A 70,299-nucleotide genomic window follows, 5' to 3' on the forward strand; every position below is an offset into this window, starting at 1 on the left:
CGGTGGATTGTATGGTATGTGAATGGTATCACATATGAATGATACCTCAATGAATCTGCTGGCACAGCTGCGTGATCTGCAAGTCTTTCTAGGAGAATGGGACTGGGCAGGACCTCCCCACTCTTGGGGACAATTTGGGGCATAGGAGGTGGGGGCTGGGTGGTACCAGGTGGTCTGGGAGGGCACCCCTGCATGCAGTACTGAGGCCTACCAGCAGATGGCAGCGACCTCAGGGATAAGCTTCAGGTGTAGCAGAGTCGGCTGAGGACACCTCGCCGGGTCTTTCCATCCATCCATCTTTCCACCTGGTTGGCAACGGTGCCTCTCTGCTGGTGACATGCTCGTGGCACCTGCTGATTCACCCTGACCAGGCAGTCAGGGAGGAGTCAGCATGGACCGTGCCTGGACATCCTGGCATGCCCCAATGGCACACGGAATGCAGAGGACCCCTCCCCAGGCATAAGGGCCAGGCCTGGCCTGGAGGAGGAGGCAGTGGGCCTGGGGCCTGGGTAGGGTATGCAGCAGGCGCCCATCCTTGCCACTGGAGGAAGGATGGGCAGCAGAGCTATACAAAATGATGATGATGATGATGATGATGACAGTGGTGGGGGGAGAGGGGGAAGGGCAGCATTTAGTGGGTGCCTTTCCCACCTGGCCATGTTGTTTTGACTCCATCTCAGCTCTCTGAATTCTAATTCTCCCCATATGATAGGCGAATCAGAGAAGAAAGGCTTGCCTGAGGTCATGCAGCTTCCAAGAACTGGAGCCAAATTCAAACCTAGCTGCCCAGCTGGTCTTGGGCCCAGGTGGTCTTAACCCAATCTTGATTCCTTTATTCCATGTTTTTTTGTCTTAGGGTTTGTGTGTGTGTGTGTGTGTGTGTGTGACAGAGCGAGACTGTCACTCAGGCTGGAGTGCAGTGGCACGAACGACCTCGGCTCCCTGCAGCCTCTGCCTCCTGGGTTCAAGCGATTCTCATGCCTCAGCCTCCCGGGTAGCTGGGATTACAGGCGCATGGTAGAGATGGGGTTTCACCGTGTTGTCCAGGCTGGTCTTCAACTCCTGACTTCAAGTTATCCACCCGCCTCGGCCTCCCAAAGTGCTGAGATTCCAGGCGTGAATGACCACACCTGGCTTGTCTTAGGTTCTTGATTTAAACCAGTGGTTCTTGAAATTTGCATTTCAGGCCCCACCCCAGATCTGATGAACCAGAACCCTGAGGGTGACGCCCAGTAATCTGTGTTTCAAGCCTGCCAGGAGGTTTGGATGCCCTAGAATTTAGGAACTCTTGATTTAAAGGGGCATCCCCATGGGTTGCTCATGCTGACTGAGTGTAAAAAGTGCTCTGCTATGGGCTGGGTGCTTTTCACCCATCATCCACTGAATTCACCCAGTGACCCTGCAAGGATGGCCACTATGATTCCCATTTTACAGGTAGGGAGACTGAGGCCCAGGGGTACAGCCTGAAGTCCCTAGTTGTGAGGGATGAGCTTAGACAGAAGGCTGGGTCTGAGAGGCCACTGTGCACCAGGTACAGTGACTGTCACCCCCAACACACACACATTCTCTATGGAGTCAGGGTTCTGGGGAAGGCATTGCCGCTGAAATATGGGCATCACTGTCTGGGGACACCTCAGACCTTGTGCATGAGGGAGACAGGCCAGAGTTGGGGTGGAGGGTCACAGTCCCCTTGAGGCTCACCAAGGCCTCATCTGGGGCATCCCCGGACCCCACAGCAGCAGGGTGGATCCTCCCAATGCTCACCCAACCTGCAGCCCTCCTCGAGGTACACAGGAAACACTTGCTTTCAGAACCCAATGGGTTTGGGTCCCGCAGTTCGTCTTGGTCCCAGTTGAACCTTCCAGAGTATCTGTTTTCCCTCTATGAGTTATAATGGAATTCAGCCTAGCTATTCAGGCCAGCAAACTTAAGATACATGTACCCTAAACAAGATAAAAACTGGTGATTCTCATGTAAAGGAAGTCCAGGGTGATGAGGTTGCTCAGATTCATCAAGGACTCAGGTCCCTCCATCTTTTTCCTTCATATGTGTCATGCAGCTTTGACTTCATGGTACAAAATGGCTTCTTAGGCTCCAGTCATCCCACCCACATTCCAACCCAGCAGTAGCAAAAAAGACAGGTTGGTTTCCTTCCTCAAAGGTCATCTCCTAGAAGCCACACCCACTACTGTTGCATATCTTTCATTGGCCAGCCTTCAGTCACATGGCCACTGCAAGATGCAAGGAAGGTTGGGAAATGTAGTTTTTACTCCAGGCAGCCAGTGCCAGGCAAAACTCAGGGCTTCTATTGCTAAAGAGAAAAGGGATATTGTCAGTGCCACAGCTCTTCTGAGAGTGGGCATCACAATTCCTCATCCACCCACCTGTGTGCTTCCTGGGGCTGTCAAGTGATCTTTTGTTTGTTTTGTTTTTGTTTGTGTTTTTTGCTGGCAGCTTCTTCAAATGTCAAGAATACAGGAGAATGCTTGGTGAACTGGATGTCCTCCCACCCCGCTGTGTAGTGATGTTATTTACTGCCAATTCAGTCAGAGACCACCTGCTGGAGGTCAGAGTGCTGCTGGTCCCACTCCAGGCCCAGCCATGAGAGCTTCCCCAGCCCAAGCCTGTCGGCCTCCGTCAGAGGCTTTTTTGGCATGACGCTGAGTGGCTGTCATCAGAGGCTCCTCTCTGGGTGGCCGCTGGTTTTTTGGGCTGCTGCCCTCAGCTGTCACTCCCACCCTCCCCCCAGGGTGGGGCCATGTAAGGGGCATTGGCCAGGCCAGCATCTACCTCAGAAGCACAGCCCTGACCAGGCGCAGTGGCTCACACCTGTAGTCCCAACACTTTGGGAGGCCAAAGCAGGTGGATCACCCGAGGTCAGGAGTTTGAGACCAGCCTGACCAACATGATGAAACCCCGTCTCTACTAAAAATACAAAACACTGGCCAGACACGGTGGCACACACCTGTAATCCCAGCTACTTGGGAGGCTGAGGCAGGAGAATCGCTTAAACCCGGGAGGCGGAGGTTACAGTGAGCCGAGATCACGCCATTACACTCCAGCCTGGGCAACAAGAGTGAAACTCCATCTCAAAAAAAAAAAAAAAAAAGAACCACAGTCCTGAAGATGAGGGAAGCCTACAGGGCTAGCGGGCTCTGAGGGTAGCTGTGCACCAGGCCCTGTGCTCAGGCCACACACGCTTGGCCAAGTTAACCCAGCCCTGGACACTGGAAGTGGCAGTTGCACCCGAATGCTGGTGCTCAGTCCCCCCACCTGAGGCCTCAGCTCCTCTGAGACCATTCCTTTGCCCCTCTGAGCCTCATTTCTACCCATAAAATGGGGGTGCCCCTCCCTGCCCCATACCCCTCATAGGGAGCATGGCAGAGCTGGCAGTGTGTGAGACTCAGGTGAGAAGGTCTTAGGGTCTCTGCACAGGCAGGACCCCAGAGGTCATTGGCAGCAACCCCTGGTCTGGTGTCCACTCTAAACGGACCAGGTGGGCCTCTTGGAGAGCCGGCCACCCTGATGGCTGGGTCCTGCAGGAGAGGCTGCTGAGTAGGGATGAAGGTAGGACTTGAGTCCTAGTCCAAGGGGAGCATGACCCCTTATCCTTGGGGAGTGACATGGCCCAGCTCCAGGCCACCCTTCCATGCCCCACCCTACCCCTAGCTCCCCTGTCCATGAGGACGGAGCTGGGCAGTGGCCACGCGGCGCGGCTGCCTCCAGCAGCAGATGGTGCTATCCCACTGATCATGAGGAAGACCTGCACGGTGCCATCCACTCTTCCTGCCCAGCGTCCTTCTCTGCTCACTGACCTCCTCTCTGTGCCAGCCTGGCACCAGCCCTTGCAGGGAGAGGACGTGAGATGGGCCTGCCCCGGGTCTGTGCGGCTGACACCAGTGAGACACTCAGACAATGTAAGAAACAAAGAGCCCAAAGAGCCACTCCAGGTTGCGGCGAGCGCTTCGCACGTCTAAAGCCTGAGCAGGCCAAAGGGACATGGTAGGGGAGACAGGTGACAATTTGACCAGGAAAACCTGACGAGGGAGGCGACAGCAAGTGAAGACCGCAGTGGCAAGAAGGAGCCACCCTGAAGTGGGGGTGTCTGTCAATTGCAAAGTCCCTGGGGTGCAGGAGTTCTAGCTCAGGCCCCGGGCAGCCAGGCCAGCGGGAGGCTGCCTGGAACCTGCAGAGGGGCTAGGGTGACGGAGGCAGGCAGGGCAGCCTTTGCAGGGCTGAGCCAGGGGCTCTGCGTTTTGTTCTGAGTGTAGACAGGGGTTAACTCTGGGGCTGTGGCTTTAAGGGCAGGTGCAGAAGCTCCTCTACTTTTGGCTGGGGATCTTGCTTGTGGCGCACCCTGAAAAAGAGAACCTCACTGCTCTCAATGGAGTTGCCTGAGATGCTACTACTGCCCTGCCTCAAGGTTCCTCCACCCCCTGCTCCCCTCAGGCCCTCTCTGACCTCCCACAGAACCGAGGAATAGAAGTATCCCCAGGACTTGGCCCACAAGACCGCCAGCACCCGTCTCCTGGAAAGCTCATTGGCAAGTACCGTGAGTGACAGGTGATAGGCCCAAGTGAAGGGACCACGGACCGGCATGAACTGTGTGAGCTGCTCAGGACAGGAAAGGGCTCATATTTACAACCTCTATAACCGCTCACATTTCTAGGAAAGCTACCAAGACCCCCAGGAGATAAAGGGACATGGAGGAGAAAACCCCAACATCAAAGCAACTCATGGAGCCATATTCAGTCCCACAGCTTCCTTCGGCTGGAACGGAAACCAAGCACTGTCTCAAAACTGACATCCAGGCCGGGCGCGGTGGCTCACACCTGTAATCCCAGCACTTTGGGAGGCCGAGGCGGGCGAATCACGAGGTCAGGAGATGGAGACCATGCTGGTTAACACGGTGAAACCCCGTCTCTACTAAAAATACAAAAAAATTAGCCAGACCTGGTGGCGGGAGCCTGTAGTCCCAGCTACTCGGGGGGCTGAGGCAGGAGAATGGCATGAACCCGGGAGGTGGGGCTTACAGTGAGCTGAGATCAAGCCACTGTGCTCCAGCCTGGGCAACAGAGTGAGACTCCGTCTCAAAAAAAAAAAAAAAAAAAAAAAACTGCCATCCAGGCTGGGCGTGGTGGTTCATGCCTGTACTCCCAGCACTTTGGGAAGCCGAGGTAGGCGGGAGTTCGAGATCAGCCTGGCCAACACAGCAAAACCTTATCTCTATTAAAAATACAACAATTAGCTGGGCATGGTGGCACAGGCCTATAATCCCAGCTACTCGGGAGGCTGATGTGGGAAGATGACTTGAACCCAGGAGATGGAGGTTGCAGTGAGCAGAAATCACACCATTGCACTCCAGCCTCGGTGAAAGAGTGAGACACTGTCTCAAAACAAACAAACAAACGAACAAAACCTGCCATCCAGCCTGGGCAACATGGAGAGGCCCCACCTCAACAGAAAATTTAAAAATTAAAAATTGGTGGGGCGTGGTGGTGCATGTCTATAATCCCAGCTACTCGGCAGGCTGAGGTGAAAGGATTGCTTCAGCCCAGGAGTGCAAGGCTGCAGTGAGCTGAGATCGCACCACTGCACTCCAGCCCGGGGGACAGACTGAAACCCCCCATCTCAAAAAGAAAAAGGAAAAGACTTTCATCCAAGCCAGGCAAGTCTGAGAAACTGTCAAGGCCAAGAAGAGTCTGAAGATGAGAGAGCTACACATGACTGGTGTCTTGGCTGGATCCTGGAACAGAAAAAGGACATTAGGGGAAAACTGAGGAGCTCTGTATAAAGCATGGACTTCAGTTAATAATGATGGATCACTATTGGTTCATCGATTATAACAAGTACACCACACTAACACAAGGTGCAAATAACAGGGGACACGAAGCACGGGGTACACAGGAACTCTCTGCACTGTCTTCGTAACTATTTGAGAAATCTAAAATTATTTTTAAATAAATGGGGTTTTTTTCTTTGTTTTTTCTTATTGTTGTTGTTGTTATTGTTGTCTGTTGTTGTTGTTTTTTGAGACAGAGTCTCGCTCTGTCACCCAGGCTGGAGTGCAGTGGTGTGATCTCAGCTCACTGCAACCTCTGCCTCCCGGGTTCAAGCGATTCTCCTGCGTCAGCCTCCCTGATAGCTGGAATTACAGGCGCTCGCCACCACGCCCAGCTAATTTTTGTATTTTTAGTAGAGATGGAGTTTCACCATCTTGGCCAGGATGGTCTTGATCTCCTGACCTCGTGATCTGCCCACCTTGACCTCCCAAAGTGCTGGGATTACAGGTGTGAGCCACCGCGCCTGGCCTAAAATAAATGTTTATTAAAACTTATTAAAAACTAAAAGTTAAGTATCATTGCCTGCTTGCCAATTAATAAAGACAAAACAAAGTAGGAAAAGAACACACACACACACACACACACACACACACAAAATGTATCCAGTGCTGGTGAGGATGTGGTTAAACAGGTAGCCTCCTGTGTGCGCCAAACCGCATCAGCTGACACTTTAAAATTGATACATAGTATTTTACTATTTATGGAGTACATGTGATATTTTGTTACATGCATATGATGTGTCTGTGGGTTTTTTCGTGGCACGCACGTGTGTGTGAGAACGTGTGTGTGTGTTTTGAGACAGGGTCTTGCTCTGTCACCCAGGCTGGAGTGCATTGGTGTAATCATAGCATCATAGCTCACTGAGGCCTCGACCTCCTGGGCTCAAGTGATCCTTCTCCCTCAGCCTCCTGAGTAACTGGGACCACAGGAGTGTGCTACCATGCCCAGCTAATTTTTTTTTTTTTTTTTTTTTTTTTTTTTTTTTTTTTTTTTTTGTAGAGACAAGGTCTCACTATGTTGCCCAGGCTGGTCTTGAAATCTCAGGCTCAAGTGATCCTCCTGCCTCCACCTCCCATCTGCTGGGATTACAGGCATGAGCCACTGTGCCTGGTCCTGTGCATAGAATATGTGACACTCAGGTAGGGTGTTTGGGGTGCTAATCACCTTGAGTACTGGTCATTTCTATGTGTTAGAAACACTTCGACTGGGCGCAGTGGCTCACGCCTGTAATCCCAGCACTTTGGGAGGCCGAGGCGGGTGGATGACCTGAGGTCAGGAGTTCGAGACCAGCCTGGCCAATGTGGTGAAACCCCATCTCTACTAAAAATACAAAAATTAGCTGGGCGTGGTGGCAGATGCCTGTAATACCAGCTACTCAGGAGGTTGAGGCAGGAGAATCGCTTGAACCTGGGAGGTGGAGGTTGCAGTGAGCCGAGATCACGCCACTGCACTCCAGCCTGGGCGGCAAGAGTGAAAATCTGTCAAAAAAAAAAAAAAAGAAAGAGAAAGAAGGAAGGAAGGAAGGAAGGAAGGAAGGAAGGAAGGAAGGAAGGAAGAAAGAAAGAAAGAAAGAAAGAAAGAAAGAAAGAAAGAAAGAAAGAAAGAAAGAAAGAAAGAAAGAAAGAAAGAAAAGATTTCAAGTCTTCTTCTAGCTACTTTGAAATATAAAACACATTATTGTTTACTTTTGAGGACCTTAAATTTATAGCCCCCAAATCTAGAGATTCTGTTTCTGAAGATAACATCCAAAATACAGAAACAAAAATGCACAAAGATGTTCATCACAGCATTGTTTATAACAGAAATAAACTTGGAAACCATCTAATATTAGAAACAGAGCAAAGTGGTTAAATAAGCCATGGCCTATTATATCCGCCTTCTTAACAGAAGTCACAATGTTTACAAAGATCATGTAATATTGTGGGAAAATGGCAGAGTATATTTATTAAGTGGGAAAAAGTTATATTTGCAGGATGATTCATTCATCCATCTATCAATTCAGCAAATAAACATGTATGGAGGCCTTGGCTGTGCCAGGCAGGCCCTACACTGAAGAGCTGGGATGTCATGGCAGAAGCAGACCACAGACCAGCATTACTGCCTGCTGGAGTAGAGCGTTGATGGGGGTGGCACTGATGGGGGTGGCCCTGCTGGGCCCTGGAGCACGAGAGCCAGGCAGCTTTTCAAAGATGAGATGCCTTTGAAATGGTGGCATCAGAGGAGGTGGGGACAGCCTTTGCAGGGGGCGCGTAGAAGAAATGGAATCTGAGGAGTGGAGCGTGACCAGATGGTCCTGGTGGGTGGGGCACTGTGCAGAGGCAGCCAGAGTCTAGCCAAAGCCATCAGACCTTCTAATCCAGCACTGGGGAGCCATGGAGGGTGAAGGAGGCAGCAATGGGATCGGATTGCCTCTGGAGCATCTCTCAGGAGTCACCTCGAGTTGCCTGTCCTCCCACATTGTGGCAAGACCACTCACCGTGACCCACATCCTTTGTAAGAGGAAGACCCCCCCGCCCCCGCCCCAGGACCTATCAGGGCCTTCATCTCAGGAGCCTTTCTGCCACCACATTCCTGGCCTGGGTGATCAAGATGGACGGAGTGTGGGCCCCTTCGGGGTGCCACGGTCACTGCTTCTGGCGTGTCCACATCCCCAGAGCCCAACAGCCCCTTCCCCTGGGACTACAATGGCTCGTGGGAAACCAAACATCCTCTGGCTCCGGCCCCCGCACCCCCGACAACAGGCTGACTTGATGGCTGTCCTAGGCCCCTCCCGCCTCCACCCAGGCCCCGCGTCCTGGGAAGTAGAGTTGTACAATTAGGGGCCGGGGGCGAGACAGAGGATATCAAAGAGGCTGCTCACCCCCAATCCAAAGCACACGCATCTGTGCTGAAGAGGGATCCCCACGGGTCCTGGGGGGCCCCTCTGCTGTGACCCAGGGCAGGACCTGCTGCCCACAAATGCTCACCGGCTCCAAAAGGTGCCAGGTAGATAGAGATCAGATCATGCCACCAGCCCATGCACAGGACTCTGCCTCCCTTGTCCACATTCTTGTTGAGGCCTCACTGCAAGGGAAGGAGGAAGTGAGGCTCAGAGAAGGTGAGTAACTTGCCTATGGTCACAGAGCAAGCGATGAGCAAAGTGGAGCTCCTCAGAGGTCTCCCACCAAGGAGGCCATGTGGTTGCTTCTAGAAATGCAGCAAACCAGCTCACAATGTTGTACAGCACCCAGAGCGGCCTCTGTCAGGCAACCGAGACTCCATTGACCTTCTGCCACACAGGCTCACCAGCCTAATGACCCTCACTCCTGCTGACGCGCTGGCCCACATCCTTGGCCACTAAAGGCCAGGGCCCAGATGCTCACCCTCATTCCTGGGCCTGCAGCAGTCGGCCTGATTTGTTCCCAATTCGACCCGGGCCCACTGTACTCGTAACAGCAACCAGGAAATTCAATGAATCCTAAAACTCACCGATGAAATACAAACCTCCAAGACAGAGCTGGTGTTCTCATGGAAACGTTGTCTGCTTTGGAAAGATTCTGTGAAAATGAGTTACCAAAAAGTCATGCTGGCCAACTGGGATGGGTGGGACTACAGGAAAAGATGAGAGGAGGAATTCACAAGCGCGTCCAGATCCTGCTCCCAGGTTGTGAGCCTCTTAAAACGGCTTGCCCTGAACTACCAGGTTCACTTCCCTGTGGCTCATTGTACCCGAGTCTCTGCTATCTTTCTGGCTGATGTACATAACGTGATTCTCCATTTCTTGGCACCAGTGGCTAGTTTCAAGAAGAATTTTTGCCAGCGACTCGTACCTCTGGTCGCCTGGGAGGTGCTTGCCGCAACCAGAAAGCTCTGCTTTTAACACAAAGCTGACTGAGCCCCCACCCAAGCCCAGCCGAGCCAGCCTTTTTAAAGCCCTGCTAGCTTGCAGCCTCTTGGATTCAGCCCCCAGGGCTGCTGCCTGGGGTTCCCTCAGCAAGGCTGCCCGTGTCTCCTCCAGGCCTTTGCCCATGCTGTGCTTCCTGCCCGGAAGCACTGTGACTGCTCAAGCCCAGCTCTAGGTCGACCAGATGTCACTTCCTGGAGGACACCTCCCTGGCCCTTAGATTAGGTCAGTGGCTACTGGCCTCCATCAGACCCTACCTGTAGAACCCTCTCTTCCTCTTCCGTAATCCTCACCCTACAGGTAAGTCCTAGCTCTTTGTCTGCTTCTCCCCGGGATGTCAGCTTCCCCACGGTGCGCATGGTGGCATATCTGCTGTGTCCGCAATGCCTGGAGCCAAACGCGCACCCACGGAAGTGCAGCCAACATTTGTTGAATGACTCGCCAGGATTCAAAGTGGGCAAGGGACTCCCTAGACACTAGGCCTGATGCCATCACAGGGTCAGTAAGAGGGAGGCGATGCAGTCTCGAGCTCACAGCCCCAGAGTGGCTTTGCAGGGGGGGCGCCCCCACGCGAGGCTGGCTCCTAGGCCTCGTACACCCACTAGGCTTCTGCTCCTATCGCTCTGGAGGGTTCACGGCTCTATGTATTGTTGCCCTGATGCTGGGGCCCAGCTGAGGCACTGAGGAGCACTTGTCCAGAGATTGGCTTCCCAAGGTGGGAACGTGGAGGAGGCAGTTCAGAGCCAGGCGTAAGACACACACACCCGAGTCACTTGGCAGTTTGCTGTCTTTGGAGCATGGTGCCATCTCTTTAGTAGAATTTGAAGTGGCATTGCTTTATCCGTGGGAGCCCTTTCTGCTTGCTTTTTTTTTTTTTTTTTTTTTTGACGGAATCTTACTCTGTTGCCCACGCTAACAGGCAGCAGTGTCATCTCGGCTCACAGCAACCTCTGCCTCTGGGGTTCAAGTGATTCTCGTGCCTCAGCCTCCCAAATAACTAGGACCACAGGCGCATGCCACCATGCTCAGCTAATTCTTGTATGTTCAATAGAGACAGGGTTTCACTATGTTGGTCAGGCTGGTCTCGAACTCCTGACTTCAAGTGATCCACCCACCTTGGCCTCCCAAAGCGCTGGGATGACAGACGTGAGCCACCACACCCGGCTCTGCTTGCTTTTTTTCAAAAAAAAAAGTTTCCTCCAGGATGTGGCGACTCACGCCTGTCATCCTAGCACTTTGGGAGGCTGAGGCTGGCGGATCACCTTGGGTCAGGAATTCGAGACCAGCTTGGCTAACGTGGTGAAGCCTCATTTCTACTAAAAATACAAAAAATTAGCTGGGCATGGTGGCGCGCGCCTGTAATCCCAGCTACTTAGGGAGGCTGAGGCAGGAGAATCGCTTGAACCTGGGAGGCGGAGGTTGCAGTGAGCAGAGATCCCGCTACTGCACTCCAGCCTGGGCAAAAAGATTGAAAATCCGTCTCAAAAAAATAAATAAATAAAAAGTTTACTCAGTTATTATGTGTATATTCTATTAAAGGCCCCCCTCCCCCCAAAATTTAGGTGAGCAAAGCCAGCAGCATCTGGGCCTGGAAATCAAGGGGAGGCGAATTCATTTATCTGGGAGCTGCAGCCTCCCAGGGAATTCGACTGCAGTGAGGGGTTCCCGGGCTCCCACATTTCCAAGCAGTCTCCATGGAGTGACTCACCGGGGGGCCGGGGGGCCGGTCACTGCTCCTCATTCAGCTGGGTACTCTCAGCACCTCCTGAGACCAGCCCTGTGATTTCATGGAAAACGTAAGCACGTCGGTGGAACTGAGAAGCCGCAGGCACCTCGGAGGGCCAGCCACGTTTTATTTTGGTGTTTGCCCGTCGGAATTTCAGCTGAGCCCTCCTCGAAGCTGCAGATGCCAGGGGCCGTATTTAACTTGAATGGGCTGCTAGGAAGAAGTGCGGGCCTGGCCTGACCTGGTTCTCAGGGAACGACCCCAGGCCTGCAGCAGCTATTTTAAAGGAGGCTGCCATTTGGTCTTTGCCAAAATAGTTGAAAGAAAACCCCAGAATAGCAGGCTGGGTCTGCCCCGGCTTAGAAGCCACATCTCAGGCTTAGAGGCAGGCGCGTGGGATGTCAGGGAGCAGGCGGCAGAGGCAGAAAAAGGCCTCTTGTCACCGAGGCCAGAGGCCCAGGAATGGCCCTTGGCTGCCTGCTAGGACCCTGCCTCCCCGGCCTCGAAGAGGTGGGAAGCCCCGCAGGCTGATGGAGAGAGGCAGGACTGGCTTGGGAGAGCAGACCAGAATGGACGCCTGCTCTTTTAGGCGTGAGCTCACCTAACATCAGCCGCCACCCCACTGCCCTAAGATGTGAGTGAGTACTAAGATTGCCCACTTTACAAATGGGAAGACTGAGGGTCAGAATCTGCCCAAGGTCTCACCCAGAGTGAGGGAGAGCCAGGTGGTCCTTACAGGCCTCGGAGTCTGCAATGAGCCCGTGAACTCCCCCAATCCAATGGCAGCAATCATAATGACCATGGCAGGTGGGGAAATACTAATTTACTAACATGGGTGACTCCACCTGTTGTTCCCTGAGCCCTGGGGTGGGGATAGGAGAGGGGGTGAGGGAGCCCTTGCTCCCCTAGGCAGGGCTCAGCTTGGCCTCCCCACAATAGATTAGCCTTCAGTGCAGAGAGCACTTTTTATCCAGCGTGGTCCCTAAGGGTAAGCTGCCTGCTTCATCCCATCCAGAAGAAAAGCCAACCCTGGAGGGCAAAATGCCTCTGGCACCTGCTGGGAATTGGCTTCTGGAAGGAATTTTCCAGGACACTGACTCATTGAGGTTTTCCTTTGCCCACGCTGACTTTAAGACACCACTTGGTACCTGTCACATATGCTTGGGGATGTCACCTCCTCTCTAGGCCTCAGTTTCTTTACTGGTAAATTGAGATGGATCATCCCCACCCACCTCTTGGGGTTGGTGAATGAATGGGAAACGGGGTTTCCACTGGCAGGCTGATGGGGGTCACCATGTCCAAGGGCTGGGCTGTCCTCCCTGCACCCTCGCCCTCTACCCAGCATTGCTGGATCATGCTATGATCCACCCCATCCTGTGGGTCCCTCAGGGTCAAATGCAGCTCTTTACACCGCCAGCCTCGGAGACAGAACATCAGCCGTTTTGTGCACAGCTGGTCACAGGGTGAGTCGAGGCCCCAGTCCAGCAGATGTCCAGGCACAGTATCCAGGCACAGGTGAGTTCCCGGAGCCCTCCTGGTGCGCTCCGAGAGCATGAGCTGGCCATGCAGGCTGCCCTCGAGTTCAGGGTGCTTGGTGGTGAGAGTGGAACAGGTCAGGTGGCTCCAGTCCTGCTTGTCCCGAACCGTGCAGGGGTGTACCCCTCACCCCAGGGCAATAGTGAGGGGCACTTCCTTTCTCTCTGAAAAGGCCCAGTTTGGACTGGCCTGTGGTCACCTTGTGATGGGTGACTGGACTTGAAAAGTCAGGCAAAGCTTCCCAGAAAGGTCAAGGTTGAGCTGAGGTCTGATGGGCACATAGGGGAAGGAATAGTTCTCTGAAGCGTCTCTGCTCCATCCCAAAGGCCACACCCGCAGCTGGAGCCCCCACTTCCTCCTGCCTGGTGAATGGGAGGAACAGAGCACCTAGCCCTGGTTCCCTTTCCCCACCTTCCCTTTCACAGCCTCTTTCTCTCACTTTACAAAAGAAAGGAGCGCTTCTTAGGTGCTGGAGCCTCAGGGCACCAAACAAAGCTGCAATGAGGACCAGCAGCCGACACTCCTTCCAGCTCTCCCAGGCCTGGAAGCAGCCCCAGGAGGGTGCAGGGTGGCGGCAGGAGTGGCTACCTGTTTGGCCTGCCTTGGGAGTGAAGGGCCAGAGGCCTATTTCTTTCAATCACCTGTGTGCCCTTGACAAAGATGCATCAGAGCAGAGGTGCCCAATCTTTCTTTCTTTCTTTCTTTCTTTCTTTCTTTCTTTCTTTTTTTCTTTTTCTTTCTTTCTTTCTTTCTTTCTTTCTTTCTTTCTTTCTTTCTTTCCTTCTTTCCTTCTTTCCTTCTTTCCTTCTTTCCTTCTTTCCTTCTTTCCTTCTTTCTTTCTTTCTTTCTTTCTTTCTTTCTTTCTTTCTTTCTGAGATAGAGTTTTGCTCTTTTTGCCCAGGCCAGAGTGCAATGGCGTGATCTCAGCTCACCCCAACCTCCACCTCCCAGGTTCAAGTGATTCTCCTGCCTCAGCCTCCCGAGTAACTGGGATTACAGGCATGGGACATCACGCCCAGCTAATTTTGTATTTTCAGTAGAGACGGGGTTTCTCCGTGCTGGTCAGGCTGGTCTAGAACTCCAGACCTCAGGTGATCCTCCCACCTTGGCCTCCCAAAGTGCTAGGATTACAGGCATGAGCCTATTTATTTAATTTTCGAGACAGTGTTTCGCTCTTGTCGCTCAGGCTGGAGTGCAATGGCACGATCTCAGTTCACTGCAACCTCTGCCTCCCGCATTCAAGCGATTCTCCCTCCCTCAGCCTCCTGAGTAACTGGGAGTGCAGGAGCTTGCCACCACGCCCAGCTAATTTTTGTATTTTTAGTAAAGACAGGGTTTCACCATGTTGCCCAGGCTAGTTTCGAACTCCTGACCTCAGGTGATCCGCCCACCTCCCAAAGTGCTGGGCCACCGATCCCAGCCACTGATCCCGGCTGGGTGTCCAATCTTTTGGCTTCCCTGGGCTACATTGGAAGAATTGTCTTGGGCCACACATCAAATGCACTAACAATAATGATAACTGATAAGCAAAAAAAAAAAAAAAGAGCAAAAAAAAAAGTCTCAAAATGTTTTAACAAAGTCTATGAATTTGTGTTGGACCATGTTCAAAGTCGTCCTGGACTACTTGTGGTCCCAAGGCCACAGGCTGGAAAAAGAGGCCCAGGAAAGGAGGCAAAAATCCTGGTGCGCCTGGAGGTCGCCAGGTGCCCAGCTCCAGGCAAGGATCTGGCCCTTTCTCTTCATCGCTGCATCTCCTCCTACCTCAAAGGGTCAGAAATCAGAAGCAGGGGGTATACTCTGGAGATGCAGATTAACTCACTTGTTTGAATTGGAAAATACAGTCAGAGGTCTTCCAATGGTAAGTGGGACATGGCTCTCTCACTGAGAAGACTGGCTTTACTGATTCTGTGGCTATACGGGGAAAGCTATCTATGTGTTGTATAGGTTGTGTCTGAAGCTGCAAGGTTCAGAAAGAAATAGATATAAACCCGCAATGCATTGGAAGCTTTTGTATCACTATAGTACTGGCAAAGCCATGTTGATATTAGCAAAAGTTTCATTCCCAGTCTCCCCCATTTTCATTATATCAGGTTTAATAAGTCTCCTCCAAGTAAAAGAGTAACTGGTATAATTAATTGTTCTTTAATAGGTCTTGGTAAAAAAAAAAAGACCTTTGGGCCGGGCGTGGTGGCTCACACCTGTAATCCCAGCACTTTGGGAGGCCAAGGCAGGTGGATCACAAGGTCAGGAGTTTGAGACAAGCCTGGCCAAGATGGTGAAACCCTGTCTCCATTAAAACCACAAAAATTAACTAGGCATGGTAGCAGGCGCCTGTAATCCCAGCTACTTGGGAGGCTGAGGCAGGAGAATCCCTTGAACCTGGGCGGCAGAGGTTGCAGTGAGCTGAGATTGCACCACTGCACTCCAGCCTGGGTGACAGAGTGAGACTCTGTCTCAAAACAAACAAAGAAAACCTTTAGAGAAAATTTCCTGAAGTTGAGAAAGTACAATTCCAATGACTGGTGAGTCTTTGCTGTCAAGGAATTAAGAGAGGAACTGCCAACCAGCCTAGGCAACACAGTGAGATCCCAAATCTACCAAAAAAAAAAAAAATTTAACTGGGCGTAGTGGCACATGCCTATAGTCCCAGCTTCTTGGGAAGCTGAGGTAGGAGGATCGCTTGAGCTGGGGCGGTTTAGGCTGAAGTGAGGGGAGATTGTGCCACTGTACTCCAGCCTGGGTACAGAGGGAGACCCTGTCTCAAAGAATAAAAAAAAAAAAAAAAAAAAAAGAAAGCGAGCTGTTGAAGGTGTCAGCAGATAGAGCAGGAGACAGCATTTTTTGATAGAAACCAGGTGATTTCGTGTGTATACCTTGGCAAGTGTTCAAACCCTTGAGTGACCTCACCATAACAAAACTTAAATTCTGCCTCTTCTACCTGAGGACAAGGCTTCTTGGCTTTGCCATCGACAGAAATGGAAAATGTGAATGAAATTGAGGCCAGACCCCATATTATTCTAGCAATAAGTAATGGTCATAGGGAATTATTTTTAACCCTGCCCTAGGTCACATGAAAAGGTTCATTTCTACGACAATTTTATGTGTACTCTTTATCAATTATGTGATATTACATTCACGGCATTTTGATTAACTATGTATTAGTAAAAATTGTTTAAAGTAAAACCCAGAACAAAACCATTTAATGCTAACAGTCATAAGAAATTTGTTTGTTTGTTTGTTTGTTTTGAGATGAAGTCTCGCTCTGTCACCCGAGCTGGAGTGCAGTGGTGTGATCTCAGCTCACTGCGACCTCCGCCTCCTGGGTTCAAGTGATTCTCTTGCCTCAGCCTGCCAAGTAGCTGGGATCACAGGGGCACGCTAATTTTTATATTTTTAGTAGAGACAGGGTTTCACCATGTTGGCCAGGCTGGTCTTGAACTCCCGACCTCAGGCAATCTACCCGCCTCGGCCTCCCAAAGTGCCGGGATTACAGGCATGAGCCACTGCGCCCGGCCTAGGAAATAAGTTTTTTAAATATTTCATTTATTTTATTTTATTTATTTATTTATTTATTTATTTATTTATTTATTTATTTAATTTGAGACGGAGTCTCACGCTGTTGCCCAGGCTGGAGTGCAGTGGCACGATCTCGGCTCACTGCAAGCTCCGCCTCCCGGGTTCCCGCCATTCTCCTGCCTCAGCCTCCTGAGTAGCTGGGACTACAGGCGCCCGCCACCGCGCCCGGCTAATTTTTTGTATTTTTAGTAGAGACGGGGTTTCACTGTGGTCTCGATCTCCTGACCTTGTGATCCGCCCACCTCGGCCTCCCAAAGTGCTGGGATTACAGGCTTGAGCCACCGCGCCCGGCTAAATATTTCATTTATTGCAGAGAATAATGATAGGGTGAGCAGCCAGGTACTGTAGCTCATGCCTATAGTCCCAGCACTTTGGGAGGCCACGGCGGGTGGATCACTTGAGGTCAGGAGTTTGAGCCCAGCCTGGCCAACATGGTGAAAACCCGTCGCTACTAAAAATACAAAAATTAGCCCTGCGTGGTGGTACACCTGCACGTCTGTAATCCCAGTTACTTGGGAGGCTGAGGCAGAAGAATCGCTTGAACCCGGAAGCCGGAGGTTGCAGTGAGCCGAGATCGTGCCACTGCACTCTAGCCGGGGCAACAGAGCAAGACTCCATCTCAAAAAGAAGAAGAAAAAAAAAGAATAATAATAAAATGATCAATAAAAAACTTTTGAGGTTAAAATTACCCTTGAATATTTGGGTGAAATTGATGTGGGAAACAGAATGAAAATACAAATATAAAGATAATGGGTGAGGGTTTATAATTTCTGTCTGCTGGAGTAAAGCTTATTCATGTATTTTTTTCTAAAATAAAAGATGGCAGATGTCAAACTGGTGTGGCTGTAGACTCCATTGCACACATTTTTTTTTTTTTTTTTTTTTTGAGACGGAGTCTCACGCTGTTGCCCAGGCTGGAGTGCAGTGGCGCGATCTCGGCTCACTGCAAACTCCGCCTCCCGGGTTCCCGCCATTCTCCTGCCTCAGCCTCCTGAGTAGCTGGGACTACAGTCGCCCGCCACCGCACCCGGCCAATTTTTTGTATTTTTAGTAGAGACGGGGTTTCACTGTGGTCTCGATCTCCTGACCTTGTGATCTGCCCGCCTCGGCCTCCCAAAGTGCTGGGATTACAGGCTTGAGCCACCGCGCCCGGCCCATTGCACACATTTTTAAAAGTAACAGAAGAGGCTGGGCGTGGTGGCTCACGCCTATAATCCCAACATTTTGGGAGGCCAAGGCGGGTGGATCACTTGAGGCCAGGAGTTCGAGACAAGCCTGACCAACATGGTGAAACCCTCTCTACTAAAAGTACAAAAATTAGCCGGACATGGTGGTGAACGCCTGTAATCCCAGCTACTCAGGAGGCTGAGGCAGGACAATTGCTTGAACCTGAGAGGCAGAGGTTGCAGTGAGCCAAGATCGCACCCCTGCACTCCAGCCTGGGTGGCAGAGTAAAACTGTTTCCCCAGAAAATTAATTAATTAATTAAAAGTAACAGAAGGCCCAGGGCAGTGACTCATGCCTGTAATCCCAGCACTTCGGGAAGCTGCAGTGGAGGATTGCTTGTGTCCAGGAGTGCCACACTAGCCTGGGCAACACGGTGAGACACTGTCTCTACAAAAAATAAAACGAAATTAGACAGGCATGGTGGCGTGCACCTGTAGCCCCAGCTACTTGGGAGACTGAGGTGGGAGGAACCCTTGAGCCTGGAAGTTTGAGGCTTCAGTGAGCCGTGATTGTTTCACTGAACTCCAGCCTGGAACACAGCGGGACCCTGTCCGCCCTCAAAATAAAACTAGAATGACAAAAAACAGTAAGAGTATTTTAAATCATTAATATTTGAAATGTACTAGAGATTACCCTCATTCCTCTGAGCCCTTGTCCCTGCTGAAGTCCTCCCATCTGATCTCCTATTTCCTTGGACAAAGAAACACACACATGTCCCAAGAATCAAGTAATGCTTTTCAGACTGAGGTCAATCTAAATCCAAATTTGAGTGATGGGGTGGGTGCATCCTGACCTCAGTGATCCAGATTTACGAACCCACATAAGTTATAACACCAAGTTCAGAACTGCCTGAGAGCAAAGGAGACGTGACTTTTGTGTGAACAGGGGACTCCTCCCTGATAGGGGAGGGCGGGCCCCAAAGCTTCACTCTAGTTTCTGTGCTATGATCACTTGAGCATCCCTCTCAATCCCAATGGCAAGATTCCAGAATGTTCCCATCCAGGTGCCACCATAGACACCTTTCCTAGGGTCCCCCCTAGATCTAGTCCTCAGGCAACACCTCTCCCAGGGGGTGGGATGGAACCCGGCTTTGCCGTCCTGGAGGGAGAGACGGGGAAAGAGAAGGAACCCACCTCGGGCATGGATGTCTCACACAGCCAGGGCTGGGTGGTCAGGCCTTCCCCAGGCCTCGAGTCCATCCAGGGAGAGGGAGGGGGAAGGGAGGGTACAGTTGCCAAGACTGAATAGAACTTTTCTTCCATCTCCTCCCTACCAGGATGCTTCCCTTGAGGGGCCTGTGGTCTGAAACCCGGGGAACGGGGAGCCTCTCTGCTTCCCACTGGTATTTCCCGTCTTCTCTCAGGGAGACAGGCGGAATCCCACGCCCAGCCGTGGTGTTGGGGAGGAGAGTGGGCCTCTCTTCCATGTTGCTGGGAGACCCTGAGCAGGAGGAAAGGGAAGAAGCAAGTGGGGAGGAGTGCACCCCCACCACCCTGAGGGTCAGCCCACCAGGCCTGTGGGGTGCCCCTTCTGCTGGGGAAGGCTGTGACCTCAAGGATTCCCTGGCATGCTCCATGGGGTGAGCTGAGTCCATGGCACCCTGGCTTTCAGCACCCCTCAACGGGATCCGAAACCCTTCCTGGGTCCACAGAGTCCTGCCCACCCCTCCGACCTCATGCACCCACTCAGCTTCCACACACTGGCTTCCGGGAACTCCCACTCTTCCACCTTGGCTGGCTCGTATTCACCCTTTCTTTAGGTCTTGGTTGAAATGACCCTGTCCCTAGACCCTGTGACTCTCCTGAGTGGGCACTCCATAAAGGCCCACTCGGATGATGGGGTGCCGGACCCCTGAGCAGGAAAGGTGGGTCCTTAGGTAACAGGGGAAATGTCTTTTCCTTCTCTGGCCTTCCACTGTCGTCTGTGAAAGGAGAGGGTCATTTTAGCAGCCCCTGCATGAGTGGGTCCCTAGGTAACATGGGGGAGCCCTTTTCCTCTTGGCCTTCCACTGTCTTCTGTGCAAGCAGTGGGTCATTTTAGCAGCCCTTGGGTGAGTCCCTTCCGGCTCTGACCACTTTTTATTTGAAATACTAACGAGACTGCAGGGATTTGGAGGCTTGGTGGTCTGTTTTGTGATCCTCCAAATGAACAAATCAATTGGGGTTGTGATATCAACTCATGGAGCTTAAGCCCCACTCTGGAGCTGACAGAAGAGTTTCACCTGCACAGTTCGAACCCCCGACATCCCTGTGAGGCAGACAAGGTCCAGATCATGAGCTCCATTTTGCTGCAGGGGAAACTGAGGCAGCAGCAGCGTGGTCAGGGGCCTGACTTTGGCGCCCACAGCTGAAGTGTGAGTTTTGGCTTAGCTCTTTGCTAGTTCCGTGACCTTGAGTGAGCTGCTCAGAGGCTTTGAGCCTGGGTTAATTCTTCTGTAAAATGGTGATGACCAGCAGAGCCACACCCTACAGGGCTGGGTGAGAAGAAAAGACGATCAGCCTTGCAAAGCAGCCCCACCCTGCACCAAGCCCGCTCCTTGCCAGCACCTGATGAACGTGGCAGTGATGACTTTTATCTGGAGAGGTGCTGGCAATCACGCCAGCCCACAGCCCTGGATAAGACACCGTGCACTTTACATGTCTAATTCTTCTAATTCCCTAGCAAGCAATGAAGGCAGACATCATTGTCCTGAGAGGCTCAGCAAATCACCCACATTCCCTCGGTGAGCGAGAGAGGCCAGGACCTGGCTCCCCAGATCCATGCCCAATCTGGGCAGTCACACGGCTCAACCAGTGATGCCTGCGGGCACACATCGCCGTGTGCCTGCCTGTTCTAAGGGCTGAACCCACATTCTCTCATGTAACTATTCCAGAAGCCCCCTGAGGCGAGAACTCTGATCTTCCACATTTTACAGATGAGGAAACTGAGGCACGGTTTGTCTTCCATCCTCCCAGGGTTGCGTATCTGATATGTGCAAAAGATCTGCACGCATGTGCACAGGGAGTCAGCTGGTTTTATTGATTCGCAGTCATTGAAACTGCCCCCAAAGCCTGTTGCCCAGACCTGGCTGGGCCACCTTCAGAGGAGAAGAGAAACAGGGCAGAATAACGAGAGAGAGGAAACTCCCCTGGACACAGAACTGGGTAAGACATCGCTACGAGCCAAGGAGTGACCTGCTGTCTCTTTAATGCCCTAGGATCAAGGTAACTTGAAAACAACAGCAACAACAAAACAAAACAAAACAAAAACATGCAAAACAGTATAGCAGTTTCTCAAAAACTTAAACATAGAAGTATCACCTCTTCCAGCAATTCCATTTCTGGGTATATCCCCTCAAGAAATGAAAGCAGGAACTCAAGCAGATATTTGCACACCCGGGTTCACAGCAGCATCGTCCACAGCAGCCAAAAGGTGGGAGCAGCTCAGGGACCACTGACAGATAAGTAAATAAATAAAATGCGGTCCATCCATACCTGGAATATTATTCAGACTCAAAAAAAGAAAAAAAGAAAGCAAATTCTGACACATGCTACGTCGTGGGTGAATCTTGATGATATTACGCTAAGTGAAATCAGCCAGACACAAAAAGAACAAACATTGTATCATTCCACTCATGAGGTCCCTAAGTAATCAAATTCCTAGAGACAGAAAGCGAAGATGGCGGGTGCCAGGGCTAGGGGTCAGAATGGGGAGCGAGTGTTTAATGGGCAGGAGTTTCAGTTTGGGAAGATGAAAACCATCTGGAGATGGATGGTGGTGATGGTTGCACTAAAATGTGAGTGTCCTTAATGCCACTTAACCGTGCACTTAACAATGGCTAAAATTGGAGTGTGGTGGGGCGTGGGGACAGATGGTGTATGGGAAATCTCTGTACCTTCCTCTCAATTTTGCTGTGAACTTAAAAGTGCTCTCAAAAAAGTCTTTAAAAAATATTTAACATCAGGCCAGACACAGTGGCTCACCCCTGTAATCCCAGCACTTTGGGAGGCCAAGGCGGGTGGATCATGAGGTCAGGAGATCGAGACCATCCTGGCTAACGCGGTAAAACCCCGTCTCTACTAAAAATAGAAAAAATAAAAAAAAAATTAGTTGGGTGTGGTGGTGCGCACCTGTAGTCCCAGCTACTCAAGAGGCTGAGGCAGGAGAATGGCGTGCACCCGGGAGGCGGAGCTTGCAGTGAGCCGAGATCACGCCACTGCACCCCAGCCTGGGGGACAGAGTGAGATTCATCTCAAAAAACAAAAAAAACCAACAAAAAAACCAACAAAAAAACGGTTAACATCAATTTTTTTTTTTTTTTTTTTTTGAGACGGAGTCTTGCTCTGTCACCCAGGCTGGAGTGCAGTGGCCGGATCTCAGCTCACTGCAAGCTCCGCCTCCCGGGTTTACGCCATTCTCCTGCCTCAGCCTCCCGAGTAGCTGGGACTACAGGCGACTGCCACCTCGCCCGGCTATTTTTTTGTATTTTTTAGTAGAGACGGGGTTTCACCGTGTTAGCCGGGATCGTCTCTCGATCTCCTGACCTTGTGATCTGCCCATCTCGGCCTCCCAAAGTGCTGGGATTACAGGCTTGAGCCACCGCGCCCGGCCAACATCAATTTTATGTTATGTATTATGTATATTTTACCACCTTTATTTTTTTTCTTTTTTGAGACAGAGACTTGCTCTGTAGCACCCAGGCCGGAGTGCAGTGGCACCATCTCAGCTCACTGCAACCTCCACCTCCCAGGTTCAAGCGATTCTCCTGCCTCAGCCTCCCGAGTAGCTGGGATTACAGGTACGTGCCACTACGCCCAGCTAATTTTGCATTTTTAGTAGAAATGGGGTTTCACCATGTCGGCCAGGCTGGTCTCAAACTCCTGACCTCAAGTGATCCACCCGCCTCGGCCTCCCAAAGTGCTGGGATTACAGGGGTGAGTCACTGTGCCCAATTAACACCATTTTTTAAAAAGTTAAAAAAACAATTGGCTCAATCTCCCCTTGTTCTGAAGGTCCTAAAGAAAAACACGCCACTTGTCTTAGGGTGCTTCGGCTCAGTGTAGACCGGTCTATCCCACCGGCCTTATCATCCTCCTGGACTTTTGCCAAAAGACGTCACTGTGAGGGTGTCTTGCTAAAGCCAAGAAAGGGAAGTTGAATTGAGAAAGTGGTTGAGCCATTTACAAAGTTTATACAGCCTGGGCCCTTGCCCGGGGCTGAGCTCAGTCATCTTGCCCTGAGGACTAGAAGCGGATTTGTATGCAGCACTGTCTTTTTTATTATTATTACTATCAAGCCAAGTAAGTTCTTAACAGCTGAGGTGGTGGGTCTGAGAAGCCTCTTCACTCCTTCACAGGAGAAGGACCATCCACATGAAGATCCTACATTGTTGGGGTTTTTTTGTTTGTTTTTGGAGGTCAAAAAAGGTCACTGTTAGGAGGCTTTCTGGGCCTTTGCTCCTCTCCCTCAATTTATTACCCCTCCAGTGGCTGATGACGTACAGGGAGCCTTCCACCCGATAATGACATGGCTTTGTTTATTTCACAAATTCCCAGCATTTACTGTTAACCAGGCCCATACTGAACCACCCCCAAGGGGCTTACAGTCTAAACAGCTCACTTTGCTCAGCCTCTTCCTAGGGTCAGACCCTGTCTTGCTAAGGCTGACATCAGTTCATGCCCATTTTACAGATGGGGAAACTGAGAATGCTAAGAAGTGAAATGGCGTAAGGTTATACAACTAACAAGGAGACAGCCTAAACTTGAACCGAACCGGAAGCCCAACATGGCCCCAAGCCTTCCTCGAACCCCAGGACTTGGCAAAGCGGGCATCCTGGGGTGAAGCATGGCAGAAGGGCTTTGGGTCCAAGCTAAGTGAGGGTCCTGTTTCTAGATCACCTGTCCAGGTGCAGTGACTCACACCTGTAATCCCAGTACTTTGGGAGCCTGAGGTGGGAGGATTGCTTGAGCTGAAAAGTTGGAGACCAGCCTGGGCAATACAGCGAGATCTTGTCTCTACTATAAAAGAAAACAAAAAATTCACTGCGTGTGTAGTCCCAGCGACTCAGGAGACTGAGGCTGGAGGATTGCTTAAGCCCGAGAGTTTGAGGCTGTAGAGCTCTGATAGAGCCACTGCACTTCAGCCTGGGCAAAGGAGCAAGACACTATCTCAAAAAATATAGATAGATAGATAGATAGATAGATAGATAGATAGATAGATAGATTCCCTTGTCCCTCTGCTGAGAAGTAACCAGATCTGGAAAAGATTAGTCACCTCGGTTCAACTATTTCTTTCACATTAAGAAAAAAAAAAGCCAATGCAGAGCTTCCCATGAGAGTCTGGCAGCTCAGCCTGAGGCCTTTGCAGGTACCTCTGTGTGTCTGCCCCGGGCATAGTGGCAGATTGGGCAGGTTGCAGCGAGGATTGCTGATAGAGGAGCTCCTAGTGTACCTAGCCGACCATTTACTCACAAACACCTATTGAGCACCTACTGTGTGCCCAGCATTGGAGGTACAACTGGCAACAACACACAAATCCAGGCTTGCTCCGTGGAGGTGACAATCGAAATGCGGCAGAGTCAGCTAACAAGTGCAGAAGGTTCTCTAAGAGCTCAAAGAAGCTCCAGCCAGAAGGACCGGGTAGGGGATCCAGAAGGCACCCCCGAGTGGCTACTCCAAAGGAGTGGCTTCTCCATTCAGGCAAACCTGAATGGGAGAAGTCATTGGCAGGAAGATCTGGGGCCAGGGGACATCCAGTGGGAAGGGGGAGAGATGACGCGGTCAGCGTGGCGGGAACACAGGAGCAGAAGGGAAGCAGGTGGGAAGCGGGGTCAAGGGCCAGGGGCACAGAAAGGGATCAGATGCAGATAAGTGAGTGCTTCCTGGTGCATCCTTCACCCACGATTCATCCTTACCTGTGCTTTTGTTGCCTCCCTTGGACATTTGAGGAGGCCAGGGGCTGCAGAGGTTGAGAGTGTGCTCAGGGACCCCCCAGCAGCAAGGTGGAAGCCAGATTCCAGATCAGTTCTGCTGGTAATTTCCAGCTCCCAAAAGCCCTGCTGGCTGTCAGTCCCCAGTCACCAAAAGCACCTGTCCTGTGTGGGGGAGCCTGTAGTTCTGGGACATATATCAGCCGCCTGCAGGGTCCTTTGCTGAACTCACAGCAAATAGGAGAGACAGGGAAAGGTCCTTGGGAAGCCCTAAACTGAGCTTGCCGTGGGAGTCCTGGGAAGAAGGGAACCTCGTCCTATCAAACGCAGGGGGAAGACATCAGAGGCCCTCTGCTCAGGTCAGCTGGCACCGGTGGGTCTCCAGGCCTGGGTCTCACTTCCCCAGAGGGCGTGTTCGGGTGGACCCAGGCTGAGGGAGGGAAGTCCACCTCCCATGTCATTTTGCAAATGGGGAGTCAGGGACCCAGAGACGGAAAGACCACACAGCAAGTGAGGGATGGGCCCTAAGTCCCCTTCACCCTGCACCCTGGCCAGGGAAGTCCTCTTGGCACCAGATCTGCAGGCTCATCTGGGGGACCCAGGGACCCAGAGGCAGCCTGGTTGCATCTTAGCAGCTGTGAGCTGCAGCCCAGGAAGGCCCGGGTCTGGGTGGTGCTGCCCAGGCAGGCTGCAGGCCCAAGGAGGAACAAAGAGCCTCTCGAGGGGTGCAGAGCTGAGGCTCTGGCACTGCCAAAGACACTTGATGATCCCCAAGTGCCCCCCTTTCTGCACCTCAGAGTAGAGCCTTCAAGCCTCCCAGGTCCCCTCCAGGGGCACGAATAGGCCCCAGCAGGGTTCTGAAGGGGTCCCAGGAATCTCCCTGTGGGGATGCAGTGGAGGTGGAGGAGGCTGAGGTGGCCTGGGGACATCTCTGGTCACAGGTGCTGGTGATAGGAGAGGTGGGGTAGGCACCAAGCCCCTTGCAGCTGTGGCTAGGCGGGCCTGCCGGAAGGGCCAGCTAGGCTCCTCAGGGACCACAAAGAACAGGGCTTTTCACACCTAGGTGGGCCTGAATCTAGCTAGCTCCGTCCCCATCAGGCCATAAGAGGCACAGTGGGAGGTAGAACCATGAGTCAGAGAGGGGAGCCTTCCAGAGGCCTGGCCTGGGTCCCCCCTAGACTGGGGACTCTGGCTATGGTGCATGGATATTTCTGCTGTGGAATCAGAGGAGAGGGGATGGTGAATATCCCCTCTGGCCCTGTGCCCTGCCACCTGTCCTTTCATGGAGGGGTGTGTGTGTAGGGGGTGCAGGACCAGGCTTCCCTGGGTGCATCTCTGCCACCTTGCCCTTTGGCTCAGGTGGACCTCCACTAGGTATTCAGAACTCCAGCCCAGAAACGCGCCAAGCCTGTGGGGCCAAGACCTAGGGGGTGGGGGTGGCCTCCCTCCGGCCTGTAGCCAAAAGGCCCTCCCTTGCCCAGTCAGGCCCCGGTGTCGCTTACTGCTCTTACCCACCCCTCCTTCCCAGGCCGGTCCTCAAAGGCCCCAGCAAAGAAACCAAGTTGCCGTGAGCCTCCCAAAGGCGAAGGGCAGGCAGCAGCCGCTGGCTTCTGCGCCCACTAGGAGCCTAGGGTGCCCGAGTTAGGGCTGCGCCAAGAGGTCCGCAGCAGAGAAGGAGACGGGGACTGGGACAGGCAGGACAAAGTGCAAGAGGCAAAACTGGCTGAAAAGCAGAAGTGTAGGAGCCGCAAGGGGCGGGACGAACAGGTCCGTGGGCCGGGCGGAGCCAAGGGTGGGGGCCGGGGTCCCTCCAGGTGGCACTGGCGGCGCTAGTCCCCGGCCTCCTCCCCTCCCCCGGCCCTGATTGGCAGGCGGCCTGCGACCAGCAGCGAACGCCACAGCGCCCCGGGCGCCCAGGCGAACGCGAACGGCCCCCCGCGGGAGCGGGCGAGTAGGAGGGGGCCCCGGGCTATATATATAGCGGCTCGGCCTCGGGCCGGCCTGGCGCGCAGGGAGGCGCGCACTGCTCCGCAGGGTCCCAGCTCCAGCCGCGCGCTTTACGCCCGGCTCGCCGCTCCATGCAGCCGGGGTAGCGCCCGGCGCCCGGGGGCCCCGTCGCTCGCCTCCCGCTCCTACTCGGCTACGCATTCCCGCACGAGCTCGGCTGTGCGCTCCCGCGGGCCGCCACAGGCGCAGCTCTGCCCCCCAGCTTCCCGGGCGCACGGACCGCCTGACGGACGCACGGCCCTCGGGCCGGGATGTCGGGGCCCGGGACGGCCGCGGCGGCGCTGCTCCCGGCGGTCCTGCTGGCCTTGCTAGCGCCCTGGGCCGGCCGAGGGGGCGCCGCCGCACCCACCGCACCCAACGGCACGCTGGAGGCCGAGCTGGAGCGCCGCTGGGAGAGCCTGGTGGCGCGCTCCTTGGCGCGCCTGCCGGTGGCAGCGCAGCCCAAGGAGGCGGCCGTCCAGAGCGGCGCCGGCGACTACCTGCTGGGCATCAAGCGGCTGCGGCGGCTCTACTGCAACGTGGGCATCGGCTTCCACCTTCAGGCGCTTCCCGACGGCCGCATCGGCGGCGCGCACGCTGACACCCGCGACAGTGAGTGGCGCGGCCGGGCGCGAAGGGGCGGGGGCGGAGGGCAACGGCCGCCCCGGCCAACGCGCTCAGTCACACGCTGAGGCCTCAGGGGGGCACCTGCTCGCGGGCTCTGGGAACCGGGGCGGACTCGGGCTCCGGTGCCTTCTGACGCGGGGCTGGGGACGCACACTCTTGGTTCCGGCAGCCCAGCGCAACCCCTGAGGCCGGGCCCCGCCTCCCGCCTTCGGAAGCTCGGGCTCCCAGCGCCGAATTCCATCGCCTTCGCCCGTGGGCACAGGGCGCGCGGTGCAGCCACAGGGGGCCCGAGACACGCGCCCCGGCCTGGGCCAGGCTGGGGAACCGCTGGGGTGGGCTCGCTTCTGAAGGTGTGGGACTGGGTGCGGCCGCCGGAGGTCCCCTACGCAGGCAAGCTAATCTGAGCTAGCGTAAGCTTGGGCTCCGGAGGCCCTAGTGGGCAGCTTGGGCTCCGGAGGCCCTTGGGGGCGGCTGCGCCGGGAACCCCGGGCCTTTTATCCCCAATCCTACCCCAGAAATAGGGTGCCCGGAGGCGAACAGGCCGAGGGGCGGAGTGGGCCAGGGGTCACCTGCCCCGCAATGACCTGCGCCCCGCCCCCAGGCCTGCTGGAGCTCTCGCCGGTGGAGCGGGGCGTGGTGAGCATCTTCGGCGTGGCCAGCCGGTTCTTCGTGGCCATGAGCAGCAAGGGCAAGCTCTATGGCTCGGTGAGTACCGCAGGGGTCTGGCCAGGTACCTAGTTGGGGAACAGCGGACATGGCTGGCAGGATCGTGGCTTCTCCAGCCCCACCTGTGCCTGAGTCTTGGAGGGGTGGCAGGGTCACCGGGTCACGGGACCGGCAGGTCTGCCCAGACAAAGGAAGCAGCCCCAAGGCAGGAACAATGAGGTTCCTGCCATCCCTGAGTGGGCCCCTCCCAGCCCGAGGAAAGGGCGCTGTTGAGAGCCCTTCTCTTCTCTAGTCCAGAGTGGTGGGTCTCAGAGTTGGAACTGCCGGCTTGAGGCTGGACACGAAGGGGATGAATTCTCTGGCTGCTAGGTGCAGGGCAAGTAGTGAGAGCACCAGCTGTTGTGGGCTGGCCATGTCCCCTTCTCACCCTGTGAGGATCTTGACACCCTAACTGTGCAGGAGACACATCTCAGCCCAGGGTGGGGTCTGGGACAGAAGGGAGTTCTGACCCCTGGCCTCAGGCTGGGTACCTTGCCCAAGAGGTGCACCAGCCCTGACACTGCCCTGCTTTGCTCCAGCCCTTCTTCACTGATGAGTGCAAGTTCAAGGAGATTCTCCTCCCCAACAACTATAATGCCTACGAGTCCTACAAATACCCGGGCATGTTCATCGCCCTGAGCAAGAATGGGAAGACCAAGAAGGGGAATCGAGTGTCGCCCACCATGAAGGTCACCCACTTCCTCCCCAGGCTGTGACCCTCCGGAGGACCCTTGCCTCAGCCTCGGGAAGCCCCCCGGAGGGGAGTGCCGAGGGCCACCTTCGTGCACTTTCTTCGGATGAAGAGTTTAATGCAAGAGTAGGTGTAAGATATTTAAATTAATTATTTAAATGTGTATATATTGCCACCAAATTATTTATAGTTCTGCGGGTGTGTTTTTTAATTTTCTGGGGGAAAAAAAAGACAAAACCAAAACCAAAAAACCACCTCTGACTTTTCTGGTGCAACAGAGAATCTTACCACTGGATTTCTTTAACTTGTCAAAAGTTGTCACGAGTGTGCTGCTATTCTGTGTTTAAAAAAAAAAAAAAAAAAAAAGGTGATATTGGATTCCGATGTCAACCCCTGTAGTATGGCGTGGAGCATCTCTCTGGAAAGGCCTGCCTGAGGCTTCAGAAGCCAGTTCAGGGAGCTTCCGGGCTTGGCTCTCTGCGAGCATCCTCAGAGGCCCGCTCCCTTTGTGCCCTGTTGCTATTAATCGGGACATATCGGTTTACTTCGGGTACAGAAAGTGCGGTGTCGACGTCCTCGCTGCCACTCTGTTTTTAGATCTGCCCAGACTGACCTTTGAACTTTCCTGTAGTCAATCTTCCTCGATCTACCAGATGGGAGAGACCCTTGGACAACTTTATAAACTCCTGTTTGCCTTTTTTGGATTAGCGACAGCCCCCATCGCTGTGACCATTGGGGAAAGGACGAAGCTCTTTCATAAATTCCATGGAGAGGAATTGATATCCCACTGGAAGGCTAGAAATGGACAAGATGGTGTGTTTGCAATCACAAACAAAACCCTGGTGACAAAAAATAATTTGTGATGGCAGATGCTTCTGATGGTGTGATAGAATATGTTTTTTAAAACAAACCATCAAACCCCCCTCAAAACGGGCTTCCCTGTGCTTAGGGAGCTTCGGGCTAGAGCTAGCTATTATTTTTAAGTGAAATGTCCTTGTAATTGTACAAAACAATTGGTGCAGTGTTTGCGTGGAGGAGCCTGCTGCTTTCTGATGCATTCCCTGCTTAAGTGCGTTTAACATCTACCTCACAAGCCCTGAAACCCCCGGCGAAACCTGCAGAAAGCTCAGACCCGGTGCAGGAGTATGCCATCCCAAGTGGCTTTTTTTTTTCCATATGTAGCCAAAAAGGATTGCAGATAGCGTCGGTGCGTCCTATTCGAACCTTGTCACGTTTGAGCTATCTTTACCCTGTGATTTACTTTTAGTAAGGGTGATCATGGTGAAAATATTTGCAGACAGCTGTTACATGCACTATATGGTCACCAAGTAACCTTATATTTTTCTTTATATATTTTACAAATGTAACCCCTGTCGTTGAAGCAACCGTGGAAGAGGCAGGGTCGGTGATGTTTAAAAAAAGTTCCGAGGTGATGGCAAACATTTAATTTTAATGAATGACTTTTTAGAGTTTATACAAAATGACCTTAGCTTGCTACCAGAAATGCTCCGAATGTTTCGTCAAGACTTTAATACTCTCCTAGGATGTTTCTGAACTGTCTCCCGAATTAACTTTATGGGAGTCTACAGACAGCAAGACTGGAAAATCTGATTGGAGTTTTTGTCTTTCACATTCCTTTTGAAAACTCTTTGTTCGAATGCAAATCATCGACTTAAAATACTATTCTTAACCAAGGCCTGGAAGAAAGAAGACACTTGCAAAGCCACTGAGACAGGACCACACATCTTAAACTGCTGTTCCTACAATGCAATAAAATGTTTTTAAGTTTTAAACCACACCCTAGGCTCCAGGAGTGTTGAGGAAAGACGCTGTTTGCAGGTCTCCATGCTGTTTGGGGTCGGGAGGGGGGTGTGGCGGGATCATCCGTGGACTTTCTGGATTTTAATGTATTCACCTAGTGACAAACCATGATTGTCTTAAATGCCTTAAATTATTATGAGATTTCTTGTCTCAGAGCCCAATCAGATTGTCAGGAATTAACATGTCTTAGGTTTACTCACCCTTGACCACTGCTTACAGATATTTCTTCAACAAATCATGTGTGATGCCTGTAAGGACGTAACTGTCCCTTTAAAATATTGTTTTCCTATTGCTGCGATGGGGATTCAAGGTTCCTGTATGTGCCACTGTTTTCAGAATCTGTAGTTTTATACAGGTGCCGACCCTCGTTGTGATGTATGTGCTGTGCACATTGACATGCCGAGCGCATTGATAAGCGTTTATCGTGTATAAAAGACGCCACTGGACTGGATGTACACAATGGGGAAAGGAATTAAAAACTATTAAAACTGTGCCTTGAAATGCCAAGACCTGGTTCCCTCCCCGTGTCTTCCAGGGGTCTTTCTATTTGAGGCCTGAGCCTCACATGGCTGGGGGTGGGGGTGGGGGTGGGGTCAAGAGAGACGAATTTTAGCCAGCTGTGTCCACACAAATGTAGCCTTGAAAACAGGAGCCTGGGGGGTATGAGTGTCACAGAGTTTTGCCATGACGCTGAGTCTTGCAGTTTATTCTCATTCTCCTGATGGGGCTAATTCCCGCCATTCCCACACTGTAACTAGCCCTAAACTCTGTGCCCCTCCCATTGGCCTCCTGTTCTCTAAAAGCAATTTGCACTTCCCTGAGGGGAGCAGTGAAGCTCCAGAGCTGGGCATTAGAAGGCAGACTCGAGAATAGTTTTCAAAATCTAAGTAGACACCATCCGTGGGTATCAAACTCAATATAATGAACTGCAGCTAGTCTTTTATTTTTAATTAATTACTTTTTTTAATTGTTTTTTGAGATGGAGTCTCACTCTTGTCGCCCAGGCTGGAGTGCAATGGCACGATCTCAGCTCACTGCAACCTCTGCCTCCCAGGTTCAAGCCATTCTCCTGCCTCAGCCTCTCGAGTAGCTGGAATTACAGGCACCCGCCACCATGCTCAGCTAATTTTTGTATTTTTAGTAGAGATGGGGTTTTTCTATATTGGCCAGGCTGGTCTCTAACTCCTGACCTCAGGTGATCTGTCTGCCTCGGCCTCCCAAAGTGCTGGGATTATAGGCATGAGCCACCATGCCCGGCCAGCAGTTACTGTTTTATAAGAAGGAAATGGAACTAAATCTTATAGATATAAATTATCTGAGTGTATCAGTCACAGGGGTGCACACTGTTTTGTGAAAATTTGAGTTCAATTATATACAATTATAGTATTTATAACTAGTCTTTCCTAGGAAGTACTCATGAGTGCAGTGGATGACTTTGAAAAAAGCTAAATGCTGATCTAATGTACCTAGAATATGGGGTTTCCTCTCCCCGTAAGACATGTCCAATTGCTTTGCAAAAAGGCAGTCAGGGTTAGAAGACCCTTAATTGTACTTAATTTGCTCTCCAAGGCGTTATGTTCTTACCTTTCTAGAAAAAAAAAAAAATTATTATAGAGATGGGATTTCACTTTATTGCCCGGGCTGATCTCGCACTTTTGAGCTCAAGTGATCCTCCTACCTCAGCCTCCCAAAGTGTTGGGATTACAGGAATGGGCCACCGAGCCCAGTCCTTTTCTGTCCTTATTTCTTGACTCCCATGATCTAGGTACGACAAAGAAATACGTAGGTGATGTTAGAGGGTGAATTATGTCTAAAAGATCTCTTCCAAAGGATATGTTGAAGTCCTAACACCCAGGACCTCAGCATGTGAGTTTATTTGGAAATAGGGTCTTTATAGGGGTAAAATGAGACTATTGGGGTTGGGCCCTAATCCACTATGACGGGTGCCCTCTTATAAAGGAGGCCATGTAAAGAGACACAGGGAGAAGGTGGTGTGAAGATGGAGGCAGATGGGTGATGCTTCCACAAGCCAAGGACTGCTGAGGGGTGCCAGCAAATGCCCAACAGCCAGGCGAGAGGCCTGGGACAGTGGTTCCCTCCTAGCCTCAGAAGGAACCAATGATGTGGACACCTTGACCTCAGACTTGTAGCCTCCAGAGCTGTGAGATAATCAATTGCTGTTGTTTTAGCCTGCAGTGTGTGGTACTTTGCTGCTACTGGCAGCCATTCACACTGGGGTGAGGATGGGACTGCAACCCAGACGATCCAGCCGTCTGGATCTGCAACCCTTCATGCATGCAAACCCTGTGGGTCTCTGTCCACATCTGTCCTGGCCAAACAAGGAATGGCTCATCCAGCTTCTAGGGTGAAAGTCTGCCCATCGTTGGCAAGATCTATCAGCTGAACTGAGCTTTCATCTTGGCTTTCCAGCTCCTAGCATAGAGGGATGATGGGGAGTCAAGGACAGATCCCAAGAGAGGTTAAAAAGTCACTCATTCACTTTACATACTTGTTGAGTGCCTCCTTTGTGCCAGGCACAATTAGAGAAGGAAACAAGGATCCCTGCTCACCTAGAGCCTCATCGTAACGAGGGAGATAACAGTGAATGAGGAACGCGGGTCACCTGGGAAGGTGGATGGTGCCAAGACAGAGAGAGAACAGGGTGGGGAGGGGTGGGGGTAAGGGTGGGTGCAGTGAAGGTGATGACATCTGAGCAAAGACTTCAAGGTGCCATGTGAGGAAGCTTGTTCTGGGCAGAGGGAAGAGCCCCTGTGAAGGTGTGGGGCTGGCAGCAGGCCTGGGATGTTTAAGGCACCGTGGGATGGGCAGGGAGGAGGCAGAGTCAGAGAGGCCAGCTCCTGGAGCCTTGGAGGCCGTGGTGTGGACTGGGCTTTTCCTTACAGTGAGTTTGTGCCATCTCACAGCCCTGGGATGGAGCAGAGGAAGGTTGAGATGAGATGGTTGGAAGCGGAGGAGTCCCAGGAGGAAGTGATTATGGGGATTCAGGCTGGGTGTGAGGTTGATCAAGGCTGGTGCGATGGGGAGTGAAAAGTCAAAATAAGATATGGGGTTTCTCAAAATCAGCCTGCTGCCTAGGGGACACACGTCTCCGTGGCTGAGTACAGGGTTTGGGGCCAGCCTCACAGCTTCGTAGGTGGGTGACCCACGGCTTCCTCGCTGAATGACCGTGGGTGAGCCAGGGGATCCCGCCTCACCTCTCCTCATGATTCCCACCTCCTGTGTCTGGCGTGAGGACGGAGAAGATGATGCGTGTAAAGTGCCTGTCACAGCAAACAGTGACTGTCATCTGCTAGATTAGACCTTACTTATCCAAAGTTTCACTTTCCATAGTTCGGTTACCTGCAGTCACCCTCGTCTCAAAATATTAAATTCCAGGGATACACAGTTTGTATGTTTTTGTTTGTTTGTTTGTTTTTTGTTTTTTTTGAGATGGAGTCTCGCTCTGTTACCAGGCTGGAGTGCAGTGGCGCGATCTTGGCTCACTACGACCTCCGCCTCCCGGATTCAAGCGATGATTCTCCTGCCTCAGCCTCTTGAGTAGCTGGGACTACAGGCCCGCGCCACCACACCCAGCTAATTTTTGTATTTTTAGTAGAGGCGGGGTTTCACCATGTTGGCCTGGCTGGTCTAGAATTCTGGACCTCAAGTGATCTGCCTGCTTTGGCCTCCCAAAGTGCTGGGATTACAGGCGTGAACCACCACACCCAGCTCCCTAACGGGCTGTCTTCAGAAACAAGGTGAATGGCCCTGTGCGGGTTCCACCAGACCCGGCCTCTCAAGAGAAGACCCTGGCCACACCCTAAGGAAGGGCCTTTTCTCGGCATGACAGTGGCTCCTAGCACTGGGCTAGGAAATCATCCCATTAATGGGAAGATAGAAAAGGACTGGGACATTAAGACCATAATTAAGTCTTTTAAGGTAATGACAATAATACAGTAGTCCCTCCTTATCCACAGGGGACAGGTTCCAAAACCCCACCAAATGCCTGAAACTGCAGATAGTACTGAACCCTATACAGGCGTCCCTTGGTATCTGAGGGGACTGGTTCTAGGACCTCCCTTGGATACCAAAATCTGAGAATGCTCAAGTCCCTGATATGAAATGGCATAGTATTTGCAAATAACCTACGCACGCCCTCCCAGGTCCCCTAAATCACCTCTAGATTATTTACAATACCTAATAAAATGTAATGCCATGTAAATAGTTGTCATACTGTGCTGTTTAGGGAATAATTACAAGAAAAAGTAATCTATACATGTTCAGTACAGACCCAGCTTTTTTTTTCCCCCCCAAACGTTTTCTTTTCTCTTTTCTTTTCTTTTTTTTTTTTTTTTTTTTTTTTTTTTTTTTTTTGAGATGGAGTCTTGCTCTGTCACCCAGCCTGGATGGCAGTGGCACAATCTCAGCTCACTGCAAGCTCCGCCTCCTGGGTTCACGCCATTCTCCTGCCTCAGCCTCCCAAGCAGCTGGGACTACAGGTGCCCACCACCAGGCCTGGCTAATTTTTTTGTGTTTTTAGTAGAGACAGGGTCTCACCATGTTAGCCAGGATGGTCTTGATCTCCTGACCTTGTAATCCACCCACCTCGGCCTCCCAAAGTGCTGGGATTACAGGCATGAGTCACCGTTCCTGGCCTCTTTTCTTTCCTTCCTTCCTTCCTTCCCTCCTTCCTTCCTTCCTTCCTTCCTTCCTTCCTTCCTTCCTTCCTTCTTTCCTTCCTTCCTCCCTCCCTCCCTCCCTTCCTTCCTTCTTTCTTTCTTTCCTTACTTTTTTCTCTTTTCTTTTGTCAGAGTCTTGCTATTGCCCTGGCGCAATCTCGGCTCACTGCAACCTCTGCCTCTTGAGTTTAAGAGATTCTCCTGCCTCAGCCTCCTGAGTAGCTGGGACTATAGGCAGTCACCACCAGGCCCAGCTAATTTTTGTATTTTTATTAGAGATGGGGTTTCTCCATGTTATCCAGGCTGGTCTCGAACCTCTGACCTCCGGTGATCCTCCCACCTCAGCCTCCCAAAGTGCTAGAATTACAGGCATGAGCCACCGCGCCTGACCCTCCAAATGTTTTCAATCTGAGGGATGCAAAGCCCACAGATATGAGCGCTGACTGTATACACTCTTTTTTCCCCTATATATACCTGTAATGAAGTTTAATTTCTAAATTAGGTGCAGTAAGAGATTAACAGTAACTAATTATCAAATTCAATTATAACAATATGTCAGCATCACTACTCCTGTTTCGGGATCATTATGAAGTAAGATCCAGGTGACTGGAACTACTGACTCATAAGCAGGACCGTCTACAGCGTGGAGACACTGGACACAGGCACGATTCGGTTCCTGGTGGGACAGAGCCTGGGCGGCACAGGATTCCATTACTCCACTCAGAATAGTGCACAATTTAAAACATACAAATGTGCGTACAAACTGGCCTGGTGTGACAGAGCAAGACTCGGTCTCAAAAAAAAAAAAAAAAAGACCTTTAGGAAGACCACTCCCCTCAAATGCAACCTGCACTGGCTTACTCTGGTCTACATTAAAGTTCAGACCTGCACTGGCTTACTCTGGTCTACATTAAAGTTCAGACCTGCACTGGCTTACTCTGGTCTACATTAAAGTTCAGACCTGCACTGGCTTACTCTGGTCTACATTAAAGTTCAGACCTGCACTGGCTTACTCTGGTCTACATTAAAGTTCAGACCTGCACTGGCTTACTCTGGTCTACATTAAAGTTCAGACCTGCACTGGCTTACTCTGGTCTACATTAAAGTTCAGACCTGCACTGGCTTACTCTGGTCTACATTAAAGTTCAGATCGAGGGCTCCTGAGCTCAGAGTGTTTCTTCCACATGAATAATTTTAAGTGTTCTCAATTCATCATTCAGATTCTTCCCTGCCTCCCTCCCTCCCTCTCTCTCTCTTTCCTTCTTTCCTTCTTTCCTTCCTTCCTTCCTTCTTCCCTTCCTTCCTTCTCTTTCCTTCCTCCCTCCCTCCCTCCTTTCCTTCCTTCCTTCCTTCCTTCCTTCTTTCCTTCCTTCCTTCCTTCCTTCCTCCCTCCCTCCCTCCCTCTGTCTCTCTCTTTCCTTCTTTCCTTCTCTTTCCTTCCTTCCTTCCTTCCTCCCTTCCTTCCTTCCTTCTCTTTCCTTCCTCCCTCCCTCCCTCCCTCTCTCTCTCTCTCTCTCCCCCCCCCCTTTCTTTCTTTCTTTCTTTCTCTTCGACAGTTTCACTCTTGTTGCCCAGGGTGGAGTGCAATGGCGCGATCTCGGCTCACCACAACCTCGCCTCCTGAGTTCAAGCGATTCTCCTGCCTTAGCTTCCTGAGTAGCTGGGATTACAGGCATGCGCCACCACACTCGGCTACTTATGCAGTTTTAGTAGAGACGGGGTTTCTCCATGTTAGTTAGGCTGGTCACGAACTCCAGACCTCAGGTGATCCACCCGCCTCAGCCTCCCAAACTGCTGGGATTACAGGCGTGAGCCACTGTGCCCAGCCCATCATTCAAATTCTATATGCTTCTTATGAAAGGAAGGAGGGAGGCTGGACACAGTGGCTCCCGCCTGTAATTACAGCACTTTGGGAGGGCAAGGTGGGAGGATCACCTGAGCCCAGGAGTTCAAGACTAGGCTGGGCAACATAGTGAGACCCCCATCTCTACAAAAAAATTAAAAACTTAGCTGGGTGTGGTGGTGCATACTTGTAGTCCCAGCTACTTGGGAGGCTGAGGTGAGAGAATCCTTTGAGCCTGGGAGGTCACAGCTGCAGTGAGCTGTGGTTGAGGAAAGTGACGTCCGTGCTGGTCCATGTCCTGGGGTGGGGAAGGGGGACAGCAACCCAGCACATGCCCACCCTCCCCTGGGACCACATGCAGGCAAGGTCCTGAATCGAGCTAGTAGAGCTGCGGCCACTGTAATGAATCAAACTGCCCAGGAGACCCAGGGACTGGGACACCCTTGCTAGGTAATACAACATCATTTTCCCGCCCACCCCTGCCCCCTGCAAGACTCCTCTGCTGGGTCTCAGATCCTCCCCACTGGGAGGTGCCAGGGTACCTCGGCCTCCGTGGGTCCACACCCAGTCACAGCCGTCCCCAGCCTGTCCCTTCTGTCCAGGAGCATAGGCCAAGCCCTTCCTCCAACCCACACCTCCCCCAGCAGCCTCTCACTCCATCTAGTTTGTTTCACCTCATGGACTCTGCAGTCTAAAGACCTCTCCATCTGCACAGGACCTCTGTGCAGGCCGCCTCTCCCTAGGCCTGGGTGGCTGCAGCAACCCCTTGACTGGCCCCTTCCCCCGCTTCTTCCTCCACCCTGACAGACCCTTCTCTAGGGGCCTTCTCACTGTGCAAGCTTCATCCTGCTCCCTGGGCTGGGATGCTTTCCACAGCCCCGTGTCGTTCTTAGACCGAGATCACAGCCGTCAGCCAAGCCGTTCTGATCACTCACTGCTGCCTAATGAGCTGCCTCAAACAGTGACAAAACTGCCACCGTCTTATAACTCCCAGTGTGGCAGTTCAGGGATGTGGACAGGGTCTGGCTGGGTGATTTTTCTGACCTTGGCATTGGATGGGCTCATCTGGGGGTCCGAGGCCGGCACCCTGATGGGCAGGGCTGGAGGGCTGGGTTCAGCCGGGTGTCGGCCAGAACACCCACACGGGATCTCTCCAGCATGGGAGCCTCTCCTGGGGCTGGAGTCCTCACGAGGCAGCTCAGAGGGCTCCAAGATGCCCAAGGCTTCTTAGGGGCAGGTGCAGAAAGTTCCAGAACACCATTTCTGCCATTGATCATGAAATCAGACCAGCTGTGATTCAAGGGGAGAAAGCAGGCCTCTGCTACAGTGGGAGGACTAACACGGAATGTGTGGTCATCTCTCATCTGCTGCAGAGGCTCCGTTTGCCCTTCCCGGTGCCCATCCTGCCAGCTCCCTCTCCATATCCCTGTGCGCGGCCGGTTCCCAGCACATTGACGTTCCCTCCGAGCCCACAGGCGCCATCCGCTCGGCCGCAGGGCCTTTTGCACATGCCAGCCTCCTGCCTGGAAGGATCTTCCCGACCCCTGCACTCCACCCAGCTGGGTTTCCCAGGGCAGCTGTGACAAATGACCACAAACCAGGCAGCCTTAAACAACAGAAAAATGTTGTCTTGCAGTTCTGGAGGCCAGAAGGCATAAATCAAGGTGTAAGCGGGGCCCTGCTCCCTCAGAAGGCTCTGGGGGCTGTCCTTCCTTGCCTCTTCTGATTGCTGCCAGCTGCCAGCACTCCTCGGCTTGCAGCCGCATCGCTTGATTCTGCCTCTGTCACCACATGGCCTTCTCCTCTCTGTTTCTGTGTGTCCAGATTTCCCTCTTCTTATGAGGACACGAGCCACTGGATTTAACCTCCTCGAAGAAGTTCAGCAGGACCTTATCTTAGCTTTGATTGGCCCTTCAAAGCCTCTGTTTCCATTCATGAGCTCTGGGGAGACAGGACATTTGGGAGACACCCATCAGGCCGCACACCAGTTACTCAGATTCATTATTATTATTATTATTATTTTTTGAGACGGAGTCTCGCTCTGTCGCCCAGGCTGGAGTGCAGTGGCGCGATCTCGGCTCACTGCAGGCTCCGCCTCCCGGGTTCACCCCATTCTCCTGCTTCAGCCTCCCGAGTAACTAGGACTACAGGCGCCCGCCACCACACCCAGTTAAGTTTTTGTATTTTTAGTAGAGACGGGGTTTCACCATGTTAGCCAGGATGGTCTCGATCTCCTGACCTCGTGATCTGCCAGCCTCGGCCTCCCAAAGTGCTGGGATTACAGGCGTGAGCCACCGCGCCTGGCCTCAGATCCATTATTAAAGTCACAATTCAAAGGTCCTTTGCTCTAAAGATGAAAGAAGTGAGGCATTTGGAAGATAAAGGGCCTGGCATACAGTAGGTGCTTATTCCAACCAGCTAGTGCTGTAATGTCCCCAGAGCCTTCTCCGGCAACTCCCAGCCCACACAGTACCACGAGTCATCCTGTCACATACTCTCTGGCGTCCTAGGTTAGGTTCCGCAGGAACAAAACCCAAGACTGGGATCTCTGAGCAAGGAGTTTGTCAAGGGAGGAGCTCCCAGGAAGAACTGGCAAGGAAAGAGTAGCAGGACAGGCCAAAGAAGGGGCGATCACAATTCAGTCTGGTCTGGCCTGATTCCTCACTCCCCGGGGTGCTCTGGGGTACCAAGGGCATCCTAGAGCTGTCCCACGTTGGATCAAGGGGGATGAGCTTCTATACTCCCTTGTTAATCAGTCCCTGGCTGCAGGCTGCCCTGGGGATCAGGGAGAGTGGACCCTCCAGGCCTTTCCAGGCAATGTGGTCCCTTTCAGGAGCAGGGAAGCTCCAAGCCATCAGCAGCTGTGGGGTGAAGACACCATCCTGGGAAACAGACCACACCACACAGCCCTTCCTAACCCCTACACAGAGTAATTGATTTGTGAGTTACGCACCTGTTGGGGCTTGCGTTCCCTCCCTCCCCAGGACTGGAATCTTTGTGGGCAGGGGCTGGACCCATTTGGTTCACCACCTATATATATATAGATCCCCAGTGCACTGCCGGGCACCTGGGAGCTGCTCCGTGCTTTTCATGATGTTCTCAGGTGTGCATGCCCACCGGCGAGCATCTGATCCATGCTCTGGCCCCAGCCAAAGAGGAGACCCCGAGCCAGTTCCAGCCATCCAGCCAGTGACCCAGCACACGTGGCAGCCACACCCAGCTGGCCAATGGGAAGCACACCAACACTGGCTCAGGAGATTGGTGCATCTTTTCTTTTTTTTTTTTGAGATGGAGTCTTACTCTGCCACCGAGGCTGCAATACAGTGGCATGATCTCAGCTCACTGCAACCTCCACCTTCCAGGTTCAAGCAATTCTCCTGTGTCAGCCTCCCGAGTAGCTGGGATTAGAGACACGTACCACCACACCCAGCTAATTTTTTTTTTTTTTTTTTTGTATTTTTAGTAAAGATGGGGTTTCACTATGTTAGCCAGGTTGGTCTTGAACTCCTGACCTCATGATCCACTTGCCTTGGCCTCCCAAAGTACTGGAATTACAGGCATGAGTCACCATGCCTGGCTACAGTTGGTGCATCTTTAACATATTTGGTAGCTCACTTACTTCCAAGTCCTCCTTTCAGCCTTGTCTCTTACATTTATAGCTAAACAGGGTTTTCCTGTTGGACGGTGTCTTAGTCCATTCAGGCTGCTAGAACAGAATACCATAGACCCAGAGGCCTAGAAAACAACTGACATTTATTTCTCTTCATTCTGGAGGCTGGAAGTTCATGATGAAGGTGTTGGCATAGGGGGAATATAATGAGGGCCCTTGTTCTTGCACTGCTGTGAAGAACTACCTGAGACTGGGTAATTTATAAAGAAAAAAGGTTGAATTGGCTCATGGTTCCACAGGCTATACAGGAGGCATGGCTAGGGAGGCCTCAGGAAACTTACAATCTTGGCAGAAGGTTAAGGGGAAGCAGGCACATCTCACATGGCCGGAGTAGGATGAAGGGAGAAAAGGGGGAGGGTTTACACACTTTTAATCAACCAGATCTCGTGAGAACTCACTCACTATCAGGAGAACAGTAAGAGGAAAATCCGCCCCAATGATCCAATCACCTCAGACCAGCCTCCTCCTCCAACGGTGGGGATTACAATTGGACATGAGATTTGGGTGGGGACACAGATCCAAACCCTATTAGCCCTCTTCCAGACTGCAGATTGCCAACTTCTCCCTGTGTCCTCAAATGGCAAAGGGGCAAAGGGGCTATCTGGGGTCCCTTTTTTTTTTTGAGATGGAGTCTCGCTCTATTGCCCAGGCTGGAGTGCAGTGGCACGATTGCGGTTCACTGCAACCTCTGCCTTCCAGGTTCAAGCAATTCTCTGCCTCAGCCTCCTGAGTATTTGGGATTACAGCTGCCCACCACCACGCCTGCCTAGTTTTTTGCTTGTTTGTTTGTTTGTTTGTTTGTTTGTTTGAGACAGAGTCTCAATCTGTTGCCCAGGCTGGAGTGCAATGGTTCGACCTTGGCTCACTGCAACTTCCGCCTCCTGGGTTCAAACAATTCTTCTGCCTCAGCCTCCCAAGTAGCTGGGATTACAGGTGCCTGCCACCGCTATGGAGCTAATTTTTGTATTTTTAGTAGAGACAGCATTTTCCCACGTTGGCCAGACTGGTCTCAAACTCCTGACCTCGTGATCTGCCCACCTTGTCCTCCCAATGTGCTGGGATTACCGGCATGAGCCACTGTGCCTGGCCATTGGGTCCCTTTTTTAAAGGCACTAATTCTCACTCATGAAGGCTCCATCTAATACCTAATTGCCTCCCAAAGTCCCCACCTCCTAACACCGTCACATTAAGGATTGGGGTTCAACATATGAATTTTTTGGCAGGGACACAGACATCAGGCCATAGCAGGCGGGACAAGATGTCAGGGCGTCCACTGGAATCAGGAGAGGAGGAAGCAGCACCGCCCCTTCCTGGTCTCACCCACCATAGGGGCCACCCCCAGTGGCTCTTGGGCAGAGGCCTAGATGCCTTGGGGACTCCTTGCCTGAAGTCACATCCAAAGTCAGGTGACACACTTCGCTTCTTCAGCCGACTCTTACTCCACTCTGCCCAGCTTCCCACACCGGTTTATGGCGTGTGTACTGGGGGAATGGGGAACTGTCTGGAGCAGCTCCCCGGGCCCCAGGCCTTGGGAGGACTCATGCACCGAGCTGCCTTCCACATTTCTGGTGCCTGTGACTGGCTGGAGCTAGCGGGTTCCATCCTGTGAGATGTCCTAACCCTGGACTTGGGGCCTATGTGAGCTTGAGTCCTCATTTCTTCCCTTGGGGGATACTTGGCGACCTCTACCCCCCACCCTCCCCCACACGCGTACAGGGTGGACCCAATGACTAGAGAAGCTTCAGGACTTACTCCTGTGGGTCATCTTGGGACCAAGTGGCTTAGTGACCCCTGGTTACCACTCAGGGGTGGTTTCTTTGGACCCCAAGCCCCAGTGTCCACATCTTTGCCTCTGGATTGGCCCCAGGCAGTTGCCCTCTCTAGAACTTCCCCATGTTTGGTCCTGAAATGTCCCTCTGTGTGGTCAGCCCCTGACTCTCCTGCTCGGAGTGGACCTCGATCCTGGGAGTGGAGCTGGACAGCAAGCCCAGTGGGGGACAGCCTGGGTTCTGGGGGAAGAACCCCCGGTGCTGCCTGCACTTGCTGTGAGCTTTGAGCAAGGAGACTGAACCCCACTGAGTCCTGTTCCTTCAACCACGGGATGGAAAGAACAATAACCAACCCTTCTCAGGGTTGTTATGAGGGAACCAAGGCAGAGCTTCTAAAAACTCAGACATCCGAGTGTCTCCAGGGCTGCCTTGGTTCCACTGGGCCCTGGTTCCCACACCTGCCTACCATGTGTACTTTTGTCTACCTGAATTTTCTTTTTGATCTATTCCTTTGTTACTTAAATAATCTTGTTTTAAAATTTTGCAGGACAAGCTTCACTGGAAAAACATTGTCCCTTGTCACACACAGAAGGTAGCCCATGATAAGAAACACAAAATGATGTCGAGAATTTCTTGCAAGATGCAGGTGTCTGCCAAAAGCTCTGAGCCTCGGGCCTGCTGTCTCTTTTTCTCCCCCACCTCCCGCCCCGCCCCGAGAGAGATTTGCAAGTGTTAGAGGGGTGTTAAGGACTTACTGTCACCAAACAGAGACTGTCCTGGGAGTGAGAATGGCTGAAAGGGAATAGCTTTCTCACTGGGCAATTCCATGTGAGTTAATGCGACCAACCCATGTTCCACCTAGAAGTGTCTCTCCTGCTACGGGCCAGTGTGGCACCTGGGGCAGCACCCTGTTAATCCACAGAAAGGGTCCAGCACAACCCTAGGCTGGCAAGTGCTCACAAGGGTAAGCTGTGATTTTAGTGACTCCTATGGCTCGTTGGACGCCGCTGTGGACACAAAGAGGAAGCTGAAGTTACCTTCCCAGACAAAACACGTCTGTGGCAGGTCCCTGCAGGAGCTCCCAAGGCATCTGACCCAGGAGGGAAATTGCTCTTGGCAAGTGACCTCGTATCTTCAAAGGGCTCCCTGTCCCCAGGGCCACTCACGGCACCTAAATCGGCCAGAGACCCTGCAACCCTGGGCCGTCCCAGAGCACCCCACTTAGGACTTGCTTGCACATGGCTCTCTGCAAATGTAAATGATAGACGAAGCTAAGTGGTGGTGAGTTCTTTGACTCTCCTCTCACTGAGAGGTGGGTGCCGATGTCCCTTTCTCTTCAGTCTGAGTTGACTTCTAACTGCTTCCACCAGTAGCATTGGCAGAAGTGCCACTGTGTGATTTCTGAGGCTGGGTCACCATAGGTCATGCTTGGAGCCCTGAGTCACCGTGTCAGGTTCATACCTGAAAAGGCCATACTGGGAGGAAGCCCAAGCCACACAGAGAGGCCAAGTGTAGGTGTTCTGGCCACAGTCCTAGCTAGATCTGGACTTCAAATTGTCCCAACCCAGACATCGCACATGTGAAGAGGCCTCCAGGATGGTCCCAGTTCACATCCATTTGAGTCTTCCCAGCTGAAGTTCCAGATGTCGTGGAAGAGACAAGCCATCCTACTGCATCCAGTGCAAGCTCCTTGTAACAGAACCAGCGAGCTCAGTAAAATGGTGGTTGCCATGTACCACTGAGGTTTGCGTCTGTTTGTCATGCAGCAAGAGATGACGGGACAGGCGCTGATGGAGATGCGGGGAAGAGAGCGGTGAGGCACGCACCCCATTCTCTCTGCAGCCCACTTCCTCCCTGGGGCCGTGGTGGGACATCCAAGGCAGGATGATTGTTTGGCATTTGGCTTCTTTGGGCTGGAAGGGGAGCTGGGACCCGTGGTGAGGAACAAAGCTTGCCTGTCTTTGTGGCTCCCGGCAGAATCCAGGATTTTCATGTCCTGAAGGGACTCCAGTACCAACAGCCAGTGCAAACCCTTGCCAGTGTTCCCAGATGGCTAAGAGTGCCTGCTGAGCCCTGAGGACCAGGAGGGGTCCCTTAGAGCAGGATGAATTGTTCCCAGACCCCAGAATTGGCAGAGGGCCTTCACCTATACCTGGCGCCCGGGCACTGAAAGCCTCTCACCCCAGAGCCAGCAGAGAGGGGATGGCCGATCCCTTCCCTCTACCTTCTTGAGCTTCCCAGCCTCAGGGCAGAGGCTGCTGGACCATCCACTGTCTGTCTCCCTCCACCTTCAGCCTGACCAGATGGGGCCTGGGAGAAGACAAAGTCATGATAGAGCAAAGACAACAACGGCTTACCCAAGGGCCCTCAGCTGCCTGGGGGAGGAAGTCCCAGCCCAAAGTGTGATGGAGACTCAGCTGAGAATTCTAGCCAATAAGGGAAAGGAAGGGCATTTTCTAGAAGAGACAGAATTAGAAACGACGGAGCAATTAACTTCTAAAATAACGTGTAGATTTTTAAAATAACTTTTAAATGTTCAATAGATGGGTTTAAAAAAGAAAAAGGATGATGGCTGAGTCTGAGAACTACGAGATCATCTGGCAAAGATATTTCCCAACCCACCGCCCAGTTTCCCTCTGTCTGCGCCCAGCCTCACACGCACACCTTCTTTCTGTCCTGCCCCCTGGCCCTTTGCACACAGCCCCTGCTAGACCTTCCATGTCTGGTGGCTTCTTTGCATCATGTGGCACTCAGCTCCGGCTCAGGGGCATTTCTGAGGACCTCGTAAGATGCCTCTCTTCCCGGTGACTCCCACCTTGTGGCACTTAGAATTATTCATATGACCATATTCATTTGTTGTTACACAGTTTTAAGCTCTGCGTCCTTAGCAGGGGTTGTTTTATACCAAGCGTTGGCCTTGCCATCCTTCGTCATTGCTGTAACCCAGTGGGGAAGCCGTGCTCAAAATGACCCCACAGTGTGAGCTGGTTGAGTGAATGAGCAAATGGAATCTGAACATCTTGTGATCACTGGACTAGAATTTATCATATACGGTTAAGGACAGATCTTTGGTTTTTTGTTTTGTTTGTTTATCGTTTTGAGACCGAGTCTCGCTTTGTCACCCAGGCTGGAGTGCAATGGTGTCATCTCGTCTCACTGCAACCTCCACCTCCCAGGTTCAAGCAATTCTCCTGACTCAGCCTCCCAAGTAGCTGCAGCTACAGGTGCACACCATCACGCCTGGCTAATTTTGTATTTTTAGTAGAGATGGGGTTTCACCATGTTGGCCAGGCTGGTCTTGAACTCCTGATCTCAGATGATCCGCCCACTTCAGCTTCCCATAGTTCTGGGAGTGTCTCCCAGGGTGGGCACACACTTCTGGTGGCCTAGGAAATGGCTATGGATGGCTGGCAGACACAGCACAGAGTCTTGTTGAACTATGGAGTGGGTGACGGTCCCCTTTTCCTTCTCCTTCATCCTTCTGATTAGGAATGGAAAACTTTCAACTCATGCCAGTGTCCCCCTCACACCCTGCTAGTACTTGCTGATTCTCACATTTTAACACCGAGTGTACAAAGACACAGGCTGGTGCGCTTAGAAGGATCATTATTCATTTGGAATTCCACCATGACAGTGCCCAGAGAGATGAGCAGAGCCAGCCCACGGCGGAAAAATCCCCTGGCCGACTTGTGGACACAGAGTTAAAGAAATAGCTGGGCTTCACTTTGGGAGGCCGAGGCGGGAGGATCACAAGGTCAGGAGATCGAGACCACAGTGAAACCCCGTCTCTACTAAAAATACAAAAAATCAGCTGGGCGCTGTGGCGGGCGTCTGTAGTCCCAGCTACTCGGGAGGCTGAGGCAGGAGAATGGCGTGAACCCAGGAGGCGGAGCTTGCAGTGAGCCGAGATCACGCCACTGCACTCCAGCTTGGGGGACAGAGCGAGACTCCGTCTCAAAAAAAAAAAAAAAAAAAAAAGAAAAGAAAAGAAATAGCTGGGCTTTAGGCAGGGCATGGTGGTTCACGCCTGTAATCCCAGCACTTTGGGAGGCCAAGGCGGGCAGATCACGAGGTCAGGAGCTCAAGACCAGCCTGGCCAACACAGTGAAAACCTGTCTGTACTAAAAATTAACTGGACGTGGTGGCATGCACCTATAGTCCCAGCTACTCGGGAGGCTGAGGCAGGAGAATGGCGTAAACCCGGGAGGCGGAGCTTGCAGTGAGCTGAGATCCGGCCACTGCACTCCAGCCTGGGCGACAGAGCGAGACTCCATCTCAAAAAAAAAAAAAAAAAAGAAAAGGAAAGAAGAGCTGGGAGAGGCTTCAGGCTGCCATGACAAAGCTCCACAGATGGGCAACAGCTGATTATCCTCTCACCACCCTGGAGGCTAAGATCAAGGGGTGGCAAGGCTGGCTCCTCTGGGGCCTCTGGGCTTGGCCTGCAGACTCTACCTTCTCCCTGTGTCCTCCTGTGGCCATCCCTCTGTGGGTGTCTGTGTCTTCATCCTTTCTTGGGTGTTTGGTTTTGTTTTTGAGACAGGGTCTCACTTTGTTGCCCAGGTTGGAGTGCAGGGGCGAGATCACGGCTCACTGCTGCCTTGACCTCCCAGGCTCAGGTGATCCTCCCGCCTCAGCCTCCCAAGTAGCTGGGCCCACAGGCATGCACCACCACACCCGGCTAATGTTTGTATTTTTAGCAGAGGAGGGGTTTCACCATGTTGTCCAGGCTGGTCTCGAACTCCTAAGCTCAATCGATCCACCTGTCTCGACCTCCCAAAGTGCTGGGATTACAGGCGTCAGCCACTGTGCCTGGCCCTCACGTCTTCTTATAAGGACACCAGTGAGGTGGGATGAGGGTCCACCCATATAATCTCATTTTACCTTAATTGCCTCTGTGAAGATGGCATTTCCAGATGCAGTCAGATTCTGGGGGCACTGGGATTAGCCTTTAACCTATGAAACTGAGGGCACGATTCAGCCATGAGATACCCTTTCAGCATCAGCGTGGAAGTGGGGCGTTGAGCACAGTCACTGCTCTTTACATTATGCATTATCCCCTTCCTGTTCTCCTCCAGGGCGGGGTGCCATCATCATCTCCACCTCACAGACAATGTGCAGTGACTTGTGCAAGGTCACACTGCTGTGAGCGGCAGAGCCACCGTAGGACTCAGGTCTCCGTGCTCCAAAGCCCTTGGCTATCACCACAGAGTGAGTTTCCAACGTGGGGCATCCTTGACCCACCGTGAATGCATCCGCATGTCCCAGGGTGAGAAACGCAGTGTGCACAACCGTACCTCGGGCAAACCCCCCGATCCAGGTGCAGAGACCGTCTAAGCCCTTCTCAGGCTCTGGGGCCAGGAAGGGGCACCCAGACAGGCCCTGGGCAGGTGGGCAGTCTCCGTCCTGGTCCGGGTTTGCCCCCCAGACACACTCACACTTCCCAGGGAGGCCCCTGGGCTCTTCTCAGTTCCTTGACACCAGCCCAGGAGGTTGTGGATTTCAAGAGAGGAGCAAACAGAGGCTGAGGAAAGCCCCAGAACCCGTGAGCCCCCTGATCTTTGAAACCAGCTCCAGGGCCAGGTCCTGATTTGTACTTCAGAGCTAATGTGATTAGGGTTAGGATTGTCGCCAGAGTATGTTAATGGACTTCAATAGCCCCCAATTACCTGGGGAGGGGAGCTGCCTGGGGTGGCTGGAGCCCAGCCTGGGGTCTGGGCAGAGAATGGGCTGGGACCAGGGCTCCATCTGTGCTGCTGCTGAAATTCTGCCTTTGGGGCCTTCTTGAGACGCCTTGAAGACCCCATGAGGCGGCCACCTCATTTCACAGGGGAGGAAAGTCAGGTTAGAGGTAATTTAAGTTACCTGCCCAATTTCTTCCTCAGGGTAGATGCAGGGGCACATTCAAGCCCCAGATCTCTCTCTCTCTCTTTTTTTTTGAGATGAAGTCTTGCTCTGTCGCCCAGGCTGGAGTGCAGTGGCATGATCTCCACTCACTGCAACCTCCGCCTCCCAGGTTCAAGCAATTCTCCTGCCTCAGCCTCCCGAGTAGCTGGGATTACAGGTGCACACCATAGCGCCCGGCTAATTTTTGTATTTTTTTGTAGAGACAGAGTTTCACCATGTTGGCCAGGCTGGTCTCAAACTCCTGACCTCAAGTGATCCGCCCACCTTGGCCTCCCAAAGTGCTGGGATTACAGGCGTGAGCCACCGCGCCTGGTCTCCCAAATCTCTTTAACACTAGACCCTCCTCAGGCTCCTTCTCCCTGGTGACAGGCTCAAGAGACAGCCCAGACTGGAAAGGTGAGTAGGTCCGGAGGTGCTTGGGCCTCATCACCACTGACCGAGTCACAGAGGAGTCAAAGGGCAGTGCAGGGGTTTCCCAGGACTGCCTTAACAAACATCACAAACTTGGTGGCTTAAAACATCAAAAATCTGGCAGGGCACGGTGGCACATGCCTGTAATCCCAGCATTTTGGGAGGCCGAGGCAGGCAGATCATGAGGTCAGGAGTTCGAGACCAGCCTGTCCAACATAGTGAAACCCTATCTCTACTAAAAACACAAAAAATTAGCCAGGCGTGGTGGCTCATGCCTGTAATCCCAGCACTTTGGGAGGCCGAGGCAGGCGGATCATGAGGTCAGGAGTTCAAAACCAGCCTGTCCAACATAGTGAAACCCCACCTCTACTAAAAATACAAAAAATTAGCTGGGCGTGGTGGTGCATGCTTGTAATCCCAGCTACTTGGGAGGCTGAGGCAGGAGAATCACTTGAACCTGGGAGGCGGAGGTTGCAGTGAGCCGAGATTGCGCCATTGCATTCCAGCCCAGGTGACAGTGAGACTCCATCACAAAAAAAAAAACAAACAAACCAAAAAAACATCAAAAATCTGTTTCCTCACAAGTTCTAGAAACCAGAAGTTCAAAATCAAGTCTAGGGCAGGGCTGTGCACCCTCCGAAGGCTCTGCGGGAGGATCCTCCTGCCTCCTCCAGCTCCTGGGGTCTCCCAGCTCTCCTGGACTAGGGCTGCATTGTTCCCGTGTCTACTGCCGTCTTCACGTGGGCTTCTCTGCTTCCATTTCCCCCCTCTGCTTTGAGAAGAGTGCCTACATTCAACTTACGTCCCACCTGAAACCCAGGAGGACCTCATCTCCAGATTCTAAGCTTAATTCCATCTGCTAAGACCCTATTTCCCAGTGAGATCACACTCACAGGCCACAGGGGTTAAGAAGTGGACATATCTTTTGCGGGGGGACACCATTCTACCTCCTGTAGCTGAGGAGGAACGAGCCTGTCCCCATGTCACCCAGCCTTGCTGGGCGGGGTCCTCTCTCCTGGGCTCTGGAGGCAAGAGGGAGAGGCTGGCCTGGCTGAACCCCCTGCAAGGCCAGGGCCCAGGCCCCGTGAGGACAGAGGAGCCGGCCCGACCTGGGCTGTGGGTGATTAGAGAAGTGACATAACCTAGAGGAAGGCAGGTCCTTAAAAGCCAGTCCTAAGAGGGTGGGAGCAAGACCAGCCACCCTCCTCAGCAGCCCACAGGCCGGGGCCGCCTCCCACTCTCTCCCCAGTCCTGGAGGTACAAGCTTCCTTCTTCCTGCAACCCATCCAGCCCCAGGGCCTTTCACCTGCACATCCACCTGGAGGGTTTATGCCCAGATCTTCACAGGCGGGCTCCCCCACACCCGGAAGGCATCCTCTCTAACCCCAGCGACAGCTACAGCCTCCCAGACGCTCCCTCTCACAGCCCTGGCCTCTGCGCCTCCCTAGCCTGCGTGAGCAGCCCAGACCATCGAGTTCCCGTCGACTGAGTGTCTCCTCCTGGACTCTGAGCCCCACGACAGCAAGCCCTTGCCTGTCTCACTGTCCCTATCACGGCTGTGTCCCGTGTCTATAAGGGCACCCAGCATGCAGCAGGACCTGGATGAATGTTTGTCGAGTGAATGAATGAGCACACACAGAGAGGTGGTTGGTTTCTAGGTTCACCCCATCCCTGAAGATCTCTGCCAGGCAGCTGGAGTCTGGAGAGGTGGTTCCAAACTCCACGCCTCCTCCTGTCTGCTGAGAGGGCCACGGGTTTGTTTGGCAACCTCAGGGTGCTGGTTCCCTGCAGGCCCCTGTGTGGCTTCTTCCAGCTGGCTGGGATCCAGGCAGCCCCTGGGAGGGTCCAGCCACCTTCACACCTGGGGCACAGTCAGCCTGGCTGTTTGCTAGAGTCTGTGGTGCCCAGATTTGGAGCCTTTTGGTGAGAAATGTGCATTTTCATGGCAAGATGGTCTCAGGAAATCCCCACCTATTCATGTGCAAAACACAGGGGCCTCTGGGGTCCCCAGGGGCTGGAGCTTTGACAAACAAGGATCAGAGGGAGTGGCAGAGGGGCCTGAAGTCCAAAATCAAGGTGTGGGCAGGGCTGTGCGCCTGTCCTGTTCCGGGCCAGGAGCCAAGGCCAGAAGAGGTGCAGGGCTGGGAGACTGGCCAGAGCATCCCAGTCTAATTCTGCTGGGCGTGGGGCTGAGGATGGTGGGCCTTTCGTACATGTCACACTAGTTCTGGGGCCACACTCGCTCCGGCAGTCGGTCATGTGCAAGACAGCAGGGGTCGGGATGCCTGGATTCAGCCCCAGCTTAGCTGCTGACTCCAAGGGGGACTTTCAGAAAGTCAGCCCACCTCCCCGGGCCTCAGCTTCCTTCTCTGTGAATTGAAACTTGGTCACTCCTACTGTTCATTTCTCGTTCTGAAAATCTTAGGATTCCAGAAACTCTACCTTCTGCCCAGAGCAGGAATCCTCCTCAGCGCAGGAATCCTTCTCCTCTTTCCTTGAATACTCTCAGTGAGGGGGCGCTCACTCTCAGGGCCAAAGGGGCTGGATGCAGGAGACAGAGCATGGCCGGATTCTCTGCTGGACACTCTGGTTGTGGCCAGTCCTCTCTAGGGACTCACATGGGGATTCCTAGAGGCTCAAGTGTCGTCTCCCCCAGGCTGTCAGATAAGATCCGGGATGCCCAGCTAAGTCTGAATTTGAGAGAAATGACAACTTCTTAGTATAACCCAACAGCTCCAACAACTGCCAGGGACATGCTTATACTAACAGCTTATCCAGTGTTCGTCTGAAGTTCACATTGAACTGGGTGTTCCATTTTGCTTGCTAAGTCTGGCAACCCCAACATGTAGCTCTTCTTTCTGGAGCTTTGGGGACTCTTCCACACCCCTTTTTCCAGGGTAGGTTTGACAGAGGGACTATGACTCCGTGTGTGTGTGTCGGCGGTTGGCGCGGGGGGATGGAGTTTCACTCTTGCTGCCCAGGCTGGAGTGCGGTGGCACCATCTCAGCTCACTGCAATCTCCACCTCCCGGGTTCAAGCGATTCTCCTGCCTCAGCCTCCCCCGTAGCTGGGATTACAGGCACCCGGCCAGGACTGTGACTCTTAAGACCAGGGGCAGGAAGGATCGAGGCCTGGCCCAGGCTTTAGGTGGAGCAATAGGAATCACGCTTTTGCATGGTCCTGACCTGGGGTCATGCATAGGTAGTTTCACAGCAAACTGCAGCATGGGAGAAATTTGTGCTTCTGGCGGGGGGGGTGTGCTGCGGGTCCCCTAGGATCACAGGCGCCCATGCTGGGGTACAGCCGGCGGTGCCCCAAGCAGCGCCCCTCTGGTGCGCCTCCCTCTCACCTCCAGGACCTTCAGGCTCAGCTGCAGGAGACCTTTGCCTGAAAGCTCTAGCTGTCTGCCCTCTTCCCTCTTGCCTTCTTCTGGAGTCTAATACTCTGTCTGGCTGAACTGCCACCCTCCAAACCCCAGTGGGAGGTGAGCAGGCCAGTCAGTCACCCCCTTGCCCTGAAGAGTTTGGGCTCTGCCCCTGACCTTCCCCTTTCATCCCTGGGGACCTACCTCTCCAGTTTAGGATTCTCGGCACAGTCCCAAGGCCGACTCTGGAAATTTAACACACTGAGGACCTCTCAGGCCTCCAGGTGCCCACTCAGCTCTTGCCGGGAGGGGTCCACGGGGTGTGCAGGGTTGAGCAAGGACTTCTTGCTGCCTACGATAGGCGGGGCGCTGTTGTAGTGAATGAACAAACATCCTACTCCAATGGCATTTATGCTTAGGTGGGGGGCAGAAGACAAGTAAAATAAGTAAGAAAATGACAGTGTCTCAGGAGGTGGTGAGAGGCAGAATGGAGAAGAAAGAAAGGGAGGGCTGCAGGGAAGGCCAGGGAGGCAGCGGGATGGGAGGGGCTGCAACTTTAATTCCGGGGGTCGGGAAAAGCCTTGCTAAAGAAAAAGGGTCCCTTGGGCGTCGATGAGAGGGGAGCCTGCAAGTGGATCCAGCGAGGGTGCCTCAGGTAGAGGACGGAGCGGGGACAAAGGCCAGGAGATTGGACTGGAAGAGGGAGGAGGCCAGAGCAGCTGCAGCAGTGGACGAAGGGCAGACAGAGAGCTGCAGAAGCAAAGGCCTAGGGGGCCATGGCAAGGCTTGAGCTTTGCTCGGAGTGAAATGGGAGCCACTGGGTGATTTTTTTTTAATTATTTTTTTATTTTTTTTAAGACAGAGTCTCGCTCTGTCACCCAGGCTGGAGTGAAGTGGCATGATCTCGGCTCACTATAACTTCCGCCTCCCAGGTTCAAGCAATTCTCCTGCCTCAGGCTTCCAAGTAGCTGAGATTACAGGTGCACACCACCATGCCTGGCTAATTTTTGTATTTTGAGTAGAAATGGAGTTTCACCATATTGGTCAGGCTGGTCTCGAACTCCTGACCTCGTGATCCACCCGCCTCGGCTTCCCAAAGTACTGGGATTACAGGTGTGAGCCACCACGCCTGGCTGCCATTGGGAGAATTTAAGCCGACCAGGAGTCTGATGAGACTTGGGCTGTAAAAAGGTCTTCTGACTGTGAGACTGAGAACAGATCACCGTGGAACAAGGAGCAGAGACCACCCGAAGACTCCTGTCATCATGAGGGGAGCGAGGTGGGTGCCTGGAATGCCAGGGGAACTGGGGGTGGAGAGAAGAGGTGGCGGGTGAGCCAGGACTGCATACATCGTGCTGTCTCAGCTCACGGGGACAGCCAGGCTGCCTCCCTGCCCTTGACTTGGATGACCCCTGACACTTTGGACTGGAAATGCGTTTGTTTGTCTCCATTTCAATGAATGATTTATTTTCCGGTTTATAAAATGCACCCGCCATACTTGCTCATGAGCTCACAGACCCAAAGAAAGAACGTCAGGAATTTCCCAGCAGGACGGGGGCCAGGCTCGCCCCACCCCACACGCAGGCATCTCTGCTCAGCCCCCTCACCCCTGCCAGCCCAGCGCCCAGAGGCTGAAGCCAGCAGCAACCCCATGAGGCCCCATAGGCCCTGTGGGAGCAGATTCCAGGCCCAGTGATCAACCCTCGCCTACGGCCACCCCTTCCCGAAAGGTCCCCTCCTCGGCCGGCCGTCGACATCAGAGACACGCCTTGACCGTGGGCTGGCAGCTGGCAAGCAAGGGGCCGCATGGAGTTCCAGGGGCCAAAGGCCGTCAGCTGAGAGCTCGGGGGCTCCCAAAAGACAAGACCCAGCAAGCAGAGAGGGAAGGTGGCAGGCACAGCCCAACGCAGCCCTGAGCCTCAGGGCCTCAGGGCACGGTAGGGGAATCCACCCAGCTCTGCTGTGCAATCCTGGACAATTCACTGAATCCCTCTGTTCTGCGTGCATCCAGCTCAAAACGCTGCTTAGGAGGCTGGGGTGCTGGGGCCCTTTATTAAGCCATGTTTGCAAAGCCCTCCAAGGGCTGCAGATGAAAGCGCCTATTGAAGTACAAAGCGCTATCTCCAGTAACCCTCTCCGTCCCAGGCAGGACTGGAGACCCATAAAAGAGAAGGAAAGAGGTGGCCAAGGGCATTTGGCCCCAAGCACAGAGGCCACCGAGACTAGACCCCAGCAATGTCGGGCCCCGAGAGGCATCTCTCAGCAGCAGGCTCCTCACCACCGGCTCCTGTCCCTCCCTGTCCCTCACTAGGCAGCACCCCAGCACTCTGGCCTCCCTCAGCAGGCCCATCTGCGTGGGGCACAGAGATGGATCAGAACCCTCTGCAACAGCTGCCGATGGAAGCCTTAGACCAGCATTCCAGGCTCCAATGCGTGGCCCCAGCCAGCCTGGCCCTCGCTGTCCTCACACAGGCCACCTCTGCGCCTCCTCCCGATCTCCTCCAGCCTAGATGTCCTCTCCTCTGTTCGTCTGTGCCTGGAGGTCCAGCCTGGGGAGGCTCCCTGCCCACCACACCCCTGGTGGCCTCTGGCCTCCATAGCCATGGTTCATGGGTGCTCAGGATCCCGGCAGGGGACTCTGGGTGTGCCTATCCCCTCACCTCTGGCGTCCTCAGATGTCACATCCGTGGAGCCCACCAACCTCAGGCACTAGGGCTGTTCCTTGACCCCTGACTTCCTCTGTCATCTTTCTGCACAGAAACAACCCCATGCCCTCTGTCTGAAATAGTCCGAACTGCCCTCCTTCATCTCTTTGCCCCCTGCCCTGGGGGAATGCCTGCTAAAATGACTCTTGTCTCCCAAAGTGCTGGGATTACAGGCTTGAGCCACCACGCCCGGCCCTGTTCGAGTTTTTGAGGAACCTCCGTTCCACATCCCCCTCTGTGTGAGCACGCACTGCATGTCCACGGTCACTCTCTCAGGCTCCAGGCCTGAAGGGTGAGTGGTGGGTAGGGATGGGATCCGTGCTTTGCTTGTTTTGCTTTGCACTGCCTTGTACTGCCAAATTGCTCTCCAGAAAGCCTGTTCCGTGCCCACCCAGGCAGGGGCTTGCTTCAGTGCCTGCTGGACCTTGTGTGGGTGATTGGCACCTTGAGGTATCATGGACCACCCCGGGGGGGGGCACTGACACATCCTTCCCGCTCTGGGACCTCGTTTCAGCCTCTGGGGATCCTGGCTGGCCCTGGCACATCTGGAGGTTGCCCCCAGAGTTGGCGGGGCAGCTCAGGGAAGACTTGTCCTTGTGGGGTCAGGGCGCCAGCAGGCGGCACTGGCCCGTGCACTGTGGGGGAGGGAAGGCTGGGCCAGGGAGGGCCCTCTGCTGTGCAGCCTCTTCCCGAGCAAGCCCTGGTCATGCCAGAATGGTGGCCTTTGTGAATCACTGATGTGGAGGGCCGGGAAGGGCTAGGGCGGGGAATGGGGAATGAAAGAAGGAGGGTCCACAGGCCCTCCAGGTGGTGGCTGAGGGACTGTAGCTGATTTTTTGCCACTGCACAGCGACATGTGAGAGCCATTTTTTTTTTTTTTTTTCCAGACAGGGTCTTGCTCTATCACCAGGCCTGAGTGCAGTGGCGCGATCTCGGCTCACTGCCACCTCCGCCTCCCGGGTTCAAGCAATTCTCCCTCAGCCTCCTGAGTAGCTGGGATTATAGGCACCTGCCACCATGCCCAACTAATTTTTTTTTTTTTTGTATTTTTAGTAGAGACAGGGTTTCACCATATTGGCCAGGCTGGTTTCAAACTCCTGACCTTAAATGATCCGTCCGCCTCGGGCTCCCAAAGTGCTGGGGTTACAGGTGCGAGCCACTGTACCCGGCCACTTATTTGATTTTCTTCCAAGCATGTATTACCATCCAAAACCATCTCGTGCATTGGTTCTCTCGCTGATCATTATTCCTCACCCACATGCTGTGGCCCCGAAGAAGGGACCAAGTGTTTTGTGGTTGCCGTGTGGCTACCATCCCCTGGCACATGGTAGGTGCTTGATAAGCATTGTGTTGAGTGCATGGGGCGACCAGAAACAGGGGAGCTTGCAGGTCCCCAGCACTCATGCAACAGGGCTCTGATCAGGCTGGCTCTCTGCTCTGAACTGCACATTTTTTTTTTAAACTGTTGTGAGAATCTGCAGTAATCACTTGGCTCGTCTCTAATCCTGATTTAATGAGGCCACACTGGTTCTTTGGTGTTAATATTCTCTGAAGTTCAGCTCTGAGAAAAATAAAAAGAAAGACCGCCCCGCCACCTACCCATCACCAAAGAAAGACACAAGGGAGCATCCTAGAATTTGGGACGCATCAAAACCAAAGAAAAAAGCAGAACGTGCCCCAACGTTTGGCCCAAGCAGCCTCTGAGGGCCAGCCGTGCTGCGAGCGTTTGTAGTGCAGTGGCACAGCCCTCCAGATGTTCCCTGGAAGGACTGCCACTTCAAACGCCGGGGCTCAAGCCCATTACCTGCACAGCCTTTGTGTATTTCAAAGGGGAAGCCAGTTGAACTTTCCCTGTAATCATTGGGCCCAAACTTGCCTTTAATGGACCATCAGGGAACACAGCAAGGAGAACTCCCCAATCATTACCACGTTCTGATGGCCTCGGAGCCCACCTGGAGAGGCCCGCGGGGCAGCCACCTGTGGTTCTTGCCACGCCTGCTCTAGGGAAGGCTAGGACTCCATCCAACTGAGCGCTGGACCGGGAGTCAGAAGCCACGACTTTGAGGGCCTAGGTTGCCTGGTCCCACTTCCTGGGCCGTGGTGTCCCACTTTCCGTATGTGAACCCCACCTCGGCTGTTTGCTTTGCTCTGAGACCTTGGGCAGGTACCCTCACCTTGCTGAGTCCCCGTTTTGCAATCGACTATGGAGAATAAAAACAGAACCTACCTCTCCAGTTTGCTCTGAAGCGTAGGCGTTTTCTAAATGACAATACTCTGAAGAAATATGTACTGAGTTGAATTGTGTCCCCCCAAAATGTATGTCTACCTGGAACCTTGCAAGGTGAACTTATTTGGGAGAAGGATCTCTACAGATGTAATTAAGGTAAGAATCCAGATGAGATCATCGCAGACTAGGATGGGCCCTAAATCCAGTGAATGGTATTCTTATGAGAGACGGCTGGGCGCAGTGCTCACGCCTGTAGTCCCAGCACTTTGGGAGGCCAAGATGCGTGGATCATCTGAGGTCAGGAGTTTGAGACTAGCCTGGCTAATATGGTGAAACCCCATCTCTACTAAAAAGACAAAAAATTAGCGGGGTGTGGTGGCACGCACCTGTAATCCCAGCTACTCGGGAAACTGAGGCAGGAGAAGCACTTGAACCCAGGAGGCAGAAGCTGCAGTGAGCCAAGATCAAGCCATTGTACTCCAGTCTGGGCAACAAGAGTGAAACTCCATCTCAGAAAAAAAAAAGAGAGAGAGACACAGAAAGACAGACAAGGGGAAGATACAGATATTCAGGAGGCCCTGTGAAGCTGGAGGCTGAGGCTGGAGTGATGCAGCCACAAGCCAAGGAATGTCTGGAGCCACCAGAAGGTGGAAAGGGCAGCAAGCGTCCTTCCCTAGAGTCTTCAGAGGGAGCAGGGCCATGCTGACTCCCTGATTTTGAAATTTCTGGCCTCTAGAACTGTGAGACAATACATTTCTGATATTGCAAGCTATCAAGTTTGCAGGTGTTTATTATAGCAGCCTTGGGAAATTAATAACAAATACAAGTCATTGTTCTTGTAGTTGTTACTCTAAAGAATTCTCTGTGACCAGTACACGGTGCCTCATGCCTGTAATCTCAGCACTTTGGGAGGCCGAGGTGGGCAGATCACCTGAGGTCAGGAGTTCAAGACCAGCCTGGCCAACATGGTGAAACCCAGTCTCTACTAAAAATGACAAAAATTATCTGGGTATGGTGACATACACCTGTAATCCCAGCTACTCAGGAGGCTGAGGCAGGAGGATGGCTTGAACCCAGGAGGTGGAGGTCAAGTGAGCCACTGCACTCCAGCCTGGGCGACAAGAGCAAAACTCCATCTCAAAAAAAAAAAAAAAAAGAATTCTCTGAGCCACTGAAATGTCTCACCAGACACTTAGGCCCACAGTGACCTCTGTAGATGAGCAGCAGCTCCCTCTGTCTCCAAAGCAATTGAAAAAGGAAGAAGCGATGCATAAGGGAAAGACGGACCTTGGTTTGGAATGTGGCTCTGAGCCCATTCCTAGCTGTAGACTTTGACAAGTCACTGATCCTCTGTGAACCTCTGTCTCTTTATGAAATGGGGACCATTTTATCCACCTGCAAGAATTCTGTGATGATAAGACTAGGTCAGGATGTAAAGCATTCACACATAAGTGTTCAGTAAATGGGGAGGTGTCTATATTAGTTTGTTTATTTTTTTTGAGATGGAGTCTCACTCAGTCACCCAGGTTGGAGTGCAATGGTGCAATCTCAGTGCACTGCAAACTTTTCCTCCCAAGTTCAAGTGATTCTCCTGCCTCAGCCTCCTGAGTCGCTGAGATTACAAGCATGTGCCACCACGCCTGGCTAATTTTTGTATTTTTAGTAAAGATGGGGTTTTGCCATATTGGCCAGGTTGGTCTCGAACTCCTGACCTCAGGTGATCCATCTGCCTTGGCCTCCCAAAGTTCTGAGATTACAGGCATGAGCCACTGCACCTGGCCTATATTAGTTATCTACTGTTACATAGTACATTTCCCCAACATTTAGAGGCTGAAAACAACAATGGACCTTTATTATCTCACATAGCATTATAGCTCTGCATCAGGTATGTGGGAGCAGCTTAACTGGATATTTTTGGCTCAAGATCTCTCATGATGTTGAAATCAAGATGTCAGCTAGGGCTGTAGTCTCATCTGATGGCTTGACTGGGGCTGGAGCATCCACTTTCAAGGTGCCTCACTCACATGTCTGTGGGCAGGAGGCCTCAGTTCCTCACCACTTGGACTTTCCATAGGGCTGCTTGGGTGTCCTCCCAACATGGCAGCTGGCTTGCCCCAGAGCATGTGATCCAAGAAAGAGCAAGGTGCAAGTAGTAATGTCTTGGGCATCATACTCCGCCACTTCCACCACATTCTACTGATCCTAGAGAGCAACCCTGAAACAACGAGGGAGGGAACTCCACACGGGCATTGACACTAGAGAGTAGCCCATTGGAGGCCATTGGGGGGCTGGCTACCACTGCGTCTCAGAGGGCAAGGTGTTCTTGGGAATGCTGCCAGGCAGAAGCCTACCTAACAAGTGGCTTTGCTGTCTAGACTTGCCTCTGGGGCCAGCTGCCTGGGAGCTGGGAGCCTGATCTGGCCACATGCCCAGCAGCTCCCCTGTAATTTCATTTGTCTAAGGCCTCTTCATGTCTCACCAGGGCTCCTTCATGTGAGCACTAAGGGCCAACATTGAGCCACAAAGACTTCCAACCCAGAGCCCATGTCAGCAGCCCACCCAGAGCCTCACATCTTCTCATGGGAGCCCAGCCTAAAGATTAGAGCCCCAGAGACACCTCAGGGGCCAATGGGCAGGGCTGAGTTCTGGAGGGGGCAGTGTCCCGGACGCCCACCAGGACCCTACAGCAGCTCCCTGAGTGTGTTGTATGAGTGTTCACATGTGAGTGCATCATGTGCAAACCTGTATGTGAAAGTGTGTGCAGGGAGATGTGTGTGCCAGCACAACTGGAATCTGTTCATGTGTGACAGAATCTGACATTTCCACACATACAAAACATTGCAAGCACAGTAGTGCTGGAACTGACAGAAGATCCAGGCCACCACTTTGCCTCCCCCTGAATCCTGTCACCAGCTGCCTCTGATCTCAGACGTATTCCAACAATCACTTAAAACATGGTGGATTACTATGAAGTTTTAGGCTTGTAGAGACACGCCCCACCCAAGGAAAGTAAAAAGGCATATTGGAAACTGGCACTGAAGTGACACCCACATAGAAATCCTGATAATAAATAATAAGCAGAGAGAAAATTCAAACAAGTAGTGGAGGCGTATGAGGTGCTGTCAGATGCTAAGAAATGGGACATCTATGACGAATATGGCAAAGAAGGATGAATTGGTGGAGGAAGAGGTGGACGTCATTTTGACAGTCCGTTTGAGTTTGGCTTCACATTTTGTAACCCAGAGATGACATCTTCAGGGAATTTTTTTGGTGGAAGGGGCCCATTCTCATCTGACTTCTTTGAAGACCTTGTTGAGGACATTTTTGGGAAATCAAAGGCATCCCCGAGGAAGCAGAAGCCAAGGAATGGGCTAATTTTTCTACACGTCCAGTGGATTTCCGTCTTTTGGAAGTGGATTTTCTTCTTTTCACGCAGTATTTACTTCATTTAGGTCCCTGGGTCATGGGGGCCTCACTTCATTCTCTTCCACATCATTTGGTGGTAGTGGGATGGGCAACTTCAAATCAATATCAACTTCTGCTAAAATGGTTAATGGCAGAAAAATGACTACAAAGAGAATTGTTGAGAATGGTCAAAGAAAGAGTAGAAGTTGAAGAAGACAGCCAGTTAAAGTCCTTAGCAATCCATGGTAAGGAGCAGCTGCTGCAAGTAATTCAACGCAAGCTTTTAACAGAAATGGTTTTTTCTTTTTTTCTTTTTTTTTCAGACAGAGTCTCGCTCTGTCGCCCAGGCTGGAGTGCAGTGGCCAGATCTCAGCTCACTGCAAGCTCTGCCTCCTGGGTTTACGCCATTCTCCTGCCTCAGCCTCCCGAGTAGCCGGGACTACAGGCGCCCGCCACCACGCCCGGCTAGTTTTTTGTATTTTTTAGTAGAGACAGGGTTTCACCATGTTAGCCAGGATGGTCTCAATCTCCTGACCTCGTGATCCGCCCGTCTCGGCCTCCCAAAGTGCAGGGATTACAGGCTTGAGCCACTGCACTCGGCCTTAACAGAAATGTTAAACTAAAACAAGCACCATTTGAGGATTAACAGGAACTTTTTTTTTTTTTTTGAAGATTTCAAATGAACTCGACTTTCAGTATAATAGTACCTAATCTAAAGTATTTATAAACAACTCACTGGAGCCTCTATTTGTCATGGACTTTTGAGTTGATTGTTGGGACCACATAATAGGACCATTGTTTTTTTTGTGGTTTTTTTGTTTGTTTTTGATTTTGTTTTTTGATTGTCTTTTTTTGTTGTTGTTGTTGTTTTTTGAGATGGAGTCTCACTCTGTCACCCAGGCTGGAGTGCAAAGGCACGATCCCCGCTCACTGCAACCTCTGCCTCCCAGGTTCAAGTGATTCTCCTGCCTCAGCCTCTGGAGTCACTGGGGTTACAGGTGTGTGCCACCACACCTGGCTAATTGTTATATTTTTAGTAGAGACAGGGTTTCACAGTGTTGGCCAGGGTGGTCTTGAACTCCTGACCTCAGGTGATCCACCCGCCTCGGCCTTCCAAAGTGCTGGGATTACAGACATGAGCCGCCGTGCCCAGCCCTTTTTTTTTTAATTGGTATAAATCTCTGCATGCTCTTTGCTTTTTTACCAAACGTACTGCAAGGTGAGCCTTGACTCTTCAGTGTAGGACAACTAACACTAACACTAACACCAGCATGGATCTGCTTTTCCACAGCATCTGAAATGTGAGTCACATAGTGTCAGCCTGCTGTGAAGTTAACACTGCCAGGACGAATCTTCTAGAGAAATCATTTCAATTTTTTTTTTTGGTATTTAGTAGTGAAAGATATTGATGCATTAATGGTAATACATTTCTGGTTTAAATTAAAGGATGTTTTCTAGTTGTGCATGAATGCTGGCAACTTAGTACGCTTTGACAATTGTTTAAATATTTAAATATGTAATATTAAGCTTAGGTTTAAAAAAGTAAAGCTGGTGGCTTTATGGGCACGGTGGCTCACGCCTGTAATCCCAGAACTTTGGGAGGTCGAGGTAGGCAGATCATGAGGTCAGGAGATCAAAACCATCTTGGCTAACACAGTGAAACCCTGTCTCTACTAAAAGTACAAAAAATTACCTGGGCATGGTGGCGGGCGCCTGTAGTCCCAGCTACTCGGAAGGCTGAGGCAGGAGAAAGGCGTGAACCTGGTAGGCGGAGCTTGCAGTGAGCCGAGATCGTGCCACTGCACTCCAGCCTGGGCGACAGAGTAAGACTTCATCTCAAAAAAAAAAAAAAAGGAAAGCTGGTAAACAGAGTCTTTGTCATTTGCTTTTACAAACAAAAAAGAAAGAAAGAAAATAAATGTGATAAATGTGAATGTGTTTGGTGTATTCTTTCCTGAGTGGGATCTGAAAAAAAATTGCACATGTCACGCATGTAGAATGTGTAAAAAACACCAACAAAGCAAACACACGTAAACCCACCACTGAGCTTCATGAATACAATATCACCAACAGTTTGGTGTCCAACGTGCCCTCTCTCCCCAGAGGTAACTGTTCCTCTGCATTTGGAGACTTGCTTTTTTCACTTCACATCTTGTGTGGAAGATCCATCCCTGCCAATGGCTAAAAACTCTTTTTTCTTTTTCTTTTTCTTTTTTTGAGATAGAGTCTTGCTCTGTCACCCAGGCTGGAGTGCAGTGGCACAATCTCTACTCACTGCAACCTCCACCTCTTGGGTTCAAGTGATTCTCCTGCCTCAGCTTCCCGAGTAGTTGGGACTATAGGTTGCACCACCACATCCAGCTAATTTTTGTGTTTTTTAGTAGAGACGGGGGCTTCACCATGTTGCCCAGTCCGGTCTGAAACTCCTGACCTCAAGTGATCCACTTGCCTTGGCCTCCTGAAGTGCTGGGATTACAGGTGTGAGTCACCACTCCCAGCCTAGAAATCCATTTTTCACTGCTGCTTAGCAATCCACCACATGACTATAGTATAAACCATGTGACCATTCTCCTGTCGGGGACATTCAGATCTTTCCTTGTTATTGTTGTTGCTGCTGCCATTCCCAACAACACTGGCTCCAGCACACACATTTTTCTACGGTGTATATACCTAGGAGTTGTTTCTGGGGAGGAGGGTACACCTTCACCTGTGCCAGCTTCTCCTATCTCTCTCTTGCAGACCTGAGCCATCAGGTAAAAAGGTCCAGCTACCCTGCTGAAAAGACTATGTAGCAAAAGACCATGCAGGAGGGGAGAGAGAGAGAGAGAGAGAGAGAGAGAGAGAGAGAGAGAGAGAGAGAGAGAAATAATGAGAATAAGAATGCCCAGCCAGCCCCCAGCCTGTCCAGCCAGCCCAGCCGAGGCACCTGGCATGTGGATGAAGCCATCTTGGAACTTTCAGTTGCAACCAAGCTCCCAGCTGAATGTACCCATGGGAGTGACCCAGCCCACTACATGGATCTAAGATGAGCCATCCCTGCTGAGCCCTGCCCAAACTGTAGAATTATGAGAAAAAAAAAAATGGTGGATGTTTTCATCCCCTAAGTTTTGGAGTGACCTACCATGTAATAAGAGATTATGGAAAACATTAGCCATCTTATAAAATACCCCAAAAGTTTGGTCATAAAATCAAAGCAAACAATGATCCTCATCCTGCCCCAGATACGATCACTAACTATATGTAGCCCCTCCCCATCCCATGGCCAACTTGCTCATTCTCCATCTACACTACCCCCACAGTGAACTCTCCTTTTGGTGGGGTGAGGTGGGTGGGCAGCAGAGCTAGGTCTCGACCTGCCAGGAGGAAATCCACAGTCTGAGCAGGACACTGATGCTGGATGCTGACACATTTCATCTTCAAGGAAGACCTGAGAGCCTCCCTGGCACAAACCCCAGCCGAGGGGTCCCCAGACAGGTTTTTTCCTCCCAGATATTCCAACAGGGGCACAAGGAAGTGGTTCACGGGGAATCCCTGGGAAAGCCTCAGGAAAAGCCAGCAGAGCCTTGGGCGGGCTGAGAAAGGAGAATTTTTTCTGTAAAAGGTCATCCTGTCTCCTGCATTCCTTCACTGCATTTCCAGCCACCAGAGTGTCTATGAAAGTCCTTATTCTTCCTCTCTTGGCTCTAACCAAACATTCACTGCTGTAGTGGAAGATGGACTCTGGTAGCAGGGGGTGGGGAGAAAGAGGCCTTTCTTTCTTTCTTTCTTTCTTTCTTTCTTTCTTTCTTTCTTTCTTTCTTTCTTTCTTCTTTCTTTCTTTCTTTCTTTCTTTCTTTCTTCTTTCTTCTTTCTTTCTTTCTGTCTTCTCTCCTTCCTTCCTTTTTTCTTCCTTCTTTTTTCTATCTTTTCTTTCTTTCGTTTCTCTCTTCTTTATTTTCTTTCTCTCTTTCCCTCTCCTTTCTTTCCTTTTCTCTCTCTTCCTTTTTCTCTCCTTTTCTTTCCTTCTTCCTTTCCTTTCCTAGGATTTTTAAGGTTTATATGGTTCACTGGCCCCTGGGGTCAAGGCTTTAGGCCCCCACAGAATGTTTCCAGAGATCCACTGACTCCCTTGGGAAGAGCTGGGAGAAAACACAGAGGGTGTCACCAGGCTGATGTCCCTGCACCCGCAGGGGACGGGACCCAGCTGGCAGAGTTGGACACCAGCTGTTTGCCAGTGAAGTCTCAGCTAGTCCTCGCACTCAGATGCCTGCCGTGGTCCTGCCCACATGTGCGGGATCACAGCACAACCCTCAGGATCCCGCCGCTCCTGAAATATCTGCTTAAAGGAGGCCCAACTGCTTGACAGATTCATCTCCCATTCTGGCTTCTGATGCCCCATGGAGCCCACTCATTTGTGCAGGGTACTGGGGCTGTTAGACCTGGCCAGTGAGTCATAGGGTTGATTCCCTTTGGGAAGTAACCACAAGCCCAACCTCAGACCCAAACACTCTGAGGCTGAAGAGATTGGGCACGTACCTAACAACCATCACATCTAGAGGGTCTCCGGATGGAGTGGGGGGTACTTGGGCCTACCTCTCAATACTGTAATCTTCCACCTTCTCTCTGAGTGGCCTGGGCAGTTCCCTTCACCTCTCTGAGCCTCAGTTTCCTCACCTGTAAAATGGGCACAAATCCCCCCTGCCTCTTGGGTTGTTGACAAGATTTGGGAGAGAGTTTCCAAGGGCCTTCCCACTTTGGGAGCCTCATATAGGAAAGTGTAGATGGACCTTGCCTGTTACTCCAGGGCTGGCTCAGGGTGTCCCTGCCGGGGGCTGCAGAAACCCCTCAGAGACCCAGTTTTCAATAAGTAGGCATCTCACCCCTCATAAGCCACAGCGGCCCTGGCCCCAGCTCCCCATCACCTGTGTCTGACACTTTAGCCATCATTTAACATCAGAAAGTTTATTGCTGGCCCTCAGGGGCTCAGCCCTGCCCTAATGGGCCAACCTCAGGGGTCCTACCCTTTGAAGAGGGTCTTTATGGTAATTGATGGTAATAGCGGGTAGCCTGGGGCCCCAGGTAGGAAGCCCCCCTGGGGATAATTGAATTAGCCTGGAAAACAAATTACTTTCGGCCAAAACAAATCACTTTCAATCACAGAGCAACATATAAGATCCCCCAAACCACAAAGCCACTCACAGTTCAAGGAACAGACAAGGGGCTGGGGGACCCCCTGGGAGAGTGGGCTGATCACAGAGCAGAGATGGGGTCAAGCCAGGCCTCCTTCCCCCTATCCAGTGGCCAGGACTGGGGGCCCCTCTTGAGCTGGGTTTACCTGTGACTAAAGTGTGTGTATGTTTTGTTTTTTGGGGGAGGTGGTGATGTTCCCTGGTCAAGCTGTCATCTAAGTATTAGGTGAGAGGTCCTGTCTGTTGTATATGGATGCATTGAGGGTCTTCCTCTCAATGTAGAGATAGATGTTTCCCAAGGGAGTCTTAAGCACAGCCCTGGGAGGCAGGTGCACTGATACCTAAAGACAGGATCCCACCCAGGCTCACTGCTCATGTCACAAGTAAGGTGACCAGTCCCAGCTACTCAGGAGGCTGAGACGGGAGGATCACATGAGCCCAGGAGGTTGAGGCTGCAATTGGATGTGATTGCCCCACCGCACTACAGCCTGGGTGACAGAGCCAGACCCTGTCTCAAAAAACAAACAAACAAACAAACGCACAAAAAACAAAGCCCCAGAGCCTCTGTGCACGTGCAGAAGGGACCTACCCAGTCCATACCTATAGGATGTGAGTGGTATAAGTAGCCTCACCTGGTGGACGCCCGAAAACCTTCCACCCCTAAGCCAGGGTCTACCCCATCCCTCCAGGCCTGGCTGATGCTGGGGAACACCAACGCCAGAGCTGTTTGCCCCATCTCTGCCTCCATGGATGGCAAGGAGGTCAGAGGTCCTACCAGGAGCAAGGAGACCTAGCCCCAGCTTGGCAAATGGAAGCGGGCAGGGCTGACCTCCCACCCAGATGCGCTCTGCCTCCTCTACACGGGAGATGTGCCAAGGCTCTCACCTGCCCAGCAAGCACTTAGTGAAGCGCCTCTGGGGGCCAGGCCAGCACCCAGCCCAGGTGGGGGGCAGTCATCGAGGCCCCCATGGCCTTGTGAGGAGGCAGGAGTGTAACCAGAAGCCAACGGTGGATGCATGGCCCAAGGATGGAGGGGCACCTTTGAGGCAACAGCCCCTCAGTTCAGGGGATCCCTGACAGGACCCAGGTTAGGGCCAGTGACCCAGGGAAGGGGCCTCCAGGGCAGAGACCAGCAATGCCAGGCACAGTCACAGGTGGCCAGATCCAGTGCCCCCCACAACCATTCCTAGCTGGAGATCGCCAATCCCCGCCACAGGTTTGCCACGGGTCTGTGCTTGGGCAAGATCTCTGTGGTGGCCAGGACAGGCGGAGGTGAGGCGGGCCTGGAGGCTAGAGCACAGAGAGGAGGAGGTAGCTGCCATGCCTCCATGGGCTTCACTCCACAGCCTCAGGTGAGCCCAGGTTTTTCTAACCCCTGACCTTGAGGCATGAGGTCCAGTCCACACAGGGCCCCTTTCCTGTGGTGTGACCTTGGACAAGTGGCTTAACCTCTGGTCTGTAGAACCTTCTAGAAGATTCTTTCCCCTCATGCCTCCTCTCCTCCAAAGACAGCCTGTATGCATGGCCCCTCCTCACCCCCTGCCTCCTGCCCCCAGGCCCAGAGGCTTGGCCCCCGTCTGTCCTGGCTCCCATCTGTGCCCAGCTCCAGGACGAGGCTCCACACTTGCCCCTCTCTCCTGCAGCTCCGTGGAACCCACACAGCCAGGCCGGCCCCTCCCTGGGATCCCCGACCTGCTCTTGGCACATCCAGCAGCTGCTCCTCAGTCCTCAGTCTGCAAGACCTCTGATCACCCTTCAACCCCCAACGGGCTCCACACTGTGTGGGTGCCTCTTGGTCCCAGTCACCTCCTCCTGTGTTCCCCGTGCTGCTCTCTTTGCATTCGCTGACCTCCCAAGGCCGCAGGGCTGCAGCTCTGTCTGACCCCTGCTCACCGGGCAGGCAAGCTCCCTGATATGGCTTGGCTGTGTCCCCACCCAAATCTCATCTTGAATTGTAGCTCCCATAATTCCCATGTGTTGTGAGAGGGACCCAGTGGGAGATGATTGAACCGCAGAGGTGGTTTCCTCCATACTGTTCTCGTGGTAGTGAACAAGTCTCACAAGATCTGATGGTTTTATAAGGGGCTTCCCCTTCTGCCTGGCTCTCGTTCTCTCTCCTGCCGCCCTGTGAAGAAGTGCCTTTTACCTTCCGCTATGACTGTAAGTTTCCTGAGGCCTCCCCAGCAATGCGGAACTGTGAGCCAATTAACCTTCTTCTTTTACAAATTACCCGGTCTCAGGGACGTCTTTATTAGCAGTGTGAGAATGAACTAATACACTTCCCAATGCCCTTCAGTTGAAATTCATTGACTCTGGTGACCCAGAATGTCTGTCTCCCTGGACTCCAGACTCTTGCTTCCAGCTGCCCCGGAGATTGCTGCATGGATGTCTCACAGGACCTCCAACTCCACAAGTCCAAACTGTGCCAGGACCTCCCACTCAAACCTACTCCTTTCACCCATCTCCCAGCTGGGGACTCAGCCACTTCACCCTCCAGCTCCCAGGCCAGAAGCCCTGTCCGGCAGCAGGTCCTGTCCCCTCACCCTGCAGGATGGAGGCAGAATCTGATCATCCCTGGGCCCAGCCACCATCGGAGTTCACCTGTGCCCCTCCCCACTCAGTGCAGCCACCTTTGTGCTTTTACACTCTGGGACCCTCTTGCTCAGAGCAAAAGCCAGGGTTCTTACAAGGCCTCTAGGACCCCACAGATCTGTGACCGGAGCCCAATCTCAAGTAGCCCTGCTGTGGAGAGAGACACGTGTAGAAGAGCCCTGGGGTCCGTGATGGAGGAGGGCAGCCACCTCGGACCTCCGACCCAGCCTGGCCTCCTGAGGATGGAAATCTCAGAGGGAGACCAGCGGGCAGGTAGAGCGGTCACAAGCTGACCTTTCTGAGTCCCCAGTTCCTGTGCACAGAATTGTGAGCAATACTAGGGTTTCGTGTGAAGTCACTAAGCTTGGGAAGGCAGCGGCGCCTGATGTATTGCACACTTAGCTGCTTAGTTTTCTTTCAGTCCCCACCCCCTCCTCCAGAATTACAGCTCCTCAAGGGCAGGGACTTGACTTCTCTCCCTGATGAGTCCCCACCACCTAGACTGGTGTTTGACCGGTTACTGAGGTACTCGGTAGATATTTAACTCATTTGAGTATTAACTGAAGAAATGGCAAAGGGGCATGTTGCCAGGCACTTGGCTGCTAGCAGACCTCAGGGAATGTTGCCGTCGGGTCTCTCGGGGGTGCTGACAACAAAGCCCAGGCCCCTAATGCCAGGGGAGGAGGCCTGGGCTGGCCAGCAGAACCCATGCCTAGCTCCGATGGCAGAGGCATCAGCTGCCTCTCATCTGTCTCCTCAGTTCACCTTCTGCTTCTCTGACTCTCAAATAGACCCTTAATTGACCATTTGGCCCCTAAATTAGGGATGATTAGGATCAACCCCCAAGCATCATTTCAGATGGCGGCCAGGGGCCTGAAGCCCCTCTTTGGGGTCCTGGGGGTCCTTCGACTTGGTCAAATAAAGGTCAGCTCTCTGGCCTGGCATGGGTGCCTTGGTAACCTCTGACCCTCAGCTCTTAAACCTGACCCCTGGTGACTCAGACCCGAGGGACTCACTGCAAATGGCCAACTAGAAAACGCCCGAAGATGCAGTGTGGAGACAGCCCCTCATGTGCCTGGAACCTGCAGAACATCCCCCTGCAGCCAGCGTTCTGCTGGTCACTCTTTCTTTCTACACATAAGCTCCCAAGGCACAGAAAGGCACGCAGATACCAAAGCCAGCCCAGGAGGATCCCAGCACCCCCTCTCATGGATTTGAGGCTCATCCTGCAGCAGCCGCTACTGTTGCCGTTCCAACCTCCTACCTGCTACCTGGACCTGGGCAACTGCAAACATCTGCAAGCCTCAGTCTCCTCATCTGCAAAATTTGGACAGTCATAGCACCTGCAGTTTTGTAGTGTTGTTCTGAGGGTCATATGGCATGAGGAGCGTGTCATTCTTTCTACACATGAGGAAGAGTAAATCCAAGCTCCTGGGGGCTCCAGAGCCATTGTCTCTCCCAGTTCCCAAGCCGGCCCCGCCAACCAGGCTAGAGAAGCGTCGTTGAGCTTAACTGGCCCAGAGAACATCCAGGGTCCCACTGTTCTGGCAGTCTTTCTCTTGGGCTTGTGTGCAAGATTGAGTGTGTAAGTGTGTGCACACATGGGGGCATTTCTCTGGGCAACCCACACCCATATGCACACACACACGCACACAGGCCTGGGCAGGCCAGCCTGGTACAGCTGTGCAAGTTGCTGTACCAGGGCCCCTCCTGGACGATGCCCAGCCTCCCACTGCCTGCCAAGCTACATGCCCAGAGCGAGGGGCACCTTTTTCTCTGTTGCAGATACTGCGAGGGCAGAGCACCTGCCAGCCTCCCCCTCCTGGTGATGCCCGTCTCTCTCAAAGGCTTGACTCTGGCTTCCTCGACTCCCAGCCCCACTTCTTACACCTGCGGCTCCAGCCGTAGGATGCTCCCCGGCTCCTGTTCCATGACCTCTCCCTCTCATCAGTTGCCCTCAGTTCAGGGTCCTCAGCCCTAGGGTGTGCCACCCTCATCATGGCTCTGACCGCCCAGTACCTGCCCTGCTCGTCT

At 52.6% G+C, this 70,299-nt stretch overlaps 1 protein-coding gene and 1 pseudogene across 1 annotated transcript; both read left to right on the forward strand.

Annotated features, from left to right (window-relative positions):
* Positions 1-26,699: 26,699 nt before the first annotated feature.
* On the forward strand, positions 26,700-31,029 carry FGF4 (fibroblast growth factor 4). Its single transcript, XM_001100747.4, has 3 exons — positions 26,700-27,296; positions 27,913-28,016; positions 28,556-31,029. The coding sequence occupies exons 1-3, from the start codon at positions 26,957-26,959 to the stop codon at positions 28,730-28,732; spliced, it is 621 nt and encodes a 206-aa protein (XP_001100747.2). The 5' UTR covers positions 26,700-26,956; the 3' UTR covers positions 28,733-31,029.
* A 24,098-nt stretch (positions 31,030-55,127) lies between these two features.
* Positions 55,128-66,467, forward strand: LOC144334569 (dnaJ homolog subfamily B member 6-like; annotated as a pseudogene).
* Positions 66,468-70,299: the final 3,832 nt, after the last annotated feature.

This window comes from Macaca mulatta, chromosome 14 (assembly GCF_049350105.2).
Source record: "Macaca mulatta isolate MMU2019108-1 chromosome 14, T2T-MMU8v2.0, whole genome shotgun sequence".
Classification (NCBI taxonomy): domain Eukaryota; kingdom Metazoa; phylum Chordata; class Mammalia; order Primates; family Cercopithecidae; genus Macaca; species Macaca mulatta.

What these genes read in the sequence shown, in the direction of transcription:
- FGF4 (XM_001100747.4), top strand. Translation starts at nt 26,957, where the DNA reads ATGTCGGGGCCCGGGACGGCCGCGGCGGCGCTGCTCCCGGCGGTCCTG. An exon ending in GCACGCTGACACCCGCGACA is followed by an intron (nt 27,297 to 27,912) that starts GTGAGTGGCGCG and finishes CCCCGCCCCCAG; the next exon opens with GCCTGCTGGAGCTCTCGCCG. An exon ending in AGGGCAAGCTCTATGGCTCG is followed by an intron (nt 28,017 to 28,555) that starts GTGAGTACCGCA and finishes GCTTTGCTCCAG; the next exon opens with CCCTTCTTCACTGATGAGTG.